We start from the raw sequence: 72089 nt of genomic DNA, 5'->3' as shown, positions 1-72089 counted from the left end.
AGGAGCAATGTGTGAAGAACTGTATCCAGGGGAAGGAACCATGTTTGTGGAGTACTGTCTCCTGTGGGAGGGACCTCACACTGGAGCAGGGGAAGAGTGTGAGGAGGAAGGAGCGGCAGAGACAATGTGTGATGAACTGACTGTAACCCCATTTCCCATCCCCCTGCACTGCTCAGGGGGAGGAAGTAGAGAAAATCAAGAGTGTAGTTAAGCCCAGGAGGAAAGAAAGGGTTGGGACAAGGTGTTTTAAAATTTAGTTTTATTTCTCATTACCCTACTCTGATATGATTAAATTATAGTTATTGTATTATATTATATATATTGGTATTGTACTATATATAAAATATAAAATGTATTTATAATTATATAAAAAATTATAAATTATATATCATAATAATTATTGTATTATATAATATATATTGAAATATTTTAAATAATAAATTAATTTTCCTGAGTTGAGTCTAATTTTCCTGTGATGGTAATTGCTGAGTGATCTCCCTGTCCTTATCTTGATCCATGAGCCTTTGGTTATATTTTGTTTCCCCTGTTCAGTTGAGGAGGGAGAGCGATAGAGCGGCTTGGTGGGCACCTGGCATCCACCCAAGGTCAACCCATCTCACCAACAGAAAATTAAATACTGTATGTTGAGGGATTACATCCATCTAGTTCCTTTTTGCCACATAAAAACAGACCAAAAAAGTTTATTAATACACATAAGAGACCTCAAGGGATATTTGTTTCCAAATTGCAAATGTGCCTGCTAGACAAAACTCATGTTTACACCCTAATCCTGAGGTGTGTTGAGAACATTTAATATTAGTAGCTGACATGCACTGGAGTCATTGTATATATGACTCATCAACAACCCACACCCATCAGCTCTGGCAGTGCATTTGAGCAGTGTTCATCCTTTCTAGATATCAGAAAATGAATAGGCTAAAGGACCATAAATACATCTTATCCTCATGCTCCTATCACATCATAATTCTGAAGAGAAGAAATTGTAAAAGCAAACAGCAATAAAATTATAGACTAACCTCATCAAGGGTATATCCAGAAACAAACAATTTGGGATCCTATGAGTATACAGTTGGTACCAAATTTCAGTGGCATGGCTCTGGTGTTGATCTGTGTTACGGAGTGCCACCAGGTATTTCTCTCTGAGAACTTCCAGGTGCTTAAGTGTCATCCTCTGTCATTTCCATCATGATTTTGAGGAAGGCCTGGAGAAGGCAGAAAAGCAGCACTGGAAAAACTCTCTGTTATATGCATGCAACCCAGCAAAATAGGTAACAAAATACATGAAAAAAAAAAATCTTTTGGGACTAATTTAAGGGAAACTATTAATACATTGGAGGATGTGGAGTGCTTAAAGGTCATAGATTTAAGAGGATGGTGGTCCTTCGTACAAATTTAAAATACAATACAGCTCAGATTTCTGCATTTAAACACTGTACTGGACAACATTAAAATTTCACAGGCAAATACAAGGATGTTGAAACTCATCTGGGAGAAAAGACAAAAGTTACATCAAGTCTAAATTATGCTCCATAAGCTTTGACTCTGAATAACAGGCTTCAGCAAGTCCATAAATCTTATTAGTTTTCATTGACCTGATGGAGTTTCTGGGGCTCATCAAGAAGGGATGTCCATGCAAAAAGATCATTGCCTTTATTTCTAGAAGCATGTGGCCCCCATACACACAGCCCCTAATGGCCTAAAGCCCAGACTTAAACTCATGGCATGCCTGCAGTGTGTCATATTCCATCAGAAGCCAATGTGCAAATAACATATTTCCATTTTTAAAGTCTGAAAAATGTCACAAAAATCTTTTGGCATTTACGTGACTCAGACAATCACACTTACGCCCTCTAATTCTCTCTGCAGATAATTTCTAATGTTCAGTACACAACCACATCAGGAAATCAGGAATAACTATTAAAGTAAAAACTAGTTCTGCAGAATAGCCATTAAAGTACCCCAGACTACAAAAAGAGAATATTTAAAATGACACTATTGACAGTTACTGCTTAAAAAGTGAAAATCAAAATGTAATGCACTTAAACAACAAATAGTCTTTATACACATAGTGGCTTATTTACCAAAATTCAGCCCTGCAACTTGGTACAAATGAGTGCATCTGCGTAAGTGAGATTTTCAACTGTGTCTTTGTGAAAAAGAAATCCAACAGAAGTAGCTCTTTATCCTTTTTCCATGTGGCATTTCTTTAACTACCATATTCAAAAGGTGTGATAGTCTGTGTTTGCTTCCCTTAGCACTTTAAAAGAAAGAAATTAACAATACACCGGTTTCATATCTGCACTTGATATGAAGACAGCATAGTACCCATACCTTTTGTATAAGTCATGTTTTGAAATGGGAGCCACAATGGCCAGCTGTATGAACTCCCAGTGGCAATGCAAAATGAGACCCCAACAACTTAAAATCTGTCCTGATGACATAGAGGAAGCATAAAGGAGAGTTCTTATTAGCAGAAAGAATAATGAGGGGAAAGGAGCTGCCTTCAGAGAACTAGCTGGGAAACCTTTGCTTCTTACAGGGGTGTGGTTCCAGGACGGGATGAGAAAATACCAAATGAAACATAGTCACTCAGTTTGGGAAGAGTTTTTAGGTAACAGTGTTCTCACATCTTCTTTCTAAGAAAAGAATGAAGTAGAAAAATGGGGAAATAGCTTAATTAGAATTGCAAAATGAGTAAGAGTGGGGTGCATGGTTTGGTGTGTTGGGTATATGTGGACATAAGCAGAAGGGGTACACATGGTAGAAAGATGAGTATAAATTCACAGCTGTATTGCCGTTACTGCCATTCACCAAGCAAAACACAACAGGCATGCCTCAGAGAAAGCAGAGTTCGGTTTTCCATTCTTCAACTTGCCTCATGTGTCTTCTGCAATTGCCCGATACGTTTCTGCTGTCACATATTTTTCTGATAAAAATAGGGTAAGGTATATAAATTGTAAGTCTCACACTACCGTTCTGGACTTTTATGTGAAGAATTAATGAGGATACTTTTACTTTAAGACAGAAAAGTGCTTTAGAGAATTCTGAGAAGCTGAAGATCAGTTTAGATGCCTGGCAAGCAGAGCATCTATTTGTTTCTGAAAAGGAACAGCTCAGACTTTTAGGTGAAAGGTACTTTACTTATGTAAGGGATACAAGGTGTAAATTAACTTCTTGAAGATTGAGCAGTGTGGAAGAAGCAATAAAAGCATCAGGAAAATAATTTAATTCTCTTAGTGGTTATTCAGATAACTTTCTTTAAAGATTATGTATGCGTTGATTAGTAGCATGACTATCAGATAACTTTCTTTAAAGATTATGTATGCGTTGATTAGTAGCATGACTATCAGATAACTTTCTTTAAAGATTATGTATGCGTTGATTAGTAGCATGACTACCGTTAGCCACTGACAACTGAATCCACATACAAAATATGTGTCTGAAAGTCTGGCTACTCAGCTTAAGTGGGAATGATCATCACCATCTTCAAAATGGAATGAGAAGATAAAATCTAGGTATATGGCTAAAATATTCAAATATCAAAATAGTAAATGAATATTACTGATTTATTTGGCAGCCATTCCTCAGCATTCCCCAATTCCCTCAGCTTGTTAGTAGTAACACTGTTTAATTCCTTGATCTCTGTGAAGGACATCCCAGCAGGACTTGCTCCAAATTTTGTAAATAGTATAGGTGAAATTTAGAACTGAAATAAGAGTTCCAATGGAATTTTGCAGTTTACATGTCAAATCTTTTTCCACAACTTGTGACATGAGTGTTTTCAACTCCTGTTCTAAATGGAAAAACATTCAGGAATAGAAAAGCAGGTGGAAAGAAGGGAAAATGAGAAAGAGAGGACAGAAACAGCTCAGCAACATACATTAATTAGCAATTGTAGTATGTAAGAAAAGTACACAACGTTTTACAAACATAAAAAAGACAGACACAAAATGAATGGTCCTAGATCTGTATATTGTGGTAGACATTGCTTCTCATTGCGACAATCGACGCAAACTCAGTTGCCACTGTGATGCTAAGCTTCATTCTGAATGTATCTAATGTGAACAACAAATACATAGACAAAGATGTTATGATTTCAGTTTCAACCAGAGAGATTGACTTTCTAATTTCCTTCTGTGTTTGGAGAACTCAAATCACATTTTAAAAAAAAAAAAAGATGTTTTTTGTTGGTTTGTTACACAAACAAATACTGTAAAATACACAAATACCGTAAAATAAACAAATACTGGTTTATACACAACAAATACTGTAAAACATAATCTTTTCATGTTGTATATTGTACTTATGATGGTTGGAAAGGCAGAAAAGCTGGAAAAGCTCCCATTGTGACTGGAAGATACACCTCAAAAAATAGCACAGGTTAAACCAGACATCTTTCTAGCTTTGTAAGATTATTACTGCTCTTCAGACAATAGCTATCTCATGAAAACATTGATCATTCGTGTAAAGAAGCAAGGGGGTTGGAAGGCTTTAGAAACTAGGTTAAAAATACCAGGCTCCAGAGTACCACCTTACTCTTGTAAAAATGTACTACATTGCCGGTGTCATGAAGTCATAACTTTCTGGCCTGAACATCTACCACCTAAAGCATACTTGTTCTTATTCCCAGGAAATCAAAACTGAATAAGGCAAGAGGCATTTTGTAACACAAAGTGAAAATAATGAATTCAGTAATAAGCCTGTGAGGTAGTTAAATATGTGTGATTTCTTGAGTGTCGAAGTAGCTATGTGTAAAAATAGGTCAGTTTCCAAGACAGCGCAAAATCACAAGTTAGTAAATGTCAAGAGGGGAGAAAGATAAACTGACACAAGCTTGCAAACTGTAGAAAATGCACAACTATGCAATATCAAGCATAAAGGGTGTCAAAGGATGTCTGTTCATAAGAAGATTACTTTAGAGAAGAAAATAATGGTTTTAAATAATTCTTGCATTACAGAAATAATTCTTGTTACAGACTTTCTTCATAATACTTTTTACTGCTGGAACATCACCAGAGGTAAATTCAGAAACAATCCTACAGTGAAAGGACTATATAAAGCCTATGATAATTGTGACAAGCACTGATTAAACTAATTTTTGCACAGAAGTTAGCATTCTGTCACTAATAATATAACAGCACGCCAAATGCTTAAGCCAGAAACACAAAACTGTTTTTTTGGATTTTTTATTGACAGTGGTAAGTTCCAGAACTGTTTGTTTATATAGAATGATATGAACATTTATTGTTTAGTTATAGTAATTGCAAGTAATATAGAACCCTGATACAGCACAGCTCAAAGACACAAAAGTCTAAACTGATGAATCATCCAGAATGATTTATAGCAAGGCTGGTAGGAATTTAAATAGAGAAAACCAGGTCAATTGATCAACAATTGTTAAGCAAAGAATTCCATGGATTTTCGGAAAGTAGATAGAACCTAGGGGACCTAAGGACCACATCAATTATATGAATCTTTCTGCCAGGAGGCTTGATCCTTTAAAAATTAAAATACATGCATAATTTTACACAGGTGAATATTTCTAGCCAAATGGAATGCAAAATTGAACAGGTCATCTTAGATGTTCAGAGCAAGTTTCTACAGAGTCTGAGCATACTAGAGAAGAAAGAAAGGAGCAGGAAGTGAAGTTTGTAATACACAGCTATGAAGTTAAAACTGTTTTAGCATTGTTTCTTTAGGTGTTTGTATGCATGATATCTGTCTACCACCTACTAATGTTCAGAGTGTAAACTTACCCAAATTCATCTGACCAGTAAAAAATAGGAAGATAATGAAGGTCCTGAAGTCATGTGGAACTGAGCACCTTGCTGGATAAGAGTAAGGGACTCGTATTCCAGAGTCCCCAGGAATACAGTTGCAGGGACTGAGCCATTCCCTCTCTCTGAAGCATGGCTGTCCAAAAAACATACTCACGTGACACCAGCAACAGATATCCTCAGGAATATGAGAGGGAGGTGATCAGCAATAACATAATAAGATTAAACACAAACCCATAAAAAACCAGAAACAATTAGACCAAACATACATGGAAGAGCTGTTAAAAAATGTGTATATACCTACTCTTCCCTTCAAACTCAAGAACAAGCTGCTCAAATTATATCATTTGGACAGCTTAACAAACTCAGATCTTTACCATTAATACAAGGGACTAACTTGAAATAACAGTGGTCAATATGATTCACAAGGTCAGGGCTAGGTGAAGAATGAATCATCACTAAGAAAATTCACAGTCACTGTCTTTGGTGGTTTTTTCTTTGGTCCTTTTATTTCTTTTAAACAAGCAGCAGGGTTATATGACAAAGTCATCATTGACTGCAGGCTTTAAAATATGCTTTATCAAAGCAAAACCAACTTACTATGTTTCTGACATTATTTCATATGGGAAAAATTATAATTAGCTGTACCAAATTATCACCTGTCTCAGGATACCAGTTTCAGTTATTGAATGCTTGTCTCATTTGGTCTTTCTTTCCCACCTTCTGTAAAGTGACAGATTTTAAATTAATAGCAACTTTATATCATACATAAAAGACAACTGAAAAAGTAAAAAACACACAAACATGTTGCTGGCTGAAGAGTTTGACCGTATTGTCATTCGATAAAAGAGCAGTATATAGCTTGCATGTCCTAAGAGCCTCAAGAAATATGCCGTTTGTCACTCCTCAAGACTGAGCAGCTATAACTCACAGCTTTAAGCAAGGCACTCACAGACTTTCACACATGGTCTTTGGCACAACATCCTAAAATATTGGTTTTGTCTATTTTTACTGTCAACTTGCTGAAGAATGGAATTCTTTTTACAACACAAAAGTTAGGAGTTGGCAATATATTTTTTGCTCTAGTTTGATGTCTTCAGCCTCTGACAGTGGCTTTAATTTATTATAATGATTTCAAGGGGCTACATTTTAGTACTGAGTGCCATAAGTTAACACTAGACACAGAAGCCTGCCAGCTCTAATTCATTTCAAATAAGGTGAGGGGTGGGGTCCTTATATTTTCCTGGTGTGAAGATGTGTGTGTCTTTTAAATCAAAATAACTCAAGATTTTGTGACTCTTAAGCAAGATTTTAACCAACAGACTTTTTTTGTCCAAGGTGCATCAGCCAGGCTTGGGCTGGAATAGGGCATCTTTGGGTTTAGTCCCAGGGTTTGTGAAGGACGCTGCAAAAAAATTGCAGCCAGTGTGGTAAAAGCCATTTAAAGCAATGAGTTAAGGGAAAAGAAGGAAATAAATGCAAAGACAAAACTAGAATGAAAGTAGATGGGAAACCTTCTGAGGTAATCTGAGTCTTTATGCAGAAACAATCATGAAATGCTCTAATTAGAAATAGCTTTTCATAGAGCTGATTATTTTTTTCTGCTATTCAGGACAGGAGTGTGAGATGAAGAAGTACTGAAGTAAAAGCCCTGACATGACTCAACTTCTGGAAAGAGACACTTCAGCAACGAAAACATTAAGAATTTTATTCATATTTCCTCTCATTCCCAGTGGGCAGCCACAGTCTGCACAAAACCATGGAAGTGTGCATTGGCCAGTAGTGATTAAGAAAAGGTGTTGACAACAGAAGTATCATTTATTCTTCTGTGACAAGAAAATGAAACCTGAGTACCAAGACAGAAAGACAGTACAGAGCAACACCATGGCAGCAGTCCTTCCGGTAGAAAGAGTGTGGGTGGCAAAATACTTTTAATGGCTGGATTTTGAGTGTACCCCTTGTGTGTACAGCACAATGGCTGAGGTGAAAGCTACTTCAGCCTGTCCAGTACACAGTAAGAATTTTTATATAAACATCAATCTGCATTTTTATTTTAGTTCCTTTGTGATGACACAAAGGTAGGGGAATCATCCCAACTAAGGAGAATAAACTAATATTGGTTGTGCAAATCATTCTGTAGACAATATCAAAATGGGCCACATACTGTGTTGTGTCAGCTCAAGTGTAACCAGTGGGTGGAAGGACATGATCTTTCCCTTCTATTTGGCATGGATGGGCCACATCGGGAGTGCTCTGCATGGTTCTGCACTCCCCAGCACAAGTACACTGTCTTACCGGAGCTAGTCCAGTGGAGGGCCACAAAGATGCTTATGGGGCTGGGTTGCCTACTGTAGGAAGAGAAGCTGAGCGAACTGGGGTTTTTTAGCTTGGAGAGAAGTCGTCTAAAGGGGACCTTTTTGGTCTTTGGCACTACCCAGTGGAAGGAGATAGACAAGCAAAGAGCAAGGCACCTCTTGGAGATGAACACTGAGAGGCTGGAAGAAAACAGTCACAAGCTGCAAAAAAGGGAATTATGATTAGATTTTAGAGGTGAGGCTAATTGGCACTAATCACAGTGAGACTAATCAAACACTGAAGCAGGGGCGCAAAAAGGCTATGAAATCTTAGTCCTAAGAGATATTCAAACCTGACTCCGCAAAGCCCAAGGCAGCTAGGCGTAGTAGGCACTGATTTGAGGAGGAAGTTGAACTAGATGATTTTTCAACATCCCTTCCCACAAAATACATTATAATATTTTACTCAATGAATGAATGTGAAGAATATAAGCTGCACAGGGGCAATCAGCAAACAAAAGAGCCTTTCTCAATCAATTTAAACATATATATATTTATTTGCCCGGCCATGTGACAACCTCCCAGTTTAATCTCACCCTAAATGTGTTTCAGGATGTGAATTCTAAATCAAATCAAAGCTCTGAATCTTCTCAGACTTGGCCCACATTAAGTATATAGATCTATGTTATTTAGCAGACTGGCAAAGATGGTAAACCCTGACAAGTCTACACATGATTAATCATGCAGGGGGTTATGATCTCACCAAATGCCATACATAGGACCTAACAATAAAGATATACTGATCAATTTAGAAATCAAAATCTGGTTCACTTGTCTTGTGCTTTCTAGACAACATGAGTTCCCATTGTGAATTGTGTGAATATGAACTTAACAAAGCTGTCCTCTTAACAGGCAGAAATAATGACACATGTCTGTTCTGGTTTCATGAAAGCAGATCCTTTGGCGTCAAGGCTGAAATAATTAACAATAAATGTGCTACCACCACAGGCCTTTGAAAGAGACTCTTGTTTCTTGTTTCCCAGTTACACGGGTAGGGTTCTTTTTATTTCAGTTTGCCTGGCAGTTCAGCAAACCATCTTCCTCCTAAACTTGTTCTTCCCATTTTATATCTACCACTGCCCATCCACTCCTGTTATAATTATTACCCAGGCTTTTATGAATTACTCATACAGAAGAAACATCAAGCATATGCGTTCATTTGTTCTGTTTTATGAAGAACCGCTTTGTTGGTTGTTGACATAAAACATTTGTGACAACCTGTTAGAAAATGAAATTTGCCCAACAAAGTTCACAGAGTCTATCAAATTAGCCATCAACGAGGATAAAAAAAAAAAAAAAAAAAAAGCCCAAACAAAATACCTTATGGAATTCTTTCATATATTGCAAGGGATAGAAAACTCAGGTTTGTAGGTTAAAGGATACATGTAGGGAGCAGAGTGTCAGTCAAGCAGAGGACATGGTGCAGAGATCCAGAGAGAGTTTCATGTTTCCCCTCACCTCACTGCTGATCCTTGGCTGCCTTTTTTGACAAAGGGAGGTAATAGGAGACAGGTTTATCAGAGACATAGGGGGAAGGCACAGCAACAAAGGAAGGATGTGAAATAGGACCTTGCCCAACAGAACGAAACAAAGAAAATGTTTCCCTACACCTCAGTAATCCAGCTGTGACCATTCCAGAACAGTGTTTCAGCTACGACAGGTGGTTTTATGGCTTCACACAGTTTTTTGCCCTTCTCCATAAAATCACAGCGGCTAAACTAGTCCTCAGCCTAAATTACAGATGTGAACATTCGCTGAACAAGCCTGAGGATGCTTTGAATAGTGCAAACACAGAGCACATCTGACTGCATTGCAGTACTGAAGGTACACAAGGAATAGAAAGATATGGGCCCTCAGACCACATTCATTCTTGGGGAAAAGAACAACGTTTAAAAATTTTTAATATATAATGCGGTCTTTTTACACCTTTCCTCTTCTCCTGTTCTTTATGCTTCTTTCACTCTTTGTCTCACTTCTTTCCTTAGGTTATTCGGAATAATGTACAGACTTAATGAGATGATGTGCACTGGGGCCAGTAGAAACTAAACTGTACATGCTTACCAACTGCCAACATTTTTTCTTAATCTGTCCTCTGTTTTAATTCATGGTGAAAGTGAGCTTTCATGGTCACCTAAAACAAAGCTTTAAAAAAGTGTTATATTCCAAAGATACTTTCTAGCTACCGGATTCCTACTAAGGTCAATAATATTAGACTCCATGTACACAGCCATAATCTTTTCAGCACCAGCCCAGAAAAAGAGTTATATCTTGTTTTGAGGATATTTTACCATATTTTGCTATAATGCTTAATCAAACCCAGCATTCATTAGAAGGGGAAAAATTAGGAGAATTTTCTTTTACATAGCTACATAGAACATGCTGGCTTATAACAACTTGGTAAATGACACTTGTTTTGTTTTGATATTTACTTTGATGGCTTATAAAGAGGGTAGACTGCACTTACTTACTCTCACACATTAGTACAGACAGATATGTAATTGTCTTTCTATATAGATCAGTATCTACCAAGTTTCAGACAATACACAAATCTAATCAGGCTGCATGTCAGTAGCTGGAAAATACTACAGACAACTGCTACAGTGTTACATCAATACTGATATTAATAAAGTTATAAAGTCATATCAGTACAAATGTAGACTTTTTTTTCTGAAACCACACAGATTACAGTATACTCAAAGACTCAAATAAATTGTATTTCAGGTTGTCTGAGGGAATTCCAGTGTCACAATCTTACCAGTCATGTATGCTGTTCTACAGATGTATTGAAATCAAAGTGGAAAAACTGTTTTTACCACATCATAAAACTGTCTTTCACTTCTGTCTGTTTGACAGTCGTTTTTTCAAGATAAGACATCAAATAAGCAAGAAATTTCAAAATATTCTTGGGGTGCGTTACAGTGGGCAACATAGCATGACCTATGTCTGCTATAGGTCATATCTAAGTTAAACCAATTCTGTTAATTTCCTCACTTACTTAGATGAGCACATCACTCCTAAGTGTGAAAGGGAAACTTTAAATGCAAGAATTAGATAACCACTTCTGAAATAGCATTAACGTACACAGTGACACTTTCAAAGACAAGTAAAATATACGTTCATCAAACAATACAATGTCAAGCAACAGCACATAAAAGGAAAGAGCAGACTCACTTTTCTTCTGATTTCTGACATGCATAAAACATGAAAGAAAAACCTCTGAAATCCAAAGATATGATCCAAATATTTATTAAGCAATGAATGGTTGATCTCTTCATAGGATCACTAATGAATCTGAACATTTGCATCACAGTAACTAAGCTCTTGATAACTGATTTTCTTTTTTTCTATTTCATAAACCAGAATTTACATGGGATTCCATGGTTATTTAATTGATACCCAGGAAACACCTCCACTGTTGCATTCTTGCTGTGTTTTCCCAGTCCAGTCCCAAACTTCTACGATCTACTGTTAATAAAAGAAACCAGCTGGCAGAAGATACATTATTTTTAAAATATCCAATGAAGAACCACTAAAAGAACCCTACCCTACACTAAAGCAAATTCAGTAGGCCAGTATTATATGAAATACATAGTATGTGCCTGAATCTCTAAAGGACTATTTTTCAGTGTCTGTTTTAGCCCAAGACATCTCTAATCTATCATGTATGCATTTTAGGACATATGAGGGAGAAGCGAAACATGCATCCAGGTATAAAATATATCCCAAAATGTTAGGTTACCAGAGCTGTTCACAGAACATACTTACTGGGAAGCAATATGAACATCACTAAAATACACATGGCTACTTGAGCTCTGACAGGGAAGTTAACTGAATGGTTTTAGTCAGGGTTAGTAAATGTAAACCACCCAAAATGCAACACTTCCTGCATACTTCTAGAAACAAAATAAGCCAATATAAATTATGCAGCTCTGTGTTTCACATACCTTGGGTTTATGCAAACCAAATCAAAGATTCAAGCTTCCAAAACTCACAGGGTCAACCTGCAATTTAATGAGCCATAGACTGCTATGTAGTACAATTAAATCTCACGCAAGAAAAAGAAAAAAGTGAAAGTAAACTTGGTATAAATGTTTAATAGGTTCAACATAAATTATTTTGCAAGTCAGTGAAGCTAAAGTAAAATTTTTAAGCTGTTAAATAACAAAGAAAACATCGGTATATTTCTCCACCTTTTCCACATAATCAGCATGTAAGCAACCAAAATGAGATGGTTGTTACTACAAGAGTGGAAAGGACAGTTACCATAGAGTTCTCTTTTGCTTGGTCTTAAGAATATAATGAAAAATAATGTGCCTGTTAATAGGGTGCCAGAGATATGCAGATAGATGGTGAGGTATGTTTCAGAAGTCCAATGATAAAAAAAAGATAGCTAAATGGCTATACCCCCAAGCACTGAAGGGAGCAAGACCAGAAGTGTCCTGCTGATCACTGCTTAGCGAGTTGAATATTACAAGGTGTAGAGGTTTGTCCTGACTCACCCCAGACAGGCTGTGCAGATTGAAAGTATGCGCAACGCAACTAGTCCTCAGAGCACAGATGGTCACCAATAAAAAGCAAAAGTTGTGTTTAACTGATAACGTAGAATATGAATATGGAGCTACAGTTTCAAATAAAAACACTGTATTGAGAGACTCCCTTCCTGAGGAAGGGATAGTGAACTTTAAATAGTTTTGCAGTTCCCATCTTTACTTGTTGTGGGATTAACCGCCCAAAGATTTTTTGTGAAATAGCAAAAAAAGTTTCTTCTGCTTTGTTATGTGTTGTGTGGGCAAGGATGTGGGCACAATCTTAATGCATCAGGTTTGCTGTACAAATAAAAGTCATAATTTAGTGTTCTGGCATGCACTGGTCATCTGTCTATTGCTTAATCATGCAGAGGATGCCTTTCTTTCTCAAGAGACTCTTGATATTCACTGCTTGGGCTGAATAAAAGGTATGGATTAAGACATTAGGACTGAGTGATCTTGGGTATAGTCTCATTTGCATCACACTCAGTGAAACATCAGGAAATCATCATCACCATCACAATGATAATGTAGTACATGGGAATCAGGAGGAGCTGCTGTTCCTGCTATTGGTTTCAGGCAAGGGATTTCACACAAAAAGAGGAGGACGGGGGTGAAACGTATCCAATAGCTGTTAGGCCATTTTAAGGGCTAAGGAATGCATTAAAATGCTTTGTTCATCAAATCCTTAAGGGCCTACTAATAAAATACAGTTGGGAACATTACAAAGGTAATTTTGTGCAGTTTTAATTATATATTCACTGCTGTGAGTAGCAGAAATAATATTTTTTTACCCTTCTTAAATATATACTTGGGCCCTATTACATTAGAGGAAAAGGTGGAGCACCTTTCTCATTGGTTCTGAGAAACATTGACGCCTGAATTTTAAAATGCTGTTGAGATACCTGCTGGAAAAAGAATAGGTCCAGCAAAGCAATTGACTGTAACATCAACTGAGGTCTAATTCAGTCCCGTGCAAAAGAACAGCAGAATTCCTGTGCATCTACCTATGAAGCAGCAGGTTTAACCAAGCTAAAGGAAGCTTATACACATTTCCAGCCTTTAAAAAACCCGTGTTTTCAGGCACCATGAACTCCTGCAGTTCTTAATTCATTAGTTTCACCATTCATTAAAAAAAAAATTGGACCAATCCATCTTTCCTAACTTGGGAAAATGGTCCCACTGTTGGGCCCCATCAAGTAGCAATTTTCACAATACAAATGTGAGAGAGGTCTAATATATTATTGCTGTCTTGCTACTATAGTATTTGTGGCAAAATTATTTCACATATCAAAGTGAATGGGAATCACTAGGTGATGCAGGGATATGGGCTGTGTCACTATTTTACTTAAATACAGGTATATTATCCGTGTTCATCAAAGTGTTTCCTGGAATGATGTCCTCTTCTGGGTTCTCTGCTATGTCTGGTTTTCTGCATATTCCTAATGGTAAGGGCATGGAGACGTATTTTTTTGCCCTGAGAAACTACAACCATCTCCAAGGGATTTTATAAACAAAAAAAAAAAAAAAAGTGCTTATTTTAATGTTTCAACAAGTGCCAATAATGCTAGAAAGGTACAAAGAATTTACATTTCAGTTTTGCCCTGCATGGATACCATGGCTTAGGTATGCATTGTCTCCAGGTTGTATGGAATTGAGGAAACGATGGAGCAGTGGTGATAATTCTCACATTCACATACCCCAAGTACAGATTCACCAGTTGCCCCACGTTCTCTGTGCCAAGTTTTTTTATTTTTTTCTTTTGTTTTCCAGGCAGTAGAGCTAAGCAAGGGAGATCCATAGAATCCTATACCTGAGGTGCAGGATTTCTACAGCAAACTAATATAAACCACAAAAAATAATATGAAGAATTAAATAGGACTTTTTTTGCTGGAGTAGATAGGGATCCTGGCTGTGAATGAGAAATGTTAGTGTCTTTTTCTTTGCATAAACACAGAGCAAAACAGAGTCCATACCCAAAACAGCTTACAGAAAAAGGCAAGTAGATACCATCAAGTAGACCTGGAAGAGTATGAAGAAACAGATAATAGAACTCCAAAATACATTTTGAATGTTTTAGGGATAGATGTGAGAATTCAGTGACCTTATTAGTTGCAATCACTCATTGCAATCAATAAGTATCTAAATATATGGTAATAATAAAATTGGTAATAAAATAATATATAAAAATAAATATATGGTAATAATAAAATTGGTAATAAAGCAATGAATGTCTAAAGATATGGTAATAAAACTAGCAGAATTTTCCGTCTTTTACTGTTTTAAGATGTGCCCAATTTCTCTTCCATTGCTGATCCTGTTCCCTCCTCAGGCTGGCATTATACTTCTGATAAAGTGACTATTTCCATCATCGTTCTCCTGATGGATTTTCATTATTAGTGGAAAATGATTTATGATCTCCACCAGTAATAAATGACAAATCTTGGGTTATATTACATCTTTGCTTTTGAAAGGGCATACACATTATGTATGCCTATAGTCTGGATTGTGTGGCACATGCTGAAAACACAACTACTTCACTGAAACTGTGAAGACAGCATTATAAAGATCTCTGCATAGTACTACAGGGACTGGAGGGAGTGTATAGGAGGACACAGTGACTGTCCCAGTTCTTCCAGGCTTGCCAAGAGCCATCTTTTCCTCTGCCACTTGGGCCTTATAGGAGGGACCTTGTAAGAGGCACCCTTTTTTTGGTTTGACCAGAAGGACCTGCCTTTCAGGACTTAGTATTAGATGATGGGAACTCCCATACTGTTAAATATCATCTGTGAAAAATCCCTGTACAGCCTAGTTTACCTTAGGCATGTCTTAAGGCACAGGTCTTTCCATTCGCTTTTTTTTTTTTCCTGTGACAGTCATAACTTCCTTTGTCAAATGAGTGGAAGTTAGGTTCTTTACATTTAAATGTAGTTTTAGATGGTTAGAGTGAGGATCAGATAGCCTGTCTTTGGGAGATGTTTCCATACCAGGTCTGACACCTTCCTCTAACATGGCACTGGCTGTTATCAGAACCAAGTCACCAGAAAGAATGGATGATTGGCAATTTATATGTTCTGCTTACCATAAATATAAAGTTGAAATATTTCAGCATATTCTTTGTACCACAGGCTTCCACAGTATTTTTTCTAGAAGCTTCATTCTGTAGTCATTTCCATGATACTGCAGCTTTTCAGTGACTCTATCCTGGTAAGCAAGAGCTTAAAGATTAGACTATGGCAGGTAAGAGACCCATTTTTTTTAACTGTGCTGTGCATCCATGTAACTATCACGCTGCTTTTGCTGTACTATTTATTTTTTGCCTCTTTACTTGTTAGCTTCCCATCCATCTTTTTTATTTCCAAGATTAAGGCAATTTTATTTAGCTTTTTCTTCATCACTTGTTCAATTCAACAATTTTTCTTTCACTCCTTTTGAATCTTTAATTTGCATCTTTTCTCTGTTGTAATGTTTATTATTTTCCTTTCTTGTATAATGCTTTAGATCTTCACCATTATTTTTAATAAAGTTGTGCTAGTGTGACCAACACATGACATAACACAACTGAGTGAGAGCTATCCTTCAATTAATTTAATGTTTCCTTTTGCTTAATTGAATATAGACAAGGTCCTTCTCCCCCCTCTCTTATAAACAAAGTTCAGTTATGAGAATAACCTGTATTGTATTACAATACTCACAAAATACTATACCAAGATATCTGGGTCCATTTGGACTTTGATTTAGATACTTAGTCAGGTTTGTTTTGTCTTTTTTATATAAATGCTGCCACAGTTTAAAATGTTCTGAATAAATGTTACACATATAGCAGTGAAACAGCAGGATTTTTTAAAACAAGGAGTATACTTACAGAATTTAATAGTTTGCCCTGCATATTGCAAGACTGCTAAGTTAGAGTATCAGTCATTAATGTTCAATTTAGAAAGTACTCTAAAATGCAAAACTGAAATCGATGCAATTAAGACAGGAGAGACAAATAGAATTCAGATGTACTAGCAGCTGAGCCTGCACTCTGCAGCTGCCTCTTCTATGCCAGCTAGTGACAGAACACCATTCTCCAGATACCTCTGCTCTTGCTTCCTGTTAGTTTGACTGGCTTGTGATATGCTAATTGCCTGGCTACCAAGGACATCCATCCAGAGAAGGTACCCTACATTCAGGCAGTGACAGACTTCACTAGCAGGAAGAAAGGAGAGCCTTGAGCCTTGCTTGTACTGCATTATAACTCATAATAAGTAGGAATATGTTTTCATTTCTCCATTTCACACCAGAAACTGTAAAGACGATAACAGATGGGGCAGCACTCTTCATTTTCTTCCATCTAGTCATCGTATTGTAGCCTGAATACAGTCTTTGGGATGCTCAGAGCCAAAAAGCATACTTACAAATGCTTCTAAAATCGCAAAGCACAGACTCATCACTCATACTAAAGACACTAGCAGGTATGATATGTTAGACAAGTTGATTTGATCTTTTGGAAATGGTTTAGTATCTAAAATTTTGTATGCCATATATGAAGAAACAGTGCCAGCAGGATATTGAAAACCACAGAGAGCTCTGTAGGAAACATTAGGAAAGAACAGGGCAGATAAATGAATACCCAGGGAAAGCAGATACTATAAAATTGAATCGCTGCTGTATCAACCTTTGTGGATGATATTGCCAATTTGGGAAACAGTAGATTTCAGGGTTTTTGGTAACCAGAAGTTATATGGAATGTTGCTTAAGTCTCTATTTTTGCATTGGAACCTACAACACCTTCAGATATAATAGAAATAACTCTATCTTCCTGGTACCACAAAATTGTTCTTTCGAACTGCATCATCTATTTGGATTTGCAGTAAAATTGTTGAAAAGTGAAACAATGCAGAAACCATCTGTCAACTGAGACTGAAGATTAATCAGCACAATTTTCTTAAGGTATTTTACATTTGCACATCATGTGATAAAACAGTGCATCTGTTACGCTTCCTTACAGAATAAAAGTAAGAGGAGATAAAAGCCACACAAATATAAATTAGAAGTGAGTTGTTTGGAAAAAATAACTTGAGTTTTAGTTCTTCCATTTTGTATGTTCAACTTAAGATACTAAATAACATTCCATGATTGAAATCAACTTTGACAAGTTTTTCAGGTCTTTTAAGCTGAAACTTCAAAATTTAAAATGCTGAAATCATAAGCGATCTTTCAAAGCTTTATCTCATTAATTCTTCTGAAGAAATTCTATTTGCTAATGATTTTTTTGCAATAGTAATAGCAGAGAGCTTGCAGTTGGAAAAGTCCATCTCTACCTTTTAGTTTCAAGTTCCTGTAACAAAGGAAAGTAAGAACTCTTTGAACAAAAATGTGAGAAGTTCACAATCTCTTCTCAAATGCTGGCTTCAAAGAAAATTACAATTATCTAAAAGGATTTCTTCACCCTATCTTTTTTTAAATGCTTTATTTTGTTATGTTATTTAGTAAACCTGTTAAGTAAATAATGTCATACCACCCCCTGTCTCCTAGGGACCTGTAATTCTAGGATAAGCAGCAACTTCATTTTGCAGGAGGTTTATTTTTGGTTTCAGAAATCAGCCACAGCATGCTGATTGATTTCTGAAAAGCTATGAAACCTTGACTCTCACAAGATAGAGACAAAAGCAGTTTCCAAAACATACATACTTGACATAAGATAGCTTTGAACTTCAACATGCATAGTAAAAGAAATATCAATTGCCCAAAATGCAAACAGCTGGGATACATTTACCAGGGTCAGAAAATTTGGGTGCTAATCAATTTGGATTAATGAAGTACAAATAATGAGTTGCACTTAAAACAGCTATGTTGTCAAAACATTGCTCTTTTAATCTCTGATAAATTATGAGGTTCATAATAACAGATTTTTGCAGATAATTGAAGATTATTCAAACATTTGTGGAAAGCAGATTAAGTGCAAATCCAGTGCCACTAAAGTAAACTCTATGTCTGTCGCGAGTCTTTATACTTCACCATTTCATAAATCCACAGTTATTTGTATATATATCTTTACTATAATCCAACTTTATTTTATGTCTAGACTTTTCATGTTAAAAAAAAAACCATACATGAACTCAGTTTCAAGATCCTTTCAGTGCATCAAATCAGAATGCATAGGTTTTAGAACAAAACAAATTGCAGATTGGATGACCTGTGTTCACCTCTCTCCACCTGTCTTAACTGGGAAATTCAGGAAGAGCTTTCCTTAAGGATGTTTACATAGGCGCTTTGTTAGCATGGGTTTGTCTTATTTGAAGATGAGTGGTACATCTGCTTGATTTTATAATAAAAAAAATAATAGTACAAACAACCTATTGCTTCACTACAAAATCAGTTTCTGTTAGTCAAAACCCACACATAATTGCTTTAAAATTCCATGTTATTTCTTTTTTTTTTTATGATGGGTGAGTGTCTTCTTCTAGTTTATTGACAAAGTTTTGTGACATGAGGCCAATGGCAATAAGCTCCATCTTTAGGCATCTTTTCAAGTACAAGTACACTAAATGTAATATTTCTAAATATTTATGATGTTAAATAACATGAAATTAATAATTAAAACTGTAATGTAATATTAAGTGTTCTTTGGCTGGCTCTCCTCCTTCTGCTTTCCCTTCCACAAATATATGCAATCCTTTTTCTCAGAAAGGACAGCATAGATCATATTACGATACTGTGTTTTGTACTTAGAGAAACAGCAGCTGACAGCTAGGTGCTGACATGCCTGAAAAGTTGTCCGCTGAGCACACCCAGCAGAGTGACTCCATTCCTACTTAACTGATGTCAGCCAGAGCCACAGATAGGAGTAAATCAAAAGAAAATAATGAGGAGTTTGTTATTAGTGATGCCCACAAAAACCATCAGTAAGAATCCTGGCACAGCAAAAGCAATAAAGTGCTGAAGAAAGCAAGGATTATCTACAGAGCTTGCTACAAGATGACATGCAGTGGCCATTTTAAATGCAAATATACTGATTTCAGATAACGTTTGAGATTTTTGTAAACCAACACTCACAGGGCAAGCTCTGCTGCCTGTGTTTCCTTACCGCTTCCCAGCTCTGCTTTTCCAAAAGTCGTGTTAATAACTCTTTGCTGTTGATAGTTTTCTGATAATGTCAAGAAAACAGACATGGACAAATCAACTTCCTAAATCTAATAAATAATAATAATAATTAAAAAATTATTCTTCCTGCAGCTCTGAATTGAAGAGGCTGACCTTAAACAGTAAAACATTGTATTCTTGACATCTCTTCCTGTTAACTTTGTAGACTGCCAACCCCAGCACCAAAAGTTTGTTGCCTTCATTGCCAGACCAGTATCATGTGCATCTATGATACACCAACCAATAAAAACAGAACTTATTTGAAGATAAACAGCCCTGTGCCTGCTTCTGAACAGTAATGACAAGGTTGTGGGTAATATGAGGGTGGCAATTGGCAGACTCAAGCCTTCTGTAATCCAGCATACAAGAAAAAGAACACACGTTATTAGTGATGTATCTTTGAAGGTAGAAGATGCAGGTACTATTTAGTGACCTGCCAAAATATCTTCTCATTGTGCATCTCAAATCAAATACAGCAATGCATCGGTAAGGAAGCCAAAACAGTCCATTTCCTTCTTGCTGGGGGTTGTTTTTGTTTTCAAAGTAGTTTTAGCCATTTCCTTCAAAAATACAAAGTCTGCTGTACATTGAATATCCTGGGTTTTTTCAGTTTGCAAGACTTTATTTGGAATCCCTAGGAAAAAGAAAAAACAACCAAAAAAAACCCAAAAGGACTTAGATTGGTGTAGTAAGGTGATGAACCACTTACTATTTCATACAACAGCTGCTATAATGTCCTCTAGGAATAAAAATTGGATTGGTTCACTGACTGGGAAAACCATAGTTTCAATCCTTACATTTCCATCATTTTGCTGCAGCTCTCACCATAAGAATACTTACAGAGTAAGGGAAAGACCACAGCTGTGATCCATATTCTCCATAGAATAGTCTAAATAATTTATCATCGTGTAGTGGTGGAGTTACACCCCATCAAACTCTTCAGATCTACAAAAGTCTGCACATACCTTTGCTTATGGCAGAATTTCCTGTGCTTGCACTTACATTAAAAAATCTGAATGCGTAGGTTTGCCATTCACAAAATTGAGGGAACACTTTTGTGTTTATTAGGTGGGAAATACTCACCTAAGTGAAAGTAAGTTAAACATCTTTGATCATGTTTGTACTGCATTTTGATGCTCACTTTCTACAAATATTTAAACTAACAAACTGCATGACAAAGTGCCACGGGATCTGAAGAACAATTTTTAATAGTCTCTACATGCTGCACTGGGTGCAAACCACCACCGCCAGATTTTCCAGATTTCCAAAACCTGAGGAATACCTAGTTTGTCCGTTTGTGCCTCCCAGCATTTGGAACAATTACTTAGATTTCATTGAATCCCTTGTGCTTAACGGTCATTTCTCAGTTCCTCTCGGCAGAACCTTCCTGAGACAGCTGCTTCCCCCAAGGCAGAGGGGAAGTGCCGCCTTGCAGCAGCAGCAGAGCAGCTGATAGTGGGGGGAGGAAACTGAGCATTAGGAACTGCTGGACGCAGCGATGAGAGACCTGTGAAAAAGATCTGGAAGCTGCTTGAGTTTTCTCCCCTTTTAAGCTCTTTTTTTCTCTTTGGGCTCCTACTTTTTCACCTCACTAGCACAGCCCACTTCTTCCCTTCCTTTTCCAGGTACAAATGAGGATTTCATCATTATCCCCACACTTGCCTATTTCTACCTCACAAGAAATAATGCAATTTCGGTGGGATTCGTGTTGCATTTTTTTTAAGTTATAAAATCTTCTTTACCCTAGCATAACTGCATCTACATTAGGGTATCTGCACTGATCTAACTTAATGCTGTAGCAAGACTAACCATTTCTTTTTCAGACAGGCAGGAAAGCCACAAATACTGCAGTTATAAAATATACTTCCTGGAATATGTGAGATTTTGAATATTGTGTCCACAGAGATGTTGTTAGAATTTATTTATATATTCTTGCCTTCATTACTTGGGATGAAGTTATATATTAAGTAGCTAGATAAGCTTCTTACAGGCAATGATATGTTGATTATATGATATTAGAGGACATACGGGTTGGGTTGCAATGTGTTAAAACATAGGAAGCCTGAAGTACTCAGAGCTGTCTGAGATAGTAGGATCACAGACTACCAGCCTCTTCACAGTGATGTTGCTCTCAGACCTTGTTGAAAAGCAACATCAAAAAGTTTTCTCCAGTAAAGTAAAACTGAGCTTGTTTTCCCCAAATGCAAAAATCACAGCAGCTTTATTTGATATAGCAGTGAAATTATGCCAGCAGGCAAAGGTTGATTGTGCTAAAATAAACCAGAAGCTTCTCTCAGATTCTGCTGTGTAGTTAGTTAGATTACCTGTTCCAACTGAAGCTTTCTAAGCCTGACAAATGTTCTGCTTTTTACCAAAGTTTATTTGCACTGTGCAAGGAAAAAATTTCCAATATATTTACTAAAATTATTTCTGCGAAGTCATTTAAGTAGCCAGTTCATGTTTTAATTTGAATGCTCAGGTGCTTGTTAGAATGAATTTTTTTTCATTTTTTAAAGTAATAAATTCTACGTGCGTGATTTTTGTTCTATGAGGTTTTCAATGCATCCAAAACTACTAGATAATTTAGAAGTTCTTTTTCTCTGTTTAGATAGTCCCTTGGAAGATTCAGGGGAGAGAGTGGCATCAGGCTGCCAGTATTTGCTCTGAATGTGTCTTCTAACCATTTCAAAAACAGTTACTTTATTCCTGGCCCATGCATGATCTGATTTGACAGGTAGAGAGGAAGGATAAAGCACCTGGGAGCACAAGAAAAAACAAATAAAGCTATGCTTTCAGTGACAAGTACCCACATTGTCCCCTTCTTTGCCTTGAGTACTTCTTGCCCTAGTTGCAGTTTGGCCATCCACAGCACTTCATATTCTGTGCCCCACTCTGTAATGAGCCCTTCACCTGTGTAAAGGTATTAACACTTTTCCTCAGATTTCAGTATTACATTTAAACATTCATGCAACCAGCAAGTAGGAAGTACAGCTCCCTGTGCCTACAACAGTTTATTTTTGTTTTTTGGTGGGGTTGCCACAGATCATTTTTCTTTCACCCAAAGAATCGGACAGGGTACAGGTCTTGAATGTGCATTCATGCTGTTGTTTCTCCTCATGAGCCAAGGATATCTTGGGTCTCTTCCTGACCCATCCAGTATCAGGTGGTCTGCTGGACATTTTTATCTGTGTCCTTACCCACAACACAAGCTCTGTGTGTATAATAAATGGAGATAATTTAGATAAATGTGATCCTATAGATATTAATCTCCAACGTCTCATCTTCACCTTCCTCAAACCCTTGCCTCACATTCCCCGCTCTTTTCACACTCTGTCTCAGGAAGGACAGCTTGTAAGGGAACATATTAGCACAACATTTTTCTGGCAAAGTCAGCAACTGTGTCTCCAGTATTACAATTTTTTAAAAAAAAAAAAATGCCATCTTTGATGCCAGCAACATGACCAGAAGGTCATAACCTTTGATTTTAAGAAGCATGGTCATGTTCTGTGGCATAAAAGTTAAATAATCCTAAATACTCACATGTAAAGTACAGAGGGAAGGTGGTTCTCCACAACACTTTGTCTCCACTTTGCTTGGGTTTGTAATTTATGCTGGCTTGGAGAGTCTTGGCTAACTTGGGACTCCTGAGATTTTCTGAAAATAAACACATAAAAAAACCAGACAATCATAGATATAATTGTGTCTCTGACATTTCCAAAAATGGTACTATACAGAACAAGATATTTGACTTTCTAATAGAGGGCTAGATCGTGAGTGCATTACAGTTTCTCAGTCGGGATATGTCTATGTAACAAATTGCAGTGCCAGGCAAGGTCACTCATGTTAGCTCTAAGGATGCTAGCTGGAAGCTGGCAGTGGGCCAGCTGCGTTAGCTGGGGTTTGTAGGGGCTAAGGAGCTGCTCCTGGGGGCAGGCTCTACATGCCAAGGCAGGGCACCACACTAACACAAAGCTGTGGCTTCCACTCAGTGAGTTCATTCGTGATATTATTATGGGGCAATGCACCACGCCACGTTGACTTATCTAAGTGATTCTGCTATTTGGTCACCTTATGCTTTGGAGGGGAAATGAAATGTGAAAGGCAGACGTGCAGCACACAGTGAACTGTAATGTGCTGGACACTCGGCTGACCAACCCAGTCCCACAGCCCAGTCCACCAGCACTGTCTGACAGAAGCACAATTAAAAGGACACAAGTGTACCAGCTGCCGCAGGGCTATCATTATTTTACACTTCCAGCACACTGTAAAGATTAGGTTGTATGCATTTGTACAAATAGAATAATCCAATGAATAAAAAATCATGCCTGAATCTTTACTTCTGTTTTTTTCTTCATGAAGTCATTTCTTTACAAACATTAAGGATACACGTGTTCAAATACATTGAAGGCATTAGAATCTTCTGTTATAAGAAAAACAGAGATACTACAGGCCCAGTCTTCTTTGCAGGTATCTAAGTAGTAGATTTTTAGGTAGCTGTTCACCCAAAAGAAAAAAAACAATAGAAAAAGAGAGACTAAAAGGTACAACATACTTGAAAGGTAGGAAACACTCATCAGTGTGTGAGCTATGACACACCTATTCTGTTATATGAAATTATATTTTTAAGACTTTGAAGAGTCATTAGAATTTTGTGTATGTTCATTTGAAAGTAAAATTGGCATTCTTCATTTTTTTTTCTTTGTTAAATCAGTATCTTTTCTTATAGGAGATACCAACTTTTAATCAATAACTTGCAGCTGAAATACATATTAAAAGAAATTCAGATATACCTTTACAAGTTACCAGCCATATACTTATACATATACATAAACAATGCACTCAAGGAGTACTTTTACTCATCTTGACTCACATAGATAAGTATCTTCTTCCTGTGGCAAATTAAAGTTTAGAATCTCACATTTGCAACTAATCCCTGACTGTATGATGGGAAAAAAATGAAGCATGGATTAAGAACACACAGAAAAATCATTATTCAGATGTACCTGCACCTCAAGATTATCTCCAGTTTCAATGCAGAACCCCAAACCATAGTTTAATTTGAAGAAGCCATGAACTGATGGGAACCTTGGTTAAAATCTGGCCTGAATTTGTAAAAAAATATTAAGCCAAGTGAGTTTGGTTTTTCTGCTTTTATAAGCATTTCAGAGATCTGGAGCTCTTATCTAACTTTTCTGCTGGTGTGAAGCTGTGTCATACATAAGCAACTAGGACTATGATACAGCCCAAATGAATGTCTTACTGAGGTACACTTGTTAGTCAATATAAGTGCTTTCTAATAAAAATAAACTTGCTCAGGCAAAAGTGGTTGGGGACTCTTAGCTGGCATCTTTAGGCAGTGCTCAGAAAGCAGCAATCATGCCTTCCCATAACATTATCTTTACTGTTTTATTTGCATTACAGTCATGTCTATAAGTGCTTCCTGGAAGCTGCTGTAGTCTAAATAAAGATTTAGGGTTTCACCTTTGTTATTTCTGCTGTTAATGAACAAAACTAAAACCAAAACCAAATACACTTAAAGAAATTATGTGAGATGTAGAAAACAATGCCAGCATCAAGTTACTTTTTCCAAAAAATGTGTTTCATATTTTAAACAGAGACAGATCAAACCCAAAACATTACACAAGAGCAGTGCAGTGTCAGCTGGGAAGAAGGGTGCTGTAAATCACAGCCAAGTGCTCTCTCGCACACATCTGTCTCTAGTCCTGATCTGTCAGTGTGGAGAGACCTTCACTGGAGTCCAAAGGTACTTTACCACTTTACCTTACTTGAGGCTTGCTGCAAAGATTCCCAATAATGCTGAAGCCTGTGGCAGCAGGAAATTCTATGCAAGATGTTGAGAAATACAGACCCAGATGTTAGGTTTCCCTGCTATCATACAGAATTATTTTAAAACACACATATACATATATATTATTATATATATAAAAATTACTTTTGTTCCTCAGTGCAATCTATAAAACCTATGAAAGAGTTACATAAAGTTCTGCAAAATATAGTTAATTTACAGATGTATTTGATTTCTTTTAACAATGAAGATGAAAAGCATCAAGGACACCATTACTCTCTTTGTAATAATCATGAAATCTTCAACCACAAAAAAGCTCCACAGCTTAACCTTCTGTGTGGAAGGGGTTCCATTAGAAGTACAAGTTAATAGCATCCGATTCACACCTAAATGAGTCATACGATTTTACCACGAGCATCAAGCTACAGAATGGGCTAGGACTTGAGGATAGTCTTGGCCATTGGACACACTCTAAAAGCATCTAAAATCAATCACTTAAGAACTGTAAACAGAAAGAAGAGATTTATTGTAGCATTCAGAAGAGCATGGCACCACTGCCCTTATATGCAGCTAGAAAGAGCCAGTCCGTACTCCTATTTCTGAACTGGAAATAGTAACATTCCTTCCAAAAACTGGCAAAGAGGAGGGAGGGGAATAAACTTTGCTCTTTATGCCCTGCATCACACAATACGCTTTGTAGTGGTGCTTTTTGGTGTTTTATATTTTCACAATAAACACACACAAACAAAACAAAAAGGAGAAGACTGAGAAGACTGAAAGGCAATGCAACTGAATGAAATACTTGTCCACAGGAAAGCGCAGATTTTTCACAGCTAAGGGTGCAGATATGTAGTCCACATAGAAGCACAGCTCATGTTAAGGCAAATGAGTGCACTGGCACTGTGAAAACCAAAGGACTGGAATGTAAAAAGGGGAAAAAAATCCCACACTTTCATGCCATTTTGAATACATAGAGTTAAATTCTACCTACTAGTATTTAAGCTCACAAAAACACAATGTGCAAGTTCAAGATCCTGCAGCTGAGCACAAAACAGCCCAAAAGCTTTGTGCCGATTTTGCATCAAACACCCATCCAGTTTAAAACATTTCCATGCCTCCAGCTACTCAGAGCATGCAGGGATGGCACCTGGATAATCACCATGCTCCAAACCTGGCAACAAAGGAAAGGCAAACTCCCCATGATTGATTGACACTTAGCCATTTCAGGGACACTAGTTTGATCACCCTTCATATGTTCCCCATGAGGAAAAGGAACAAAAGCAAAAATCTGGTTCTGCAAATGACACTTAATTCTTGCATTTAACACTTCAGTTTAGCAATCTTTGCATCTAAAATTGTATTAAGAAAGAACTGTATTAGTTATGGTAATCTCATTCTACCATTTTAAGTGACATGTTTGTGTGGTTGCTTGTAGCTCTGCATACTTGTATGCAAACAAATGGAAGAAAAGCCTGAATGCCTGCCAAAGCAAAAAGGAAATAAAGAGCAGGGAATTAAATTATTTTTTTCAGACTTCTCAGAAACAATTACAAGGAAGAATGAGTAAAACCCAAAAGCACAAGAAAGCAGTAACTGGGGCTCCTTGGGACCTGGATCGTGTTAAAGGATCTGTTCAGGTGTATCCAACCCTAGTGTATTACTGTAAATTCATAGATTTTTAGGGCCAAGAGGGATCATTAGTTATGATCATACATTTACATCTACCACAGGCTATAAAGAATTTATCCCAATGAGGCCTGAATAAAACCTGACACTTAATGAAGCAGAACATCTTTTAGGACATAGCCAATTTTCACATAAAACCCTTGGTCCTGCTTATTCTTTGGAAAACTGTGCCAGCTGTGTATTCTTTTGTGCATATTGTAAGTGTATCCACCACAAGACTAGCATGAATAATTCTCTTCCTTGCAGAGTACCTGAAGAGGAAGAGGAAACTTCGATGGTATTCCAGCAGCGGTCAGGGTCTCTTCACTGGCATAAATTTTATCCTGTGTCAGTGCCTATTCACATTAAAAGCAGAAAACCACGGGGAAGTCAGCAAAGGCTTTCACTTGCCATTTTAGGGTTTTATTCATGTCCAAGGGAAAAAAAAAAAAGTTCAAGGTGAAACAACAGAAACAGTTAATGCCTAACCTCATGGAAAGGAAGAAATAGCAAATGGAGAAACACTGTGTAAGGAGCAACCCAGGTGAGATTGTAGAACAATCTGGTGCTTCTGTTGCTGGGTCTGATACTCTGCTATCCACAGCCTTTTTCCCCTCCATGTCTTTTCTAGGCTTTCTGGTTTAGGTTCTCACTAAATTTGAAACCATCTACCTTGTTCAGTAGGCTCCTCTTTCATTAGCAGGAGAGCAGAGGGGATTATCACACTACCTGCTGGCCCTACTTGTACGTAGCACACAGGCATAATAAATTACTTCTTGTAATAGCACAAATCATCAGTGAACTAACATCCAGAGACGTGGGAAATTTTATTTAGCTTGGATAAACAGCAAGCCTTAACATTTTGTCTCTTTATTTCTACACCAAACCCCTCCTTTCTTGGCAATAGGGCCTTCCTTAATCTCTTTTAATGCAGAGAATGACCATGATGGATTAAGCAAATGTGTGATTCAGCTACAGAAATGAAAAAGCCCAGTTGTAACATATAATAGCCTTAAGATAGCTCAGGGTAGACTGGTGAAATAGACAATAGACAAGAGCTGAAGTTTACTCATAAGCAGGGACACAATCAAAAAATTTCATGTCTGCTGAGTCCTGCTTTCCTCCTGACCGAGCAGAGCAGCAGTAACCAGCCTTCCTCAGGCAACAGGGGACAGTAATCCCTCTGAGGGGCTGCATAACAATTGTTTCAGGAATTTGCATTTTACCTCAAAACCCCCCACAGAGGTCTACCTCACATTGACAGTAAGCACTCTGACTTTCTATTCAAGGAAAATACTTCACTCGGGAATACCAGCCCCTACGTGAATGGTTTTTGTATACATGTATAATAGGCCAAATTTCTGTCTCCTGTCTGAGAACAGATGTTATCCTGCTGTGACTAGAGGCAAAAAAATGAGAGAAAAAAAGAAGGAAAAAGTGACAAGAAGCCACAATTATTTTCCCCTAAACTGTGAAGGTTGATCTTTCACCTTTGCGAATAGGCTGCATTTTTGCTAGCCTACTGTTACTACTCTGTGTTCTGCATGCATCACACCAGGATTTTAAATACCTAGTACTGTATTTTTGAAATGTTTTGAATTACATTAATATTTTCACAGAAAAGCATGTCTGAAAGCTGAGCTACCACTAAGCTAACCTTCTAAAGCTCAGCATGGACAGATTTAAAAAAAAACAACACATTTATTCTGAAAGTTAAAAAAAAAGAAAAAAAAGGAATTATCAGACTCTAAGCCCCAAATGACTCTGTTCTATTTTATCATGTGTTTCATTATTCGTTTATGTTTTCTGTCAGTGTTGCCTGGAAGTTTTTGCCTGGTTGTTTCTAGAGAAGACCCATCTTAATTTCCAGATACAAAAGCTCATCAGGACTATAGCCAGTTCAGAGCTAATGAAACTTGGAGTATAAAAATACAAACTCTAACCATCTCCTAAAGCTCTTAACGTTAGACTGAAGGTAAGTTTAATAAAGAGAAATTGCAAGCAGGTAAAATACCCCTTCTCTTTCTCATTAGGGTGCGGTGAAAATTAATTCCTATGCAGAAAGTGCTTTGAGATCTTTGCATGAAAGGCATTACTTTGGTTAAGAGCAAGTTAGTATTATTAAGTGTTATTAAAATAAATTGGAGGCAGAGAACATCATAAATGTTTCCCTGTAGGTTAAATCTGAGAACTGGTCTCTGTTGCAAATTTAACCTTTAAAGCACCGACACCATATGTATCTCATTTACACTGCAGAGATAAAGCTCCCCTGGGCTTCCAACCTCCCAGCCATGGGCTAAACAGGTAGTTGACAGCCAAAATACTGTAATTGCCAAGGAACTTTGTAAGGTAATTTTGTATTACAAAAGGAAGCAAATAATAAATTCATGTTTAAATTTCTTTTGCTTTAAGAATACACAATGTAAATACAAACTGTGTGGATCAAGTGCAAACCTCTTAGTTTTTAAGCCCCTAATTTTATATTGTGAAATTCAAATCAGTGTCTACCCATACAGAAATTCCAAGACTTGGAAGGTTTTCCTGAAAAGGAATGAATAAAAAATAGCAGGACTACTAGTTTTCTCTCTGATTCTTGCTGTTGATTTTCATGCTTTAAGATGCTAACTAAAGCTATTAAAATGCCAGCCCTGGAGACCAAGGTCCTCTGTGCAATCACAAAGCAAGCATATCACAAAGCAGCATCAATGCATACTTGCTAAATCATCAGTAGTGCCCACATGCAGAGGTGTGAGAGGATTGTACTGTACATTAATTTGCTGTTTCAAAAATCAGGCCGTATCTGGACATAGATAAACATATCCATTTAAGCCACATGCAATATCCTGATGTCCAAATGGATCGTCAACTTTTGGGACTTATAAATACAAAGCAATAGTAATAAAAACTGCTTAGAAAGATATTAACTAAGAATGGCAGTAGAAAAGATAATGTAGCTCAGAAAAGCCAAGACAAGAATGATAGACACTTCAGCTATTAACTCTGACATTTTTTGTTTTGAGTATGATGTCAAAAATGGAGAGAGAGACATTTAGTTTTTAAAATTGTTACTATTGACATATCAAAATTTTAAAGCTTTAAAAATATGTAAAGAAAATTAATTTTGTATTGTTCTTATAAGGGTTATTTAGAAAGGTACTTTGGCATAGGCAAAACTCTGTATCCTCTTGTGAACACCTGTGAAATGTTGAGTTTAATTGGGCAACAGCTGGTGCTGATTGTGGATTTTCTTGCTGTATCTCATTACTGGTTTCCCCTTTGCTCTTTCCTGATTCAGTGTTGCTGGTGTGTGCTGCTTAAAGGACTCTAGCAGAAATAGTTAAAGGCAGTCAAAGAAAATAATTGAAATTGTTTCTGTGTACATCTGTGTACTGTTGAGCTTACTCACACTACAGCAGATGTGTGATGTACATGGGTGGCGGTCTGGGGATATCACACATTGGCTGACAGTCCTCACAATGTCTTTTATTCTCCACTAAGGCATCAAGTTTTTCTGCAGAAGTTAGGTGAAGTGATTCAAAGCTATTTATGAACTAAAAAGCTCAAAAAAAACCCCAAAACCAAAAACAACCAAAAGCAACAACAACAAACCTTTGTCATTTTGCAGTGGAATATATTCCTTGTTTCTTATTTCAATAAAAATATAAAGAAGAAATCACGTATGTTCTACTGCATTATCTTGTGAAGCATTCTCAGGGCGAAGCTGCTGATCCTAAGAGCCAAACTACCACCTTTTGCAATGTTTATAAGAACTAGGAGTTCAGAAATAAGACATTTTGAGTGCTGACCTTGCCAAAAGCGAAGAAACTCAGAATGCACAAAGTAGGAGGGTAAATGGCAGGTGAAAAATGAGTTTTTCTGGAGAAAAGTAGTGAAAGAAAGTAAAAGAAAAAGCACTTTGCAGTGAAATTATGTGTCAGATGCCTATTGCAAAATAAGAAATTAATTCTGAGAAAGTCTGAAATTGATAACAGAAGAAAAACACTAAGAATCTGTTTGGAAAAAATAATTTATTTACCAATTACTTGAGTGAGATCAGAACTAGACTGAGTCTAGTCTTTTGAAAATGGAAATTCCCACCTATTTTTCTGTAGAGAGAAAATAGGATTAAAATTAGCCCTTCAGCTAGTGCTGTTTAAAAAAAAAAACACAAGTTTTCAGATGAGTGCTCTGAAATAGCTAAGTGAGCACTCCCTTGAGTTTGAACAGACAGTAAGTTTAAATATAGGCCAATTAAGCTGATTTTAATACTGCAGATATTCAACTGATATTTATAAACTAGACAACTTTCACTTTGTGCAACACTACAGCATATTATAAACATAATATTACATACATTGATATTATCACCATGTAATTGACATTAATTTACCATATTATAACCATATGACACCATTAAATATTTTGTCTTTCTAATACTGTTTCGATTTCCAGTACCTTTAACATTAAGCTCCTTTTTCATCTTCATCTCTTTAAGAACAGGAAAAAGAAAAGCAGGCAAAAAAGAACATATTAATACTGTGTGCAGCAAGTGAAAAAAAGGTTTAAATAACATAAATATCACTTTGAGGTATAAATGTACTTTAATTATATGTATAAATTATAAAATCTGCTTTATTAATAACTAAAGTGACATGACTTAATCCTTACACACTGAGCTGATGTAGTATCTCCTCAGTGGTATAGGACAGACATATTTGGACCTATTTTATCTTTGCATAGGGATACAAATATTGAATATATAAATATGCTCAGAAATACTCATACCTATGAGAGCACAGGACAATTATGAATATTTATAATCCGGAATTGTGAAGAGTCTGAGTTGTTTTAATTTGTGTTACCATTGATAGCTTTAGATTTACCTATTAGTGTTCTTATAAATCTCATTAATAGAGGTTCCCTTAGCAATGTGCTTTTACTAATTCTGCAGCTGTAGCAATAGAAAGCATTAAGGTGTTCTGAGACAATTTTCAGCTAGAGTAGTGTCCCTGCATTGAGCAAGACATATTTATTGCAGCATTGTGGTTTATGTCTTTATCTTTATTAATGCAGTATTAGCATTGTTATTACCCTCAGAAGAGAATTTCTATATTCACAGAATACCCAGTAACAAAGTAAGAATTTATTTACTGGTCATTCTTAAGATAAGAAACACATTTGTCATGACTGGACAGAAGAAACACATTCTTAATTAGAGACCACACTCTTTATGTTGAATGAAATAAACATTCATATCAAGTTTACTGTCAGTGTCATGTTTCTGGTAACTCCAAAATTTCAATCTAATTTAGACTATAATGTTTTATTAATAAAATTTAGTTTGTCTACTAGACTACTGGAGCTTCCACCTCAGCACGAGGTGGCAGCTAGGTTCTGTGTTTGGAAAAAAACAGCTCGCTGATCACCTCCCTGCTTGTTAGGTAGCTGCTCCCAAAAGAACTGTGCATGTATCTGTCCCATCTTTGTCAGACCCACACATTTTCCTGAGTCAGATGCAATGGTAGACCCACATCTCTCTGCTCTGCTAAATGGCTTAATCATAAAAGGAAATATGACACATCAGTACACAGGCAGTTAAAGGGTTCTGGTTAAGATGAAGACAGATACAACATTCACCAAGACTATGAACTTACTTTTTTTTAAACACCAGGTAAACAATTCTGGGACTGCAACATTAAAAAAATCTAGATACACTTCCTGAAATTCACCACAGCAAAATTAATATATCTTTCCTAAGCTTGGTTGCAGATAAGAGACATGCCTCTAAGCAGATTACAGCCATATCAAATAAAATCACATTACAGCAAGATACCTCAGTTTCATCATACATCATACCTGCATCTTACAGTTGCAATTTATACTAGAACCCAAGGCACATTTCCAAAGGCTAGAGATTTTTACATCAAAGGCTTGATCCTTGGCAGAAGCAACTAGCCATTTAGAGGAACAATGATACAAATGCAGAAATACTAGTTAGTTATGATCAGAGAAAGAAAGTAGGTTAATGACAGTAAAAACTGCCAAAAGCTTGATAAACACCTTTCCAAGACCAATCATACCATTTTTAGCTACTCAGATAGTCCTTGAAAGGTTTTCTTTAGGCCTTTACGACCCATTAGAAAATCCATTGACTGATTTTAATGTGCGATTCATATATCACATGCACACACACAGAGACATATAATTGCAAAGTGGTTGAGGATGGAAGTGACCTCTGGAGGTCTTCTGGTCCAAACACTCTGCTCAAGCAGGGCCAGCTAGAGTCAGTTGCCCAGGACCACATCCAGACAGCTATTAAATATCTCCAAGGAGGTAGACTTCATAACCGCTCTGGTCAACTTGTGCCAGTGCTCAGTCACCCTCACAGTGAAAAAGTGTTTCCTGATGTTCAGGAGGAACCTCCAGCATTTCAGTGTGTGCCCATTGCCTCTGGTCCTGACACTGGGCACCACTGAAACAAGTCTAGCGCTGTCTTCTCTGAATCGTCCTTTCAGATGTTTATACACATTCATGACGTTGCCCCTGAGCCTTCTCTTCTCCAGGGTGAACAGTCCCACCTCACACAGTTCTTCCTTATAGGAGAGGTGCTTCAGTCCCTTAATCACCTTCATGGTTCTTCACTGGACTCTTTTCAGTATGTCCATGTCTCAAACTGGGGAGTCCAGAATTGTACACAGATCAGTCCAGGTGTAGCCTCATCACGGCTAAGCAGAGGCTAAAGATCATCTCCCTTGACCTGCTAGCAATGCTTTTCTTAATGCAGCCCAGAATAGCAGTAGCCTTTTTTAATGCAAGGGAATGTTGTTGGCTTATATTCAACTTGGTGTCCACCAGAACTCCCAAGCCCTTTCCTGCAAAGCTGTTTTCCAGCTGGGGAAACTCATTGTATTCATAATAGGGGAAAGATGAAGAAGGAAATTACTACAGGAACAAATAATCATTACCTATAACCATTATTCTGTATTCACATATAGCCAACAAGGTCTAAGAGACATATTCAAATGTATGAAATCAAGGGAGTCTACATATGTGTCTAAAATGAAATGTGACCCAACTAGTTTTAGGCACGTATTTGTTCCAGAAATAGTCTATGTCCAGAAAGAATCAAAGCTTGTCCCCATAATGAGATGGATCAGTTTAAAAATTGTGCCATCATTTTGTAGCTATCTTCTTGCCATAGGAATTTCCACCTCTGCAACAAGCAGGGGGTCTTTGAGTCTAATCCAGATGAATGGAGTTCACAGAAGCCTGAAAGCTGAATCATCTCTTCCTGACAGGAGAAAATGCCACAAGGAGAGGTGATCACTGAGCAAGCAAAGATAAGGACCTGAAACATGAGTGTTTCTCATGCCCACATGCCAACAAGTAGAAAGTTACGTGTAAAGGAGTTCAGGAACCTGTTGGGTTAGGTGGGAGGACACTGGTATTTTTGAAGATGTCAGCAGACAACGGCAAAGGCAGGGCACAGGGCCTACTGGAGACACTTGCTGACGGTGTGATTCTATGCAGTATCATGTCCAAACCCATCAGTCCTGCTGCTCAGCAAACTGAATTACCATTAGTGCTGTGCTGCGCTGGTGGGGGTCTACACTGTTTCTGGATGCAGTCCTGGTTTAATCATGTTATCTTGGCTGTGACTGGACCAGACTCCACTGTGAAATGCAGGTATATCCCCAGCATCTACAGACCCTGTAACTAAGTCCATATTGAGTCAGGAATGATCAGTAGCTCAACAAATTTCTCAATTTGAGAGATGAAAGCTGAAAGATGTCTCTAAATCAGCAACCAAAGCCAGAGTTTTGAAGTAATTAAGAAAGGACTACAATGGGACAGGATGATAAGGCTAACAGTGCTCAGGAATTTATCTCATAGGTTACCATGCATATGCCGCAGTTACAGTGGCAGTCATACAGAAATGCGTCAGTAAGACGAAGAATTATGAAGTATCCAACAGGGAAAGGTGCCCTCAGTCACCCCTGATAAAGCTACAGATCAGTTTCTCAAGTAGCTAATCTGTTATTACCAATCACTCTTTTGATTACCTGGGTGATTAGGGTGTTTAACATTGAAACTGAAAGCAAGAGAAAAATCACTATGGATCTATACATGTTTTCCTATTTAGATTCTTATAAAATTATCCATGCCAACCCACAATAAATTATCACTAAATTAATAGTGGACAGTAGATACATAATTCTCTTCCTACTTCCCACAGCTAGCTGGAAACAAAATCAGGTTGTTTTCTCTGCCTTGATATTTCTTCCCCACCCCTCTCCACGCACCCACCCACCGCCTCCCCTTTTGCCTTTGTCTCTTCTTCCTGGGTATTTTTTAGCAGCAGCTTTGGAAAAGTGAAGATGAAAAAGTGAGCCTCGGACTTTTTTCTGAAGGCAATGAGATATGTGGCCTTTCTTATTTCCTCTGATAATGAGATCCAAACCACTTGCCTTGGTGCCAAGGAAGCCCCATCTCCAGCTCCCACAAGCTTCACCCTTGAGGCTGACAAGCTCGTAGTTTCTGACAGAATGTTGTTGTCAAAGGATGTCATCAATACAAAGAGAAAAGTCCTCCCAGGGAAATTTTGAGTCCTGTTCATCAGTGGTCTTGAAGATTAATAATGGGACCTTGAGTTTGATCCAACATATTTATGATTTCCTAATCAATTTATTAAATACATTAGTTCATTAATTTTGTGGGGGTTTTCAGCTAAAATCTGAACATGGGGTTATAGAACTGAGGGAGAGAAACCTAGTGACTGCCATTGAGTATGCTTAAGTCATTGAAGCATTATTATTTAGTTTCTACCTTCTCTTTGGTCCAGGCATCTCTTGTTCACCAGCTTTTAGTTAATCAATGATTTCTTTATAGAGAGTCAGGAAAAAACTTAGTATGAATCTTTTTTCTTTTTTTTCCATTTCACATCTGAGGGAACTAACAGACAAGTCTTGCTGTAGGAACGGATTTATGTATTAGACATCTCCAGGTGTTTATCCTGCTCTTCTGCTGGAATTACCAGAAAGAGGTATGAGCCAGATACTTAGCAGCCGTGGCTTACAACTCGGTGTATCAACTTAAACTGAAATGGAAGGTGGTTTAGACTACCACACCAGACTCCTAGATTCACTCCCACTGCTTTTCCCACAGGGGCAGTAACAGCAGCGTAGGGAAGCAACAAACACCCACGCACCACACCAGCCACCAGGGCTCCCCCTGCCAGCCCCCTTAGTCAGACAGGTGAGGCACAAGGACGTCACAGCATATAAAACCAGGGCACTTCACATGCGTGTCGAAAGAAGGTTAGCATTTAGTTCAGGGATGACTGATCATTTCTAGACAGATTGTCTTCTTTCCCTTAAAGTCAGGACTTTTTGTGGCCCTGCTACTTACAGCTCTTTAGCCTCCAACAGCTGTAACAATTTTCATTCCTTAAAATATTATCGCCAGCGTCCATATTAAATACTGATATCTTGACTATTAGAGGAATTTTTTTTCTCACTTGACCATATACAGCCCAGATTCTGCACTCTCAGCGACTTCTACCAAGCAGACCCCTGGTCTGCCATTTATCCCTGTGCACTTTGGTGGACACTTTTAATTTCAACCTCCTGTTTCATTTTGTCTGCTCTAATAAATGTGCATGATGTATAGGTTGTATTTTACAATACTGATCGATGACGGTCTAAGCTCTGTTTACGGTAAATCTCACAAAACTGGTCACTAAAGTGAGTCATTGTTGAACCTTTATGACAATTTTCCATCATCCTTCTGACATGGAAATTAAAAACTGTTGTTCTACCACTTTCTTCTAAAAGAAAATAAGCCATTCCACTTGAGGAAATATATTTCCAGTTTATGCCTTCCTTATTTTATCACTTTACTACAAGTGTTTATTTCTTCCTGCTGTTTGGGCCCACAGTAGAACTGCTCAGCTGTGTTTCCACATGTTCTTTTTATACTTGAACTCCTAACATAATTCCAAAATAATGGATCAACTGATCTAAAAATTCCTTCCCTGTTTACATTTGAAAACATGTGCTTTCCAACCCACAGTGGAAAGACACCATAGCTTTCACTGACAGCTGCATACAGCCTAGCAGTGAGGTGGTAACAAGGAGCCATAGCCTGGACAGGAGGGACGGTACCATGGAGGACCACAGAACTGGCATTGCCCTACTCCCAGCCTCCCAAGCAGCAGGAAGCTCTCATGGACGATGCAGGAAACCTGTCAGATACAACAGGTTTTGCTGACTCACTTGCTGGTACCGGTCCCTTCATGATTTTTTTTTTTTAATTCAGCCTTTTCCTGTTCCTTTCTGTGGTGCTGTTGGCATTGCTGTTTCTTGCTCATTTGTAAGCTTTGATGTTTTCAAGGCATGCAAAGCCAGTATGTCAGCAATGCCAAAAAAAAAGTACTAATAAATTCCATCTGATTATAATTCAACAAGAGCTTGTACCAGCTTGACTGTCCTTTACCTTAAGGCTACCTGACAATACCATAAAGCCAAATTCAGAACTAATGTGTAGAGAAGCTTTAGTTCAAAGGCTTTGAGGCTGGGCTGATTAACCTCCCTGGAATGTCAGGGCAGTCTCCTGCCCCACAGCCTAAGCAGGGATGAGCTCAGGTGGAACAGGTGACCATATTCCCACTCCTTCAATAGCCTCCAGGGATGTGAGTGGGGGAGGCAGAGAAGACAGAGGAGAGGAGAGTGTGTGGTGCTAGGCTGGAAGGGCGGTAGAGCCTCATGAGAGTATATGTATTGGCTTACCAGCCTGATAGTATCTGTCAACATGAACACTCTTAATGCCATATTATTCTTCTTTTAAGGCTTGTCTGCAGTGGAAGACCTGTGTTTAAGGTTGGAAGACCTTAGTGGGAGTTAAAACCAAAGAAAATCCCAGGACAGCTGCTCTGTTGAAGATCCCAAAAACAGGAATCCAGAATGTAGGTGGATTCTGGAAAGGAACTGTAGATCATTTTCCCTTCCCATTAAAGCTCTGCAAGAGTTTATTTATATGGACCCTTTCTGAGTTCACTCAGCCTCGGTTTTTTGTTTGGATGTTGTTGCTGTTGCTCTACAAAATAGATCATTTTCTTATAACCTCTTCTACTTCCTAAAGTCAGTCATAAAAATTTGGTTACACATAACCCCTGAACTTGAATTTATAGTATCTGTCTTACAGCTACCCTGGTATGGATTGATGGCCATGTTGCTTATATCCAATCACCCCACAGAAACATCTAATGGACTTGGCAGATCGTTTAATGAAAGGAAAAGAGAGGACTGCCTGCCAGTTTCAAGTAGATCAATGTAACACTGTAGGAAGCATTAGTGGAAAACGGACAGATTAGTATAATATTTGATAATATTGAAACTGAGATTCAGTTTACATAAAAGAAATAATGCATATCATAGATTTTAGACTTCCACATTAATGAAGAGAAATATCAACAGTGGTGGAAATCTCTCAGAGCAACTACATCTAAAATTAGGTAAAAATTAAAGAATATTTTGGAAAGCAGGCACTTGCAAAACTTCTTCAGAAGAGTAAAAACTTTCCCTAATAAACACTTACAAAACTATTTTGAAGAAACGCTCACGATCATTGAGGGCAATTTAGCATTCCTCTCTCAGAAAGGTTCGTTTTCTGTTTTTTAAACAAGATGCAAATTTTGACAAGCAGCCAATGAAGCAATAAAATATATTAAAAGACACGGAAGCTTTCTCTGATTCAAAAGTCATTACAGGATAATTTGAAGCAGATTGCATGGAGTAAATTTCCTGTTTCTCTCCTCTGAAGAATCCTACTGTTTACCTCTGGAAGAAAGTGGGCAGTAACCTGGAAGGTTTCTCAACAGAAGATGTTATAATTATAAAAAAAATAATTTCTGGCACAGCACCTTGTTTCTGAAAGAGACACAAAAAACCCAATAGTGCCTTATCTTCAAAACAAACCAGCCAGAAGTCATATCAGCATCAGAACAAAGATTTTCTTGTGAAGCCAAAAGTTAGTGACTTCAGAATGGCTCCCTGTTGGCTGAATCCAAAGGTGGTCAAGGAGATGCAAGAGGATGGCTTTATGTGTAGGTAACACTTATGATTATGTTAGTCCAAACTACATGACGTGTAACTGTCCCCACTGTAACAACTACTGGTGTGGTTTCTCCTCTCCTCACACAGTGGCCCATGTGATATGTGCACGACATAGCCATGAAGATGTTGACAGCTCTGCTTCAATCAGCTGTGGAGGACTGTTCTGTAGGAGGAGTTGAATGAAAAGAAGCTATATTTCTATATCTTATCTGGTTCACCACTTCAAAGTGTTCAAGCTCCAGAGCTATACAATAGCTAGCCTAGCCAAGACTGTCTCCAGCCCTGGTCCAGAGGAGTCTCTGGGAAGCTGCTAGGAGACCGTGTATAGAGCAGGAAACAACAGGAGAAAAAACGTAATTTGTATAGAAATTATGTCTTGTAACAGAATTACACTTTCCAACAATAGGAAATCATGACAAATGTGATTTTGTTCCAGTAATTATTTAAGATACATGTTTACTAACAGCCCTTTCAGGTCCTTATATCAGGCATAAACACAGAGAAAAAGACTGTAAAAATGCCATTCTCTCAAAAGACCTACTACATGGATAAATTAGTTGAAAAGAATGCAGGTCACTTTAAAACAGATAATGTAGTCCAATCTCGATCATGAGGCTACAGGCCATATCACCTGGCAAGAGAAAGATGACACCAGAGCTCTTAGGCAAATCCCTCATGCAAAACACCTGGTTCCAGACCAAAAATAATAAGTGTTTGTTCAGGGATGGTGCATCAGTAAGTGAAACAAGAAGCATGTCAGAATGGAAGTGTCTGGGAAAAACTGATACTGGAAACATCATCCAGAGATTGAAGAAAAGCCAGGGCAGGGGAACAGAGTAGGACTGAGGGGGCATCCACTAAAAAGGGTGCACAAGCAATCATAGAGAAGAGCACAGGCTCTCAGCACCCATGGTGAGAACAGCCTGGCCATAGGCCACCTGCTTTATGAACAGAGGAGCTCAGGCAGGGAGAGTTCCCGCAGTAAATCCTGTCCTGAAAACAAACAAACAAACAAACAAAACAAAACAGAAAGAAAAAAAAATAAAACAAAAAGGGAGAAAAACAGTAGAAAGGTAGGAGCTGCATAAGGTCATGGTATTGAACTGCAGCAGATTCTGTCACTTCCAAACAAACCTGTGAGAAGGATAAAATGGGCATTGGTCTGCTCCACTCTACTAGCTTCACCTCACGTGGAAACCCTCCCTTATCATCCGTGCAGGATAAGTGATTCTGCTTTTTCTTGCTTTTCTCCCTAAACTGTATGCAGAATACATCTCTCACCACCCACAGTTTATATAAATTGTGATTCCTTTAAAAAGGCTGTGACTCTGCAGGATATTGAAACTGTGACAGATGTGCTAGGTTTAGCGAAAAGTGAAGCTGAAATAGTTATATGGTTCAACCATGTTCACACGTAGAAAAGGAGGAAAAGGCAGGAAAATGAGAGATGAAATGTATAGTCGTTTTTACTAGTAACACAACTGTGGAGCTCACAATCACCAGTCAGCTCCTCCCTGTGTCAGCAGACCACAGAGGAATGGGCCCTTTTCCAGCAGAGACAGCGCAAGAAGTAACATCAAGAGGGAGGAGCACAAAATCGAATGGAATAGTCACAATAAGGCCATTAAGCACCCACAGCAGCATAGTTGCTGACTGCTTCCGCCCCCCTCAAAACCTTCCAAATACTGCTGCTCTTGAAAAGTAAGTACTGGTATACCCTGTGTGTCCAAATTGACAGAAAATGTCAGCATCATTCCACCACTCCCACCCCCAAACCATACGATGTTGCAAGTATAATACAGGTTGAAGTCACTGAGCCTATATGGCATCAAAAAAATTACCACTCAAATAATGGCTAGTAAAATCTTCCCCAACAATCCCAAAAGCGGGGCTGTGGGGGACACAGCTATTAAAATGAACTTTGCGATCAAAGTACACAGGAGAACTGTTTGGAAGGAAATTTAATTTTGTATTTTGCTGTCTTGTACCAATAATCAAAATGACAGCACTGCTGAGAGTTACTCGTTTCCTGCAGACTACCTAATTTGTGATTGTGGTAGCAATACGTTTCTAGAACTGCAGTGAAGCATTAGCTAGGGGGTTTTTTTCACCTTAGTTTTGTCAAAGCAAAAAGGGATTTCCAGCCCCCTCATTTCTATTTCCAAACATGCATGTTCATTCAGCAGCCAAAATTGGAACCCTCTGCCCTGTGCAATTACATTTCCATGACTCAAGCTGGGTGTTTGTGTTTTATCCTGGTGATTAATAGCATTCACATTTAAATGGTCACAACCAGCCTTTGAAGTCATTAACACCCCATTAAGATGAATAGGGTAACTTCACACCTTTTGTTTCAGTCTCTGGACTATGGAACCAACAAAACCGCAGCATATTGATTTACAGAGTAACTACCTTCACAGCCACTGAAGTAAAAAATATGGAGGCTTAAATACGGGGAAACGCTTCAATATTTGCTGAACAACTCTGGTTATAATCCACTATCCTGAAATTTCAACACCTGGAGAGTCATTGCCTCCTTAGTAATAGGGTAATGACATTTAAACCACTAATGATTCTAACACAGGTTGCACCATGATGCAAATAACTGTCAGCGTGAAGTTTCCATTTAACATCTTCTTAGAGAAAATAAATAAGTATTTGCAGCACCTAACTCCTCTGTAGAGAAAACATCTCTCCAGGTTTAAATAATGCTGACTCTGGTATTTATTCTTATACATAAAACAATAATGTAATCCCTATTGTATCTCTCTATTCAGAATGCAGCACTGATACACGAAAATCTAGTTAGAACGGGGCGGGGGGGGGGGGGAAGTGTTTTTCACAATAAGTAATTGTAAATAAAACCATATTGTGTCTACAGTAATGTGCTTTGTCCTAGCTCAGCTACATTAGTCTTGCTCAGCAGAAATGTAATTTACATGGGCTTTTGGAACAATCTTTCTACACTAGGCTAATTTTGGGTTTTCTGCAGTAACAAAGAAGCTGAACTACATACTAGACAAAAAGTCAATACTCTTTGACCTGGTAAGCTGTGGAAGCTCACCCATGATCACATTTAAACCAGAGTGCATTAAAAGATAGCAAATAAGGAAGAAAACAGGAAAAAGGATGCCATTCAACTTCTGGCTTTGAGCCATCTTTGGCTCATGAATTTCCTCATAGAAAAAGGTGCACCATCATTATTACAGAAGCGGAAAAATAATTTTCATTAATTTCTACAACACTCTCTTTCCTTTACTCTAGAAAGTAGGAAGAAGTTACCCTCCATGCCTATGAGAAGCTACCAGTGGGTTTATAAGAGGTCATAGAGATCAAGGGTTTTGCAGTGCACTACTCCAGGTTTGAATCAGGTAGCGAATTGGGACTGTTGATATAGGAAAGAACTGTTCAGATTCAATCATGACAACAGATTAATACAGCATTCAATTAATCTGCTTAACATTACTGAGGCACAGTTAGGCATTGTAATTGCTATTCTAGAGAGACACAAAGAGAGGCAATAACTCGCCCAGGGCACCCAGTAAGTCAGTGGTGGAACTATAACCAGGAGTTGGAAACTCTTGACTCCCTGCTCTCAAGACCAAACTGCCTAATAGACTGCACTCTGCACTGGTTTGCTTTTATAAGGTTGTTTCGTGCTCCAGATCCCTTGTGCTGGGGTTTTCTCTCTGCCACTGTAGAGAAAAAAAAAAAAAATGTTATCATTGAGCACTTAAAATGCAATGGACAAGCTGGTTGCAAGGAATCTTAATTTTTCTTCCAATAAGAATTAGACCCATTAGACAGTGCCAGAAGCAGAAAGGCAGCTCTGATTGCCTCAGCAGTGATCCAGTAGCCTTGATTAGGCAAAACATCTGACCTTCAGTCTGGTAGTTAATCCATTTGGGAACTGGAAATTGGATTATTCTCTAGTAAAGTAAGAGATTCCTCTTATTGTCCCTTAAATACCTTCAGAGTATTTTGTTTCAAATCAGTAAACAAACCATCATTGCTGGCTGTTGCTTTAAAACAATCACCATGAAAAATATTATAATAATTTTCTGAAAATGTTAGTCAGAGAAAGCAATCTGGTTAAATTCAGTCAGTTTTAAGTTTGCTGCTCTGGAGTTCAGTGTGTTCTGGATGGAATTAACTGTGTGAGTCAGATAGTTTTTATGACTTGGGCTTGGCTTTTTTTTTTCATTGCTATCAGTCACACATACATCCCACCAGAAGTGTATTTCAGGAGAGCAACAATTTAAACATTACCTACCATTCACATTAGGTTTAAATAGGGACAAAAAGGAAATAAAAATTCCTATTTCCTGTCTGGTTTTAAACTTTTTCCCCTCTATGAAACATGAAGAGAACCAATATATTTCAGCAAGTTGTATAAGACACAAAAAGGCCACAAGCTATGTGAAGTATAGCTACATTTGTGCTAGAGTTTTGACATTATTTGGATAGAGAAATCTGGAGTATTTCGTCTTGATTATAAAACCCTAAGGAATGCCCTGGGTGTTTCACCACATACTAAGAGAGATGATGGGAGAAAACTGGCAAAAGTTATCTCTTCCCACCCAGTTTAACTGATTGAGACAGGGCAATTTTGTTGGAAGAGTCTGCTGGCAATCAATATGTCTCAGCTTGCTCCTATATGCCTTGCTGAGAGAGAGCGGGCTGTTGGAAGAGAATCAAGACCTGAAACTTCTTCTACTCTAGTTTAAAGCTTATGAAAGCAAGTGATCTCCAAGGCACTAATCCTTTCACCTTGGTAAACATGCAATGAATTTAAATGAAAGAAAAACAGAAGGGCTCCTCCCTCCTCCTCCTTCTACAGCAGTGCTGAGTCTTATGGGCTGCACAGCACTATCTGCCTTGCTAGTCCACTGCAGCCAATCCTGTAAAGACCAAATTTGTCAAAAAAACCCCAACACTGAAGAGAACAAAGAGAACGGAAGAGTATATCCTCTGCCCATTTCTCAACATATGTTTTCAAACAAAAAGCCAGTACTTTGCCCTACATGAACAACTACAGGTTTGACAAAGGTGAATCAGTTCTGGCATCCTGTTACTGCTCACAACAGGCACCCATTCTCCTGATCTGCCTCTCTTTCTTGGCACCAGCTCCAGAAGTAAGTAAAACAGTCTGGCTTTAAAAAACAAACAATTAAAGACGTTCCTTGTTCCTGAAGAGTTATTTAGTAGTGTTTGCTTATTGACCAAATATTTTTATACATTATATAAATAAAACTGGCTTACTGAGCTCAGAAGACAATAAACACAATCAAGATTTTTACTTGAGGCATTCACTTATTTACTTAATAATAATATTATAATGGATTGTCAGTAATTTGATCTGGCAACTCAAATAAAAGTGTACCCCTCCGGAAATATAGGATCAGGTCAAAGAAGAAGACTTTCTCTTTGTTCCCTTAAGGAACAAACAGTATACCTAAAAATAGTATTTTGTGTATATCCTCCTAAGGTTAAAGTGAAGCAAAGGAGCAGTGAAATTTACAAAAGCTCCAGTCAAGTATGTTGTACTTGGACTTTAATCAATAACACTGCGCCTTTCTTCACTGGAGGCCTATCAGTTCGTAAGCTGTCCCTGCCTGTTTAAGAAACACTTTTCTAAGAGCTGCTAGTCCACTCTGCCCAGGCTTTTTCTAAATCCACTGATTTATTAAGGAAGATGATTCAGTATTGGTTGTTTGCTAGCTGAGTGATACAGACCAGGAAGATCATATGCTCTGGTTTAAATCACTATTGTCTGACTGTGATTACAGGAAAATGAAGATTAGACTCAAAAGTTCAGCACCTCATGAATAGGAGATAAAATTGAGAGAGTTGGATTAAGTCATTGTCCAATATTTTATCTGATAGCTGATCTACCACATTTTTCTTCTTGGTATTGGTTAGTGACAGACCATTGTCTGTCATGGCTTAAGATAAATTTACCCACGCTCTAGCATTTTCCTTATCAAATACACATCCCTGATGGGGAGTGTTCCAAATGTTCCAAACCTGTTATAACTGTATTTGTCTGGTTCATACTAAACCAGGTAGGTGGTTACATTGATGCAGGAAGCTAAATTCAGCAAAATCTGCTTAATGTGTGACAAAAGGCATGGCTCTGCACCAGACGTATCCTGGTGAAATCTCTCCTCCTAATGTTCTGCTGACAGGGAGCCTGTGAGGGAGCAGTAGGAGTTATTGTTTTTCTGTGATAAGGCTCTGGTTAAGAGCATTTTTAGATGCTCTCTCATTCTTCCCTTGCAGCAGTCCATCCAATACAAGGATTTCATTATCCCCATTGCCACGGTACTATGGCATGTAATACAAATAATGAAGAACAAACAAATGGAGGCATGGATAACCCACACATAGGGTTATTGGCTAGGGGGCTTCTTCAGCCCCTCCATACCTCACCTCTGCCTAGGCTGTAATTACATTTGCCTGCCTTGTATTGCTCCCTCAGTGCCATTTCCATGGCTGGTACTTTATTCCAGAGTTTCAGTCAAAAAGTAAAGCCTGCTTTTTGAGAAATGCATATGCATTTTCCCCTTTAGGTATTTAAAGATTAAAATTAGCTGGTGCAGAAAGTCAGTAGGAAGTTCTCTGTCTCATCTGAACTCTATAACGTGGGGTAAAGGTTAGGAGGAGGAATGACATTCTCTGTTCATTTGTACTGCATATTTGGGTAGTGGCACAGATCAGTATTCAGTAGGGAAAACATATAGATCAGCCATATGGTTGCAGAACACAGTCACTAGGACTCTCCTCACAAGGAATCTTTCAGGAGCCCGAGTGAACAAAGCTTATAGCACAATCCCAGCCTCCACAGCCTGCTCTGAATTTCTTCTGTGTCTTAATGCAGCACAGCCATGCAAACCCTGTTCCTTTACCTACATTAAAAACAAACCAGCTATGGTTAAGAAGACTACTCTGTGTGTAAAATGATAAAAACAAGCCACTGGTAGATTTTACAGCTAGTCACTCTATTTCAATGTGTACTTGAAAATATTTTCACGAAACCACAACAAAGCTACTCAACATTTGCTTGTAAAGCATATGTACACACAAAGAGCCTGAGATTCCCTCCATGTAGCTTGAAATCTTGGAACCCTGCTTAATGCAATCTGCATGCTGTAATAACAAAGCATGCTTGGACTAGCTAAGAGAGGCAATTAGGAGTTTCCTCACTTTGTTGCTCCATCAAGCACTTTACAGGAATTTAGCATTCCTTTCTTTTTTCCTTTGGGTGTTTTGTTGTTTTGCTTTTTTTTCTCCCCCCTATGGAATGAAAGTGTGAAATTTTCTTACTTTGAAAATATTGACTAATTCAAGAAGCCATTCACAAGAGTCATCCAGTTACCGGGTTTTGAGACAAAGGGCAAAGAATCAGTTCTGGAATACATAAAAGTTTGCCTATAACTCATTGATAGTTTGAAATACTGAAAATATTCTGTGACATTGCTATTATAATAATACTAGTATTACAGTAGGCAGAAAGAACTCCACCCATAAGCTTACCTCAGGGCTTGGCACTAACACAATTCTTTCAGTGTAACAGTGATTAGTTGTAATGGTTAGCTAAATGGTTTTATTTTATCTCATTGTATTTGGGCAAAGAAAAAGGAAAAACACATTTTTCAAAGAACTGCATGAAAATGCATGTTTCTTTTGTGTTGAAGTTTTAACTATTAAGATACAGCCACATTTAGATATTCAGATTTTCATCTATCATATCAGAAGAAATTAGAACTTCTACACAAAAACCAGAAATGTGGTCCATCTGCCCCAGTATTCTGTCTCCAGCATTGGTCAACATGAGAAGCTTCAGAGGTAGGCAGCTATCCTATTATCTCCCCATGACAGAATATCTTCCTCACCTCCTCCTGGCAATCAAGATTATATTCCAACCTTGATACCCAGAAATAAACTCTGAAATAGAAGTTTTTCTGTTAATGTTTCTGTCTTTGGAATTGTATTTTATATCTACGTCAAATTAGCTGTTTAATCCCAAACTGTCTCTAAATTCTGGATCTCAACAACATCCTGTGGTAGTAAGAGTTAACTCTGCAAGATAGAAAAAAGTATTTCTTTTTCTGTGCTGAATTTACTATCTTTGGGGGACACTGAGTGTTTCCTTGGTCTTGTACCTTCATCAGACCCTTTCAGACCTGGCAGCTTCCCCTCTCATTTTATCAAAAGATTTCAGTGTCTGAATCAAATGACAGTAGTACTGTTAATGTTCAGGAGCCTGGCAAACTACAAGAAGGACAAACAGGAGTAGCATTGCTACTTACAGCATCACAAACAGGAAGTGAAAGACAACTAAGATGACACTAAATAATGAAGAATGAAACAAAAGTGCAGGCAAAGCAAGTTGTTTAGGCAGCATATGGCCAGAAGAGGCAAGATAACTCCAGTAAAGTCATGGGCTTTTGTCTGCCTCATTTGTGCCAACAGAGGAGATAAGCATGAGAAGAAATGCAAGACTTGTCCCTCAGCCCAAACAACTACAACTCTACTGGAGTCAGCATGCAAGGCATCGTCTGTGTCTGGAAGGAAAAAATCAGAAGAGTCAAAGTCAGCTGGTTCTCCACTAGTGGACTGCAGGTCCATGTGTTCTTCTAGTAAAGATTGGCCTTAACACATTGTACCTTTCCAGCACTCAGTTTTGCCCACATCCCCGCAAACCTAGACTATCTTCTGCTTGTCTGTGTTCCCATTTGAAGACTCCACAGGAGAGTTGTAGAGATGGATTACATGTCCTGCTCTAAATTTGTTGTTATGATTTCTTTTTTGCACAGAAATGTAAACCCCCTTATAACTATTAGACACATGATTTATATAAAAATAAAGGTAATAGCTAGCCTAGAAGACTTGTTATTTTTCTAATTTACATGGAAAGCAACAGTCAAGCTTTCAATACGTTACTCTTCTTCTAGTACTCACTACAATTTGAGCTAGTGTTCATGAAGGCTTCGAAATTACTGGGAAGGCTGTAGCTAATCATCTATTTCCTTATGTTTTCCAGCAGCCATGCCAAGACCATAAGTTGAAATAAGTCCCTTAAAACTATGAAACGTGCTGCAACTCATGGAAATTTTTCAGAAATGCGAGTTTAATTATCAGTTAAGAGATTGCAGTATGGAGTATGTGCCAAAAGGAACCTTCTATTTGAGTACAACTGATGATGTGATGAAGGACAGCTGACAAGTCATCTCTGAGGAATAATTTCTTTTCTCCTGAAGTCAATTAGAGCACAGGAAGGCATTCGGAAGATCCATTTCTTGCTCAATCCAGTTTTCTCTATGCAGTCGCAGAACTAAAGTTCACACTGTAGTTTTGAAACCCAAAACCCACAGTCCAGGGTCTAACGGTGAAGTATATTGATCTTTTCTGGACTCTCTTATGTAACTTTTCGGGGTTCCAGGCATGGTTTTATTCAAAACCACACCACACAGATAGGTGCTTCTGCCACCTGAAGGGAACAGACAACATAGCAATCAGGAAGAGAGACTATTAAAGGACATTCACCCATAAAATCCCAGTAACAATACAATATGCCCAAATATGCCTTAAACAGAAAGCCCAAACTACAGAAAAATTGTCTTAAACTGTGTTCTAGCCGTGATCTGGAAGGGAAATACAGTGTGAGAGCAAAGACACAGCTACCAGCACACCTGCTCAGCACCAATTCCCCATGCCCATTGGAGGCTCCAGCTGCTGATCCAGACCGCTCATCCAGCCTGCTGTAACTCCACAACTGTGGGTCCAGCAGTAGGTCAGCTTATATGCCTGTTTACCCCAGGGGTCTCTGCACCACCAACCTGCACAAATCTTTGCTCAGTGTGAAAGGTTGCTTACCAAATAATAGCTCACCCAGAGTGGATGACCCTCACAAGGCAATGTTTCCCACTGTGTGGGAGGGCTTGTGTGCCTCTTCGAGTATATGCCCATCCTCTGGCAGCATCCTGTCTATCCAGCATGGAGGAGACATCTGACAGGCTTCTCTCTTGGCTAAGCAATCTCACCTCTGCTCGTCTTCTCACCAGGAAGAAGACATGGGTGTTATGATGACATGTTATGAAGGGATACACAACCAACATTTTCAAAAAAATGAGAGGTTAACACTTAAATTCCCATAACTGTGTTTGAATGAGTCCTTTAGCTGGGTAAAAACATGCACAATATTCAGACTGTAGGTAGTGTACATAAAGTTGGGGAGAGATCTTCAAATGCATGTGGGTATTCAGTTCCCCTTGATGCCATATGGACATAAGCAGCAGAATGCTACTGAAAATCCTGCTGGCTCTCTGTCTGCACGTTTAGCTGCTAAGCATCTTTAAATTCTCTTTCTTAAGAACTAAGGCTAAAAACCTATCTCTGTCCAAATCTATAACTAATTCCCATTGACCTCCACGGTCCCAGGATTCTATCTTAAATCTGTATTCAATCATTTGAATAAGTAATCTGGATTTTTTAGTATTTAATTCCCTAAGAGCTCTCATATTTAGCTAAATATGGGTCCTGGAGCCGAAGCGTAAACTTTGAAGTTTTACATTGGACACATATTTTTAGAAATATTGCTTCTAATCACACATGTGATCCTTTTCATCGTATTGGTTATTTTAAAAATACAGAATACACTAATGTGGACTACCATCTCTTGAAAATTAAAATAGACTTAAAATGCCATATGTTGTACTCTTGGACATGCCATTCCTTTGCAGGATAATGTATGATAGAGACAAGTATGTGCTGCAGCAAAGCTACATCTACAGAGCCTTTTAAAGGTCCATTTTAGAGAGTTGCATATTTGATCTGACTGCAGTATGGGATGTACAGGGAAGCAAAATAACATGTCTGGGTGTGCAAGTACAAGAAACTTATCACTGGAATGGCCTGAGTGTACACAGGCCAGATTTGAAAACACATTGGCAATATCGTACCTAAATCTGGGCCAGTAAAGAGTAAGCTGGTTTTGTAGTTCACATCTCATTTTTACTAAGACCATAAAACACTCCCACAATTAAAAAAAAAAAAAAAAAAAAAAAAAAAAGAAGAAAATAAGAAAAAAACCCCAAACCACAATGGAACACTTGAAATAACCAATCTACTCTAGTAAATGGATATTGACATTTGTAAATTAATGTGGTTTTTTAATAATTGATTTTAAAAATTGCATTTATTCTGAGACCTCCATTGCAGTTTCTGTCCTGATCAATTTTTACAGCTGAAATAATTCCTGAACTATAGAGTTTATAACAGGACTAGTGACAGATCCTAAACAGTAGCCCTACAATCAAGTTCTACTACAAAGCGAAGTATAAAACCCCTAGGATTATTGCATTCTCTTTTGTTTGCTTACAGTCCTATAGAAAACAAAGAAAAAAACCCCACTAAAGATAAATTCATTACTGTTGCTTTCCTCCTGCAGACCATCATAAGTTTTAGAAATGAAATTATTTTATTAATTTGATTAAGTCAAAGAAAAATCCAAGGTTCCCATGAATAATTCAGATTAACGTCATGTCTTCAAAAGTCATATGTAAAACATTGTTATACGTCAAAAGTCCCTCACAGTCTAACATACATTTAATTTTCAATAATGTTGATTTATAGTTTTATAAAGCAAAATAATAAATATAATAAATTACCCCTATATTTTGTGATCTCAGTCACTATAAAATAACTGCTGTAGTTTTACATTTTCAGTGTGAAATATTAAATACATAAATCAAAACAAGTTCATTTTTCATCTGGAGCTGGAAACTGGTTTCTGAACTCGACAAATTCATTTTAGCTAAAATGAATGTTTTAGGAAAGAGATCTTTACTGAGTCCATAACAGTTCTAAAAGAAACAACAATTTTGCATTCTAATATCCTGCTTTTGTTGGCTTCTATGTGACAGGTGTTGAATCTTCCAAATGCAAAAGCTAGATGCAGCTCCACTTTTCTCAAAAGCATCATCTTGTTCTCCTTGCCAATATTCTCCTCACTCACTTCGCCTGCTCAAACATCATTCTTTTCATGGTACAAGTCACATTGCTGCTAGGCTGACATTCTTCTTAGCTGAAATTTTGGTAAGAGGTGTTTATATACACAAATATATATGTGTACATAAGTATGGAGCTATGTAATCATCCCTAAAAATAATTGTTCACAAAGAAGAACATTAGGGAATAATAAGAACTAGTCAAGTGAGATGCACAGTTTCTAATGTGTAAAAGCAGATTCAGTTGTTTTTCCACATTTGCTGTCTCAACAGAAGATTCATTAAGAGCTAGAAATACTGTTTTGCATCCTTGATTAAAAGGAGCAAATCTAATTATAAGGAATCATTATAACATTTAAATACCTTTCAGTTCTTAGAGCACTTAAACATTCAACCACAAGAAGCTTTCAAAAGGAGTGATGATACCTGAATACTAAAGGATTTCAGGGTGCATGAGTGAATAGTCTGGGAAGAAAAATAAAGTCTACCTGAGGCTGGACATTACATGATTTCAGAAACCGGAACCATACTATCAGCTAAATGCTCTCCTCAAGGTGTTGCTTGTAACCTGGGACAGATCAAATTCTGGCAGCATTTTTTTGTGTGGAATCCTGCTTGTGGTCTACACACATTTTTTGTTCTTACTTGCATTTTAAGACAGTTTTATGTTTAGTAATAATACACTGAAAATACACCTCAGCAACAGTGTATTGAAGAAGCTGATCAAACAGCACCTTTTGGAGCTATGTGCTTACCTTCCCTTCCAAAGACATAATACTGAATTTTCCTTGTCCATTATATTTGAGAAGTACTTAAACAAATGCAAAGAATAATATTTAATAAAAGAAAGTCTCTGGCATGGGGCATTTATATGTTTTAGCCTGGGTTATTTGTTGTTGTTTGGTTGGTTTTTTTTTTATTTCAGACTGATTTCTTTAATTATAAGAACTAAGCAGAAAAATAACGCTTATCTAACCTGTTGTGGAGACATGTATCACACCAATGTGCTAAGTTTACAAGGGGCTGTCTGATAGCTGACCACTACCATGGCCTAGCCTCCTGAATAGGCTGATTAATAACTTACTGAAGCATAACAATATACACAGAAAAGAAGTCTTTGGAACACATTTTTTAATTTTTATTTACCACTGCTAAGAAGATAGTGCTAGAAAAAAATTTATGACTACAGAAGGAAAAAAGAAATTGCTAATGTGTTTGCTAGTTGAGGAAGCACTTTTACTGGCATTAACATCAATGTTTCTTCACAGTAACATTACTTTTGTTATTGCAGTTCACTCCTTCAGCCTTTATTTTGTAGGTGTGTTTCAACAGTTCTGCTGCTAGCTGCATTCAGATTCTCAAGTTAGTATTTCTCTTCACAATTGCAAACAGATCTTACAGTAAATTAACTTATATTTGCAGAATTTTAGTATTGGGAGAACAAGTTATTCTCTTTCAGTTTTAGTCATTTGGTGACTGAGGCAATTGGATGTCACAAACTAATTAAATTCAGACAGCCAGGAACTTCAGGAGCAGTACCTGTAATTCTCTGTGTTGATTCAGAGCCACATCTCAAAATCTTTTTGTGGCTCTCATTAAGACAAAAATCCACTCAGTTAAGTATGAATTTTACTTGCTCAGGACCTGGGGAAGAATTTCAGTTTGGTATGTTATGGTTTCAGTCCTTCAGCCAAACCCTTGCAGTCTGAAAAGGCAATGAATCTTGATACCATCTAGTTATTTTCAGACTAGTTTGATTTGACAAGAGAGGTGGTATGAACTCTGGACAAAAACATAAAGAGCAATGCATAATATATACTGACTGAGAAGTATCTTTGTTCATAAATATTCCACCACAAAGCTATTTTCAGGGGTTTATTCTTTTGGAATGAAAGTGTTCAGTGAGTACCATGAGTACCTTGCCTGCAGAAAATACTGAATAAACAACTACAGAAAACTGACTGAATAGAAAAAAAAGTGGCTGCTGGCTATTAACTCTAGCACATTCATCTTAAGTTAATACGAAAAGACACAGCCATTAACTTCAGTTATACAGTCTTGGAGTCTTCCTGGATTCTTCAAGGGAGTCAGTGATACTACGGTGGCTGAAAAAAGCCAAGCATTTTCTGCCAGGCAAGGTAGAGATGAAGCATGTAAATGATCCATGGATCCAGTCTCTCACTCTCTTGGGTTTCTCTGTATGCCATAAACTGTGTCCCTTGCCTGTCATTTTCCAGTAGCCTGGCCCTAGATGAAAGATGACATTTTCCTTCCATTTTCTTTCACAATAAGAGAAAGTCTGCCTCTGTTAGCCAGCAGTTACCTCATAGATGCAGAAAGAAGACAACAATTTAAGGATTAGGTAAATGCATTGACAGAGGATCCCATAGATTTCTAATAACTCTCACATCCCTAAATAAGTTCTCTAGTAGCTTGCTTCTAAATTCCCTTGGGAGTTCTAGTTCAACTCAACCTTCATAAATAAAATCTCTCAGATCAGCAGCTGTATGAGAGGACTTTTAAAAGTGCATTGAACACAGTAATTTATATGCATAGTTAAGCAACAGTCCATGTTTTGTCCACCTCTAACCATTTGCAATTTAATATTGTATGACTGCAGTGCACTATGTGATTAGAAAAGTATGTATACAGTATACATATACATAGACTCATCATAAGCAACCACAAGAAGAAAAAAATATTGCAACATGCAGTCTTATCCAAGTTTGTTAGAAACTTGAAGCTCTCGAATTGTTCTTTTTCTGCTTTGCTTTGAACTGCTGTCTTCTGCCGACTTTAAACAAGCAAAGGAAAACTGAACAGCAATTCTCTTCTGCATATATAAACAGTTGTTTAGGCATCAGATCATCTCAACAATGTAATTAACTTTATCAGGTTTAAGTTACACAGAATACTTTGTTTTTAAAAATCTCTGTACTCCTGTAGCTGTCACTGAAAGTGTTTTCCTGCATATTTGCCGGTTTTTGCTTTCCAATTTAATGGATATGCCTTCATGTATTTAAAATACTGACTTCTTACCAGTCCTCATGGTTAACTTTGAATTTTTATATCCACCTGTTGTTTTGAAAATTGTTTTCAAAGTGGAATGAAGCTGTCAAAGAAAAGACAACAGTAAGTACACATTAAAAAATGAGTATCTGTCAAGGTTACAAAACTCTCAGTCAAACCTAGCTTCTATCAAGCCCAAGAAATGATGCTTTACAAATAGGTGAGGTGGGGAGCACATGTAAAGATCTTAGAGAAAATAGGAAAACTAACATGTTGAGGCTTTGGAACATGCAGAATTGCCGTAGGATTTTTTTCTGCTGAAACATGTCTATGTTGAAGTACTTATAGTGAGAGAAAGACTAATGGATGACATAGGAAAGAAAAGTTATGATAAACTGAAAGCGAGGAATTGAACAAAGACAAGGGTCGTGGGTTAAGAGCAGCATATAAGGAGTGGTAAATCAGGAACTCATCACTTGTCTAGAGGCAGAGAAAACTGAAGCTGACTACAGAATAAGTTCACCAGAGGAGAAATCCTAATAAAGCAGCTCCAGAACGTGTACCGTCTCCCAGGGCAGGCTGCCAACCCCAGCTCTCTGAAAGCTTTAACCCACCATGCAGAGAGTATTCTGTGTTTCTCACAATGTCTGTATCTTGTTAGGCATGCTGGTCATAAAGCTAATAACTTTGTTTAAACTGGCAGAGATCAGGCTGGTGTGGTTTACAGAAAGGCAGGTGCAACTCAGATGTAAGGAAGAAGGAGTTATTGCATCATGTGGAATGGTGCCATGTGCCTTGACAAGTGGCTTTGATGGACAGTGACCAAAACCTATTTACTGTCATGCACATATATTTTATATACGGGAGTAAGAGAGAGACAGAGAGAACACCAAGAAATCCATTACTAGTATAAAAATAACCAAGGAAGAAAATCCTATAGCTGTGAATTATGCTCTGTACAGGAATTACCAACATCCAAGTGCACTGTTTTTACTTCAAGAAGTATGGTCTGTACAATGCCCTCAACAAAATGCTTTGCCATACTGACCACCTTCAGACTTAGTATAAAGCTTTTTAATATAATAATGTCCTTATCTCAGCCACTGGATGAGTTAAAAATAATGGGCCTAAATGTGAAGACCAAGGCTCCAGAAGGAGTACCATCTGAGGTTATTTGAATGGGCTCCAAGGCCCTGACTCGGTTGCCATCTCTTAGGTGTCTGGTGCCACGTCAAATGTGATGCTGTATACCACTCAGCCTCCATCTGTGTCACCAGAAGGCTGCAGGACTGCTCATGTGTTGTACCTATCACTTCAGGCAGATGCGTTAGATACTTTAGGGTATCTAAATACCTGTGCTTACACAACACAATCAACCCCCAAATTTTCAATTTCATTCACCTGAGTTCAATTTGGCTCCAAGACAAAGTACACACAGCTAAATGTGAGTACGCACAGCTATGCAGAAGCCTCACTGTCCAAAATCCCATTATAGTCAATGACACTCTGGTCAGAAGAGTCTAGAAAACCACACACACACAAACACACTTTAAAGTAGGCACCTACATCAAGTATACTGTAGAAGAGCTACCACAGATACCTGATTTCAGATATTTTAATCTGGATGTTAATCCCAATCCGAAGAAAAGGATGCAAAGACAGTAGAAGCTAATGGACAGGAACCCAGTCAGAAACATGTGAAACTAACATTTAAGAATTCAGAGCAGAGAACAGAAACAGTGTATCCAAGACCAAATGAATAATTTTCAACTCAAAGATTGTTAGTGTTCACAGTTACTGAAGTAAACAGAACAAACCATGTGCCACTGCAGAACGAGAGAACAGAAGAACAAAGAGCATAATCTGATATAGGCCAAGTTCTCACCATGTTTCTCAACCTTTTCCAGTTTGTGAACTTCCATGGTTTTGCACCGTAAGGTTATCAGCTGCTTTGGTCTGCCTATAGAAGGATTCACACACTAACTATATAGGATATGTAACAGTATCCTTTCCTAATCATGGTATGACATGAACCATTTTGTTAACTACGAATAATCTGGCTGCCAAATAACGCTAACACCTATTTAAACAGAAACCTAAAACCTTAATAAGGTGCAATACTTTAAGTATTAAAAAACTAGATCTAAAGGGCTGTGAAGATTTCAAATGAGCAAGCGAGCATCACACTGGTCTAGGCAACACAGTGAATCACCTGGCAGAAACTGCAACTCAACTTCAAAGCAAAAATTAGTGGCTTGGACCTCTGGGTGGAGGGAGCCATAAAATACTGACATCAGCTTTTGTATTGTAGCAAGCTCATTATAGAAAGCTAACCCTGCCCAGTATCTTGTATTACTAACCTAGGGACTCTTCTTGCAACTCACCTTCTTTTCCTATGCTCTCTTTCAATGTAAATGCAAATGCAGCAGGTAATACCACTACAGTATGTGAAGACAGTTTCTCGCTCTGCAACAGTATTTCTCTTTTTATTTCCTTTGCTCTCTGCAACAGCTTTCTGAAAATTCCGGTTTTCAGGCACAGCACTCCCAGAGGACGCTTCCAAAGGCATTCTCATTTGCCCAGACTTCTCTAGGGTATTCCTCCCTTTCCTGCTCTGTTCAGTCCTCTCATCATTTTAAATTGTGAGCAACTAAACTGAGTTCCATAGAGTTGCTGAGTTTGAGTCTGTGAGAAGTGGGCATTTCGTGGAAAGCTGCAGGGTGCATCCACTTTCCCTGCACCCTGCTCTTCTACTTGCTCTGCAAGAACAGATGCAAAACAAGCTTTTGTTCCCTTAACTATGTCTTTTTGGAGACCCAGTACTGAAACAAGGCTAAAACCGTACCATACCACTCAGAAGCAACACAACTAATTTTTAAAATTATTCTCCAAGTATCAGATAGCCAAATTTTTGTCACAACCAGGCCTTTTCCAGAACTCTGGTACGTGTAGGATGAATGCTAGGGATGGTTTTAACCAATTTACACTGCCAGAACAATGTATTCAAGCATTCAGTATAGATAAGAATCAGGCCCAGGATCCCTCAGTCTTGTATAACTCAGCTATGGATATGTCTGCACGCACTAAGACTTAACTGAGAGTCAGACTGGACTCAGAAGATACCATCCTACTTAAAGAGAACTAATTAAAAAATGGAATGCAAAATAAATCAGCTAACTCATCTTAAAAGGCAGAGAAGCACAACCCACGCAGGACAAGCAGCCAAACTACTGCCATCCTCATTCCAGGGGATAAAAGAGGACATCTGTAAAAAAGTCCTCCCTTCAGTTTCTCCAGAGTAGCACGCGCGGGAGTTGAGGAGGCATTAATCACATTCCACCCTTTGTATCTGAGGAAAAACTACTCGGGGTGGCTGCAGGGAGGGAATAATATGACTGAGAAAAAACACCTACCTTTGGGATCACATTTCATGATGAAATATAACCACCTCTTTGTTGGAGAGGTTCTGAATCCCTGTGTCTGTATAAGTGGGCAGTTAGCTGTGTTTCTCTGTTTTACAGAGGGAAATATTTCCATCAAATCTCTCTGTTTCAGGATACCTTCCAGCAATGGAGGCGGAAATATGTACAGACTTCTTGCAGCCTGAGTATACTCTTAAGCTGTCCTTTCAGACAGTATGCAAGTTCAGAGCTTTGATGGTCAGCGCTGGTGCCACCACCCAATTACTGCCTGTATTATTAGGGCCCTCAGAGTGTGGGTGCTCTGTAATAATTTTGTTTGATTATGATTAATGTTCTTCACTTTCTAGCTCAAGCTGTTTTCTTGTGTTGTTTTGCACAAACAGCTGACACCTCAGTGTTGACTAAACTTCCCATAGTAGGTGATTTGTGCATATATATTATGTCTCTAAAAACACTTTGGGATCCTACAAGATAAAAGACACATTCAGAAATGCAAAACATAATTATTATTAGTAAATTGGATGTTGGAGACACAAAAGCCAAATTCAGAAGCATGAACATTTTTTTTAATTTGTTTGTATCTGAAAATAGGAGATATATACCATAGTGCTCATGAAATTCTTCAAGCTGATTTTAATAACAGTCATTATGTTAAAAAATGAAACTTCTTCTTGTGTCAGAGATGAACGGGGAAGAAACAAAGAAAGAGAAGTAACTCCTGCAGCACCTTTGTGCCCTTCCAGAATTGCTGTTCATCATTCTTCCTTTCAGCAGTTCCCTTGCTCTTTTTGTAAGCAGCTCCCTTTGCTCCTTTGCAAAAGGTACCACTGTCTAATGAAACAATTAAGGCCTGACAGTTTAAATATGCTATTCTGTTCTTTTCAGGCATAAGTGCCAGCCATCAAGACAAACTATACCCACTGCTTCACTATGAGCAGAGTCATTGTTATCCCAGATAGAGTGCCATAAAAATAAAAGCCATTCTGTATGTGCAGCTTCATCAAGTCAGGTCATGTCAGCCCTGCAGGGTAGACAGCACTGTACTAATTTTATTGCTCTATTTTTAAACATGACCTCCTTAGATCTTTTAGTGTGTCCCACATAACAATGCAGAATTGACACATTGTATTCAAGTTCTTACTCCCAACTACCCCCAATTTCTGAATATCCCAAGTCAGTGTGTTTGCTGTCCAAAACAATGATAAAGTGGTCATAGTAGGCTTAATGTCACCTGTTGTCCGTTGCCTGGTTGTTCAGGGGTCATAAGATCAAATCACAATTAGTATCTGCAAGATTGATCAGTGTTAACAATTTAGTGCCCCAGACACCATATTTTGCAGAGGGGTCCACCCATAAAGGCTGAACTGAATTTTACAAGCACACAAACAGAGCAGTGGGAGGGTTTCATCCTGAATGACCTCAGATAAATTAATGGCTAGAAGTCACCCTGAGTATGACCATCTCTCAGAGAGCAAACAAAAACTCTCGTGTCTTTTTGGTACCTGTGATGAACTTGATCCCCAATAGCTATCTTCCCACAACACTGAGGGCAGCCAAGCTATCTAAGAATTATAAAGCTAGCACAAGAAAGAGAAATAGAAGAATTGACTATATTTTGCAAGGCAAATTGAGGGAACTCCATTGGTGCATAGATTTACACCAGGCTATAGCTTTTAGATTACCTTTCATATTTGATTTTTTTACAGCGCTTGACACCAGGTAGGTACATTTGTTGTAGGGCAGCCTTTTAAAACAAAGAGTTGAACAGGAAAGTACTTTTCCTTCCCTTGCACCTACTCCTTACAGCAATAAAAATAAAAAGCTGCTATCAGCCAACCCCCAAACTTTTAAATAATCCTACCGCCCAAACCTGCAGATTGGGAACTAGCTTTTAGCCCAGTGTTGACTAGAAACATGAAGCAGTTTCAAGGCAAATGGAAGATGCTGCAGTTAGCGCATATTGGTAGTTTTAGAACATTACAAGAATCCATTCAGTGTTCAGCATATACACAATCATATGTGAGAAGAAGGTGAAGAAGAGGAAATGGGCTATTTTCAGCAGTTTGGCTTATCCAAATATCCTTAGACACTCAAACTGTAATTTTTAGCACAAGCAATGTCATATTCTCAAGGGTCAGACAGACATGTCTTTTAGGAGCTGTAGGCCGAGTCTGTGGACAGCAAACCACTTTCAGTACTCTGTCACAGTATGCCCTGAAATAGCCATACTCTTTCCTTGCAATGTTGGCTGGTGTATTTGGCTTACGGGGCAAGGTTTTGGTAGCGGAGGTGGGGAGGCCTATAGGGGTGGCTTCTGTGAGAAGATGCCAGAAGATTCCCCCATGTCTGATGGAGCCAGTGCTAGCCAGCTCCAAGACAGACCCACCGCTGTCCAAGGCCCAGCCCATCAGTGACGGTGGTAGCACCTCTGTGATAACACATTTAAGAAGGGGAAAAACAGCAGCTGGGAGAGAGGAGCTAGACCATGTGAGAGCAACAGCCCTGCAGCCCCCCAGGCCAGCACCACAGGAGGGGTGGGGGGGGCTCCAGGGGCCGCAGCAGAGATTCCCCCCAGCCCGTGGTGAAGCCCACGGTGAGGCAGGCTGTGCCCCTCAGCCCATGGAGGCACACCGTGGGGCAGGCACCCACCTGCAGCCCATGGAGGCTCATGGTGGAGCAGGTACCCACCTGCAGCCAGTGCTGTACTCCATGCCAAAGCAGGGGGATGCCCGAAGGAGGCTGTGACCTGTGGGCAGCCCACGCTGGAGCAGCTCCTGCCAGGGCCTGTGGCCTCATGGAAATCGGAGCCCATGCTGGAGCAGGTTTGCTGGCAGGACCTGTGTCCCCATGGGGGACCCACACTGGAGCTGCCTGTTCCTGAAGGACTGCGCCCCATGGAAGGGACCCATGCAGGAGCAATGTGTGAAGAACTGTATCCAGGGGAAGGAACCATGTTTGTGGAGGACTGTCTCCCATGGGAAGGACCTGGAGCAGGAGAAGAGTGTGAAGAGGACGGAGTGGCAGAGACACTGTGTGATGAACTGACCGTTACCCCATTTCCCAGTGCCCTGTGCTGCTTGCAGGGAGGAAGCAGAGAAACTGGAAGTGAAGTTAAACCCAGGAAGAAGGGAGGAGTTGAAAGAAGGTGTTTTAATATTTGGTTTTGTTTCTCATTACCCTGGTCTGATCTGATTGGTAACAAATTAAATTAATTTCCCCAAGTTGAGTCTGTTTTGCCCATGATGGTAACCAGTGAATGATCTCTCTGTCCTTATCTCAACCCACAAACCTTTGGTTATTTTTTCTCTCCCTTACTCAGTTGAGGAGGGAGAGTGATAGAGTGGCTTGGTGGGCACCTGGCATCCACCCAAGGTCAACCCACCACAGCTGGTAATATCATCACAAGGAAGTTTTGCACAAGATAACAAGATCATAGGAGACACCAGGTTCTTAGAAAGATATGGTGCCAGCTGCACTGTATTCTGTTGGCTAATCCCCAGCTGGGCTTTTGCAAACTTGGCAGTGTGCTGTGTAGTTTGGGGGTTTTTCTCATTTTGCCCAATTATCTCGTGGTATATAAGGGTCTGGAGCTTGCTTTGTTTTGTTTCTTTCATTTGTCTGGCGTTCAGCCAGGAAGGCAAGAAGGACATCGGCCTGATATTTGAATTGCACATTAGAAATTACTTAATGTCTCCTCCCCACATATCTCATTAGCTAAGAAAATACTGAAACAGGACTTAGAGGTGACTATCATCTCCTCCTCTGCCTGACTACTTCCACAAAAACATATATACCTTAGTACACGTAAATGATCATCTAACACAGCAGGATGATGACCTGCAAGCAAGCTTACTCATCTGCTTTACAAAGGGTTTTCTGCGAGAAAAAAAGTGGCTTATTCCAAGAACAGCGGACTGTAGAGAACAAAAAGCATGTCTCCATACAAATACAACGTTGTGAAAAAACATCAAAGATAACGGTGAACAGGACAGTTTTAGGCACTAGTATGTCTGTTTTAACACAGCAGCCTGTCCGACACACTTGTCTGCTTGGCTCCCAAGATGTTGGGAAGGCTTGCTCAGCTGATTTTTTTTTTTTTTTTTTTTTGGTACCCTAGCACAGCTATGCTGTTGCCGTTACCCCAGTCAGCCAGATGTTACAGAACCCAGTATCATATCACATAAATATATCCAAGGGATCAGTGTTAACTGGTCACATACTGAAATTCAAACCTGACAAGATAGGTATATCCTACATATATATCTCAGTTTGTTGTTCTGTCCACTTTTATTTTGCATTTTCTGTCTGCCTGTTGAATGATGAAGGTGACGGTGAACAGTGAAGAATGAGAGACCCAGGGTCTTCTGTGTTTATCAGACACAGCCTGAAAGACTTGCTGCCTTGTAAATGTTTCTTTCTATAGGAAGCAACCCTGATGTGTAGTTTTGCCATTGGCCAGATAAACCTGCCAGCTTCACACCTGTGCCACTAAAATTTGCTCAACTTTACTTCTCAGAAAAATGGAGAAGACACACACCAAAAACTTCTCAGAAACATTTTCACAGCTTCTCCTTTAACACATTTTGTAGGCAGACAGAACGCTGAAGAAGAGCAAGCTATGGACATGCTAATAAACATATTTGTTTGAAACATCTATGAAAAGCTGGGCTCATGGCGAACACATGAACAGCAAAAGTTTCACACAAATCAAACCAATCAAAAATTATATTCATGTCTCTTATCAACATATGCTTATGCTTCATGGCCTGACAGGCTGAGATGTCTCCTCAGTACAGCTTTTGTTGTTTGAAGCCTCCACACATGGCCTGTGAGAATTTTGTTCTGGCAATTTTGGTCTAGCCGTCTTTGCTGATGTAAGCTTCAAAACTGTTGCAAAGTGGCAATTCTACTGGAAAGCAAAGACCTATCTGTGCTGAGTTTAAATCCTGCCAAAATAACAAAGGCAGTGAAATGACCTTTTCTTCGGTTTGCTCTGTTGCAGCAGTGTGTTCCTGTAGTGATTTTCAGGCCTTGTAGCTGACTATTTCTGCAGGACATCGGCATTCAGTGCCGCCTTTTGTTTCTGGATCAATATGTAAAAATAAAAGTGTCGTGCTATTTCAAACTATTAGTCACTCCAAAAGGTTCACTTTGTTTAGTTAAGAGGCAAAAAGCAAGAGATGGTGAGGCTAAGTCTTGGAGACTGTAATTATCATATCAAACAGTGCTCCAAACTTGCGACAACCCAATGTCTCTTCATCTGGCTTGTGCTTTTGAAACAAACAGTGCATGACTTACACTCGGTTTTCATACAGATCATAAACTTGAGCCAAAAGAAAAAATAAAAAGAAAACACTGGATTGTTTTGACATGGCTATAAATACAGACAATGAGTTATAACAGTACAATATGTTATGCAAATTACAGCTAATTTTAAAATAGGCCAATGACTGCTTACAGAGTGAGTGAAGAATTATATAGCATTGTTCAAACTCTCGGATCATTTTTTACCCCTTTGAACCATTCCTATTACTCCAAGTTTTTAGTTTTAACAGCCATTCAAACGGGATTTATATTGCCACATAAAACCAGAAGTGGGTAGATCAGTAAAGCACTCCGAATTACAGAGTTTTTCTTATTTGCTTCAGGTGGGTGGCTACTGACTGCTTCTCCTTGTGCACATGGAGCTTCTGGTGTCTGCTTCTTTCTGTGACAGTAGACAGAGAGATTTACAAAGATGCCATTCGGCAGAATATTTTACAGAGATTTGTTTCAAGATGAGTGTTTCTTGAGTGTGAGGCATCACAAGTGGCTTTAGCCTCCCAGCTGTGTCTTTCAGCAGATGGGGCTGGCAAAAGCTGCATGTGATGTGACAGCACAGAATTGAGTTTGAAACAAGACTTAAAGAAAAGGTTTGAAGAAGAAAACAAGGTCACTATCCATCTGATGGAAATCACATTTGTGTAAACAAATTCAGTGAGAGGTCAATGAATTCTGATCAAGAAAAAACCCCAGATCTTTGGTCTGGCAAGAGACAGTGCCTAGGAGCCATTTAAAGAGACCACACTACTTGTCACCATCTTTTTGTAGCTGTGTAACTTACTCCATGTAACCTATATCTTACGAGGGCCTCCCGATTTGGGGAATATTTACCTACTGCACAAAATGCTCCATCCTTCCTGTCACCCTAACAAAAGCCTGGCCGAGGCAGAGTTGATTGCTATATATAAAGAGTTTCAAAGAAGCAGGGTTGAGTGGGGTGAGGGGAGAGAGCAGAAAAATTGCATCTTAAAAAGCTTTTTGGGAACTGGCCAGGGAGCAATGCCAACGCTGATCTGAAAGCTGAAGTATCTTTGTCTTAGGGGGCTTTCCTGACTCCGTGTTTCTGTGTGGAGTGCCAGATGGGGTTCATAAGGGAAAATCTAAGGCTGTGTTGAACTGGAAATGCAGCAGTGCCCAGAGTGCCTGTTGCCTCTGTCCTCACCCTGCCAGCATGTCCCCAGTGGACCCACGGCCCATTGCATTTAACACTTTTGGGCAAAATGGACCTCTGTTTCCTATGTTTAACAGCCAGGCTCAGCACAGACTGGCAATTGGTTTACAATGTTCCTTAGGGCCTGGAGCACTCTTGGCCATGAACATGCAGTCTGTCATAGTCATGGACACCTTCCTCTGTTAAAAACAGTACATCATGTGAATTTTTGCCTGTGCAGTCTTTTCAGCCACAGGTATGTACCCATACCTAGCACTCTGCCCAAACACGTTTGTCACAGTATCTCTCCTGGCCACCTGTCCTACAGTACTAGGTAATGAAGGGAATGTTTTCAGGTTCATTTACTAAGAAATGACTGGTTGCTCTGATTGGGCAAAAGGGAGAGTGTGCAGTGGCTCACAAGGAAAAGCCAAAGCATTTCCTTAGCTTTATGGTAGTTTCCCACCCATTCTTACTCCCAGTCTATTCAGCAGCTGTGTTTCAAAAGATTCAACTTCTGTACTTAGGTATTAATTTTCATTCCTAATGGTGGAGGTAATAATTTCCAGCAAATAAGTAGAGAGGCAAATTACACAGCTGAATACATACAGCGCAGCAGTGTGTGAGTATATTGGTAGCTGCGCTAGAACAACTGTCTACAAGACACACTTTGTGTGGTAATACGGTGTTTAAATTCTGTTCCTTTCCTCATGCCCTACAGACAGAATTGCTATTAGATATGCTACCTTCTCTTCTAATTTAGTTGGAGATAGACCAGAAATGAAAAGCCAGAGATCACAGCACAGCACCAGGTGCCCGGTTCATAAAGTTCCTCTCTGTTTATTGCTAGATTTCAAACACTTGCATTGTTTCTCACTTGTCCTTTTCAACTAACAGTGGATACTCTGAGGTTATATGAGACATGATGGTTAACAGGCTTGGCATCACTCACCCTGTACATACAATAAGCAGTTTATTGTGTGGATGTAAACAGCTCCCAAATCTGGCGTGTTAGTTTCTTGCTTAATTTTTCCAAATGGAAGCTACTTGCCCAGTGAGTCACTCTGTGTTTTCTCCCTCCTTCAGAAGATTCATCTCGGGAGTCCCCACACCCTGCTGCTCTACCACAAGAATGGCTTTCTTTTTTTATTTCTCTGTAGGATGCTCAATTAGGACATTCTTTTGATTCATTTTTTAATCCCCCAAACTGCATTGCTATACTGTGTGTATTTTGCTTTTCCATTTCTGAAAACATCGTGGTTTTCAGTTCCTCAATCCCAGATTTAGTGTCTGGGATATATATTCTGAGGGCTTGTCCTGGGTTATGTCTTCTCCCTGCTCCTGGAGATACAACAGAAGCTTCACACGGCAGAGGTGTGTGTTTTCATTTTTGTCTTTTCCACAGCAGTTTCTCCAGACTTCTCTATTCAGGAGAGAAAGAACAAAATGCAAAGTTCTTTTAATGTACTCAGTCTCCTGAAACACAACCAGCTAGCAAGCTGCATTAATTCTCAAAATAGAAGAGTTTTATTATTCTTCAGTGTATTAAACCACACATTTAAGACAGTTTGTTGTCTGAGACTGCTAAAACTAGGGTAGTGGCTGTAATCTTCCATTTACTCCTTTGTGATTTTCTTGTTTTAATTATGTTTGAAACAAAGTAAATAGCTTTTGTGGTGGCTTCTGGGACACGTTTTCACTGAAAGGATGCAAAAAGAACAAACAGTTGAAAAGAACGGTGACATCCAGATAATAACACCAGGGATAACTTGTTCCATAATACTGGTGTGTGTCAACACAGAAAAAGAACTGCCTGTTTCATAGTGAGCTTATAGACCCTTGATGAAAGTTTTAAAAACAGTTTAAAAATAGTTTAGCTGTTAAAAATCTGAAAGAATTTTTCTTCTCTTCACTTTGACAGTGTTAGATATAACACCAAATAAACTTCCATATGGAGAATATGGCAAGAAAGTAACATAAAATCTATGTTGATTTATTTTAGTCTGCACTGAAGATCAAAAGTCTTCTTTTATTTCCCTGAATGTCCATTCAAGCAAATTAAATAAATATTTTTAAAAGCACTCAGCTGTGCCTTCTTTCAAGTCACTGTTTTGTTTTAAATTCTATTTCCTTTTCTTTTTTTTTCTTTTTTCTTTTTTTTTTTTTTTTACAAAAAGCAGTTTTAATATAATAAATAATTCCTTTATTTTGCCTAAAATGCATGTGATAACATCTGTCTCTCTGACTCACACAGACCCCGGAGCCTAGCCCTCTGCAGCTTTTCCAGTCCAGCTCTTACTTAAGCATCTTTTGGCTCCTACTTTGAGAGCAAGGCTGCTGGCAATGGCCCAGTTGGAGGCCTGATCCGTGTATATTGAGTATATATCCATATATACTCAAGATGTATAGTGAGCTGTGGCAGGCAACTTCACGATGAGCAATGGAGCACAGCCCTGAACAGCAGCCCTGAAGGACAGGTTTGGCCAAAAGTCAAGATTCAGGCAAATGGTTTTTGGTATCTCCAAGTGGAAAAAATATGGAATGATGGCATTTACCCATGATCAAACCAACCCTTGAACAGAGCATTTTTGCTGGGAGAGGGGCAGCAGGGATGGCAGCAAAGCAGTCTGACAACAGGACAGTGCTGAACAGCTGCCTAAGTGAGAAAGGGTGAGCACACAGCTCTTTTAAGAGGGTGTTTTTGTTTCTTTGACAATACTTGTCTACATGTGAATAGCCCGGCACTTGCTCCCACAGGTCCAGCACACCTAGGTGTAGTAAACACCTAATAAACCTTTGCTCTAAAAAATGCTCAGCATTCCCTCCAAGCATGCCATTATCTGACCTTACAGCATCTCACTTTGACACTAATCAGGCTTGTAATAATTGTGGCTGTAGACAAGTACAAAGAGGGCTGTGGTAACCCTTGCAGCTTCCCTGTATCTCACCAAAGATGAGACTTTAAAGCAATCCCCCTTCAGCATCATTCAGCTGTAGCAAGGAGGAGCAGAGATTGCCCTTCCCTGCCTCAGCTCATGAAAACTGTGCTGCTTTGGCTTACAGCCCCCAAAGCTCTGAATCTTGTAAATACTTGTCAGTCAGTTGCTCCTGAAAAGACAAAGCTTCAGATTCAAATGCAAACACTGCTGAAGAGTACCTGAAATAAAAATCATGTTCAAAAGTTGAAGGTCCTCTCTCAGAAAAGTGCTGAGCTTTCTCAAATGAAGCCTGTAAGAGGTAGCCATAGCAAAAAGCATAGATAAAGCACCTGCTTTCTGCAAAGCTGTCTGGAAGATCTGCAAGTCTCATCAGACTAATTTTGGTGCTGGAGGACGAGGAAGGGGAGGGAGGCATGCACTGCCTGGTGATCTCAATGGAGTCTCCTCATGGAGAGGGTGCTTATATTAACCACTTCACTATTTTGTGCCAATCTCGTTATCTGTTCCTATTAAAACCTTTATTATTCATGAATGCAAAAACCCCATCATTAAAACAGCATAAATATTCATACTATGTGCATTTCATTTAGCCACTTGGCAAAACTTCTCTGGTGTACAAGAGTTTTCAGGAAATCTGGTTAATGAGACCAGAGCACAGGAAGTGTGCATGGGTTTTCCTTTCTTTTTACCTGCAAATAAATGCAGAACAGCTAATTATATAAACAGCAACAAAAGGGGCCGTATTCTCTCAGAAGGATGATATGCATTTGTTTTGGCTTCTGTGTCAAGGGAAACACAAGGCCTTTTGTAATGCAAGTATGTGCAGGAACCAGGATATTGTAAAACTAATGTACAAAGCCTGATAAGCATCACTGCATGGGTTTGTCAGGTTTTGCCTCACATTTAACATCTAACCATTAACATCATGCATGATCCATGCTTTTGTTAATCCTTTTTAAGGCAGAGCAGTCTTTGTTCTTTTTGTAGTCATCCTAAAACCAAAAAAAGTTACTCCCAAAACCAAGTTTAAAAGCCACCATTATTCACTACACAGAGTAGTCAGCAATGAGGGGAGACCTTTCAAAATGGCCTGATTCTTTAAAATCCTGACCTAACAGCTCCACATGCAACAGTTCCTGATACAGCCTCGAGGGGCCTTTCAGACTGCAAGATTTCAAGTTTTTCCTGTTTTAGAATGGCAAGGTGAGGTGTATGTTTTTAAATGCTAGTGGGTTTTCAAAACTGATACTGGCCTGACTGAATGAAAATCTTTTCCTGACTTTGACAAGTACAGCACTTTACCAGAGAACTACTTCTAGAGAACACAATCTGGCACAATGCAGATTTTCTGTATAATGTTTTTATGAATATCAACAAGTAAGCAGGACTTTTACTTGTGGACAGTTTACACCAGTAGCCATTTCCTTGGTTCAAATTCTGCTGTATACTTCCCACTGCTGCTTCGCCATCTGTGACTGAATGAGCTCTCTCTTTCTTCCCTACCCTTTCTCCATCCCCACTGTAGAAAGCAGAAGCACTGGGATACACGCAGTGCTACGTAATGCACAGCATGCCAAATTTCCACTGAAGCATTCACACCCAGCCAAGGGCCTGATTCTTCTAACCCTTCTCAGGCAAGGACAGTTGCTGCAGGACAACAGCTTGCCATATGCAATATGTAGCATTCCATTTATTCCCAATACCCAAGTACAAAACTTCGGTATCACATCAGGGTTGTGACTTTAGGCCTAAAGATGCTTTGCTTTCATCACATTCAATTTCTAGATTTCTTATTCCTTTGTTTTGCAAGAGGCAGTGACAGTGAGGAGAGAATAATAAAACAACCCCAACACCTCAACAAACAAACCAAAGAAGCCTCCTAAACTTCTTGGACTAGGTAGTCAGTGATTAGTTGAACCTTTAGTCAAGATACAGCAAGTTACGGTACATGAGAACAAAAGGCACAATTGATTCTCAGCAGTAGCAGGAACAGAGGGATGCTTATACCTACAGCATCCTATCGATTTAGTTGACCTTTTACAAGTATCAGCCAGACAAAAACTTCAGTTTTGCCAAAAGCAGTTTTGTCTGTGGCTAAAGAAATGTGTTTAAATGTTAAAATTAGTACTGCAAAATATGAATTGCGAAGTGGGCAAGTGTTTCACACACAGCAGCACTTAGAGCATGCTTTGAACATAAGAACTGAAAGACAGCTGTGTGGAAGAATGCATTTAAGATTGTATATACAGAAAAAGGTACAGGTACCTTTCTGCCTTTCTTTCTTTACTTCAGAGATACGTTACAAGGTGGATAAAGATCTAGAAATCCCTCTGTACTCCTGATCTTGAATGAAGTGTACGCTTTTGTAAAATTCTAGGCAAAACAGAAAATTCTTCTTTCTCTCAGAGCAGACATCTAGCTTGCCACCCTTCAATTTCTCGTATTTATATTCCATCTTGTGTAATCAAATTACATGAAAACTTGCCTGAAGAACTATCATAGGAAAAATGAGTGTTTCAAGATGTGCTGGTGGCTACAAGAGTTATCTTGTGGTTTGAATTCTTCCAAATTGAATATGACTGACAGTATCAGTCAGCTAACAGATTTATATAGGAGGAGGGAACCAACAAAAAACCCGCTTAGCTCTTCAACTTTTTTTTGCAGTGTCACTTCCATTTTGAATTTTCTTTAAAGGATATTTTTGCATCTAATAAATATTTTGTTTTAAAAGCCTCTCTGTGCTCTAGAAGAAAATTCTAACAAAAGTTTAAAATTGGTAATACTTCAGTTAACTCTGATTTGTAGCAGCAAATCAAAATTGTGCTGAAAGCAAACATAAATAGCCATCTTGTACAAGAGCTGTCTGTACTGCAGCCTTTACAGTGAAGACTGAGTCTTGATCTGGGCTCTTAGGCATACACCTGTAATATCAAGTTAAATCTTGTTTTAAACTTCCTAGTAAGGGCAAATGCTAACAAAACTAAGAGTTATAAGGAAGGAGGTACTTTTCAATCCTGAGCTGTTGAAGCTTGTAAATTTTTTGACCATCCCATTTGATTACCACATCTCTAACCTATATAAATCAAAGCAGGATATTTTCTGGACATGGCTATTATGTTAAGACATACCAAACGTGTCACTTATAACCCTGCCCTGCTGTAGCATCACAGCTCGAGAGCAAAAAAGTCTGGTGCATCAATTCTTTCTATCAAATACTACACACACTTCTCCTCTTACCAAGCTGTCACTTCTTATTTGTAAGGAAGGTTAGAATAAGTTATAATTAGTACTTGCTGCCCTGTCAACTAATTAAATTAATAAAAAGCTTTCAGTGAGCTTAATGCTAACATGGTGTAATTACAGCTGAGTTTTGAATGCATGGTGTATGTACTATAGGTTTTGGTATGTGCCCCCCACCTTCAATGACCTAAATTCTCAGGTTAAACCTATCACATGATCAGCGAGCTGGCACTGCCAAAGACAACCATTTCAGATCTAAATACAAGTCAACCCCAATCCAATCCTGTGCAATTTTAGAGGCACTACATCAGCCTCTGGGGGCAGGGGTGGAAGGACGGGGAGGAGAAACAGCCAGCCAGTTGCTCACTTCCCTATCCTTCTCCTTCCCTTCAGGAGGCACCCTTGCTCGAACTATCCCATCTGCTCTCTGACCTTTTCCTCCGTTTGTAAAAAAAACATGGCTGCAATTTCAAAGCCACTTCCAACCCCGTCTCTTTTGTCAGTCTGAGGGGCACCGTGTGCAACTGTCCTGTTTGCACACCTCTGTGCCTGGCTCTGTTCGTCAAGAAGCAAAAGTTACAGCTGTACAACCACCTGTTACCCAGGGGAGTAATAAAGTCTGCTCAGGAGGCCCAGAGAAGGGCAAAAGTGATGGTAGAAAACATGTAATGCTCCAGCACTTGGTTGATGTAATTCCTTACTCTTCTAAGTATTTGAAAGAGCTATGAACACATTAAATAAAAGTGAAGAGCAGAGCAGCCAGGCTTTATATCAGCCAGGTCACGGCAGTTACAGCTCTAGACAGTCAGTTGTTATGCCCACTGCATTCTTCACACTCCCAATCATCCTCCTCACTGCTTGCCCCACCTCTGGAAACATTCAAGGTCAGGTTGGACAGGGCTCTGAGCAACCTCATCTAGCTGGAGATGTCCCTGCTCATTGCAGGGGGTTGGACTAGATGACCTTTAAAGGTCCCTTCCAACCCAAACCATTCTATGATTCTATGTAAGGTAGGTACAAATAGCTCCCAAAATAAAGACGTAATTAATTGAAGAAAAATGTAGCCTAAAAGAACCAATTAAAATGATGAAAATCTTTAATTTTATTTAGGTATAATTGTACGGACACGTGTATATACAAATACAGATCTTACGGGGCAGGGATTTGGGGTGGTTTTTGTTTTTTTGTGTGTGTGGGGTTTTGTTCTTTTAAACATTTTCTTTTAAGTTCATATAATGTAAGCATTTCAAAAACAGCACTCAATGAGTAAGTGCAAAGAAACTGCAAAGCAGGGCAGTACAAGCACAGGACCACACTGAGCTGGACTTTCATACCCAGATGCATACACAATGAGTGTCTTCAATGGGGTGTCAAGAGTAAGCATGGAAAGCGGATTTCGCAGACTCATGGGTAACCTCCAACATGCCAGCATCTATTAAACTGTACAGACAATGGCAGCAAGCCTATTGTAGGGAGATTTGTCTCACATCCGAGAAGCTCGAGGGCAAATGCATGGGAAAAACTCAGTGATGCCAGACCAGAAACAGATCTGCCCATTCACAGCTCCAAATTAAAAAAAGGAGGAGGGTGGGAGAGGAGGAAGGGC

At 38.7% G+C, this 72089-nt stretch overlaps 1 protein-coding gene across 1 annotated transcript in view; it reads right to left on the bottom strand.

The window, feature by feature from the left end:
- Window positions 1-71564: 71564 nt before the first annotated feature.
- The window catches only part of EFNA5 (ephrin A5), a 213749-nt gene continuing 213224 nt past the window's right edge, over window positions 71565-72089 (bottom strand). Inside the window, exon 5 of the mRNA XM_037374291.1 lies at window positions 71565-72089. This exon is cut by the window's right edge and continues 3696 nt beyond it. The gene's annotated coding sequence lies outside the window, so the exon portion shown is untranslated.

The sequence above is a fragment of the Falco rusticolus genome, chromosome Z, assembly GCF_015220075.1.
Source record: "Falco rusticolus isolate bFalRus1 chromosome Z, bFalRus1.pri, whole genome shotgun sequence".
In the NCBI taxonomy this organism is placed as follows: Eukaryota; Metazoa; Chordata; class Aves; order Falconiformes; family Falconidae; genus Falco; species Falco rusticolus.
Note: the sequence above shows the minus strand (reverse complement) of the source record. Positions and strands in the feature narration are given on the sequence as shown.